General features: G+C 40.0%; 1 protein-coding gene across 1 annotated transcript; it reads right to left on the bottom strand.

Annotated features, from left to right (window-relative positions):
• Window positions 1–37,652: 37,652 nt before the first annotated feature.
• Window positions 37,653–54,599, bottom strand: LOC135475671 (neuropeptide CCHamide-1 receptor-like). Its single transcript, XM_064755639.1, has 2 exons — window positions 53,772–54,599; window positions 37,653–37,925 (listed from the first exon to the last, which is right to left on the bottom strand). The coding sequence occupies exons 1-2, from the start codon at window positions 54,597–54,599 to the stop codon at window positions 37,653–37,655; spliced, it is 1,101 nt and encodes a 366-aa protein (XP_064611709.1).
• Window positions 54,600–72,089: the final 17,490 nt, after the last annotated feature.

Here is a 72,089-nt window from a genome sequence, read left to right as displayed (position 1 = left end):
TGTTCTTCACAAACAAGCAGTCATCAGAGAGCATAACATATATCCGCAGTAGAACAGACGCACGAGATCGTTGGTTATTTTTTAAACATCATTTATTGCGTTTGATAAGTACACATTAAGCCGAAGATTTATACTGTATACGTATTCATGGTGCAAATAACAACAAGTATCTTTTACAATTACCATAAGCGAAAATGTTTGTTACATTGAATGGTAAGTACATGTACATGTAATTATTAAATCACTATTGACACCAACGCAAGTTTCTTGTTGTTCAGACGTTTTACTGTCTATACAAAGAGCAACGAACGTTGGAAAAAGTGGCAGCGACACACGCACATTTGCCCATTTCCTAGCTACTCCAGCCTCCTCCGAATACTCCTTTGCGATTTCACATGCTGTATTAAGACGCTCACTGTGGTTCACTACCCACTGGCCCATTGATTTAACTCCTGAAAGATCATCCTCAGTTTCCAAAACAATATTCATTGGAAGCCTCGGGTCTCTATCCATCATTTAGTAGACGGGAGGAAATTTTGTAGACGTGTGTACATGACTGTTGCTAGCGTGAGCTCAAGGGAGATGTTCTCTCCATCTTATCTTCTTGTTCGGTGAAAGAGACTTTAACATCAGTACGGTTCCATCATTGACAACAACTGTTACCCTCAGGATCGTGAGGGATCGTTCTATTCATGTCAGTTCCGTAAATCTCACAAATCTGGGCAATAATGAACGATTCAATGTTACAGCTTTGACTAAAGGGAAGACGGCTCGGACAACCAAAATACTAGAACCAATGCCTCGCCAGCGCCTTTGTCATAATCACTATTGTCTGCTTTTTTTGTTTGCACAGGTACAAAACACCTGGTAAACATGCCTGTAAATACAAGTACTAAGACATTAGTATTCGTGTCAATCACTTGGGCCCGCCAAACGCGTAAAGTGAATGGCTACTGCCTCAAGTGGAGCACAAAGATCAATGGAAACCAATGGCGTGCGCAAGGTTGGCCTTAGTGTCTTTGGCTAGCGTGCAATGCTTGCACGAGCGAATCCAATGCTGAACATCTGCTGTCATTGAAGGCCAGTAGTAACATTTCCGAACTGATTCTAAAGACCGTCACTGAAGTTCCCAGCATGGTCATGCTTGGCGCTGTACTACTTCTTGTCGTAACACATGACGTACCACATGTTGCCGACGATATGAACCATTCTTTGAAGTTTTGGATTAGATTATCGGACATACATGACATCTTTGTGAAACTTGGCCAGGCTTATGCTGTACAATATGTCGTATAGGTCAACTCTTTTAATATGGCCAGCCTTGCCTTATTTGTCAACAGCTTGTTTCCTATAATACTCCAAATATTCACACCGCACAGACACGATATTTGTTACATAATTTTAAAAACAGCGTCCGATTTGCGTTAAAAAATCTTTTGTTGGTTCTAATTGATTGTAACGTATACACCTTTTAGCTTCCGTTCTAAGTTAACGATATCAACTCATGTTTTGGGATGAAAATTAGTAAATGGGAGTATAAATATTGCATGGATGCAATACAGGAAGAGTATTTCAACATGTGCTCCCCACATTAAGCGTTACCGTACATACACTACATGTACATGTACTTCATTCGATGTCTAGAAAATGTGTCAAATGAGCACACACTCACACATTTCAATTTTTTACACGAATCTGTAACTAGTCACCTTGGATAGCATATATATATATATATATATATATATATATATATATATATATATATATATATATATATATATATATATATATATATATATATATATATGCTATCCAAGGTGACTAGGATAGGATATATATATATATATATATTTCCACTGAAAGTGGAAAACAAATTTCTGTTCACACATCGGAATGATGTCAATCAGAGTAACAATCAGGATGAAATATAGATATACATATCATCCACTGACTGAACACTCTTATACCTTCACCTGCTCAGCAATTAAAACCCTTGTAGTCTCTCATTTCCTTTGTGGAAATAAAACATTATAGGTTTTAACTGTTACTCCAAAAGCATGTTTATACATCTCGACGGTAGCCTATACAATTGTGTGATAATTCCAATACCCTTATGCGTAACGAGCACTCACCGATTTCTGGGCTGTCAGATTTCAGTGCACGCAAATCCTTGGTAATGAATGGATGTCACGTTCTCTAATTTCTACAAATTACTAATTTAAAGGATGGGCTATGTTTTTTCGTTGTGTGTATAAAAGTCAAAGTGTAGGCCATCCAATAGCCACCATTTTCTCCATAGAATTGTTGCCTAACCTGTTCAACATTTTAATAAAATAGATCCATGCCTTCTTTTGAATAGACTTATCCGCACAACTTGTTTTAATGATTATTTTATGGGCGACACTGTGTAGAGTTATTTGATTAGATGCACATTCTGTGACTTACAATTTGCCATCATTGTCTGTTGTTAATAGGATTACCATGTATCTCCTGGTCTAATTTAGAAACGAGGTCAGTTGCCATCAGATTATATGCGTTAGCTAATTTTGGAGATCTTATTACTGCTACGTTCAACGACCTCATAGTCATCCTCCCGGGCTTAACAAGCAGCGCTCTGGAGGCAAGAACATGGCAGGTTAACGAGTCCACGCTTTAAGAAATGTACATTATCACAACTTCAAGGGGATCTCTTCATCTATTTAACGATCAGAACCTGCCAAATTGCGAGCCCTCTTATAATCTGTGTCTTCAAACTAGTCGGCTATCTTCAGCTATCTGTAAAATCCGTTATACTTTGTAAGAAAATTGCCTTTCATAAGTGACACCACAAGATCTACACACTGATATCTTGTACGTCCATATTACTACAAAGAAAATGCAGTTAGAATACTTTTTCCGGTTCATAATGTTCAACTTTATAAGCTTGGTTTCGACACCACGAACTGATTACCTCGGCTCACGTCATGATTAATCAAAAGTAAGTGGCATGCTGGACAATGAGCGTGGAGAGTAATTTGTTCTACAATGGCTGTACCAACAAGCGGAACAAACTCCACACAGTACCACAGCCTACACTACAGTTTTGTGTAACAGAATTTGTTAATATCTTTTATTTGCACAAGAGATGATATAAATTTCATTTATCAAGGGTATATTATACAGAAAGGTGTAAACATGTTCAAATATGGCAAATGTCAGAAACAGGGTTTATAGGTTAAGGTAACTGGTGTCGTCCATGCTGCATGTCGCTGTTTTTTTTAATAATTATGACGTTTCAAGAGGCAATAAATTCTTGCCGTCGAAACCCATCTTCTATCGTCATTTTCTGTCCAGGGATATGAACCAGAACCTGAACAATAAAACAGCCATATGTAGAGCTATTATTGTTACGTGCAACTGACTATAGGCAGTTTTTGTGGCGGGTACTACTCATTTTAAAGACAACTGAATATAGTCAACTGACTAAAATACACAGTTTAAAAGCCCGTGTTGCTTTCTTCAACTGCCCTGAAACTTGTCAAGTCGTTACCTGTGCCCTGATATCTCCCAGTCTTGCCTACTTCGGATTGTACAGAGGCTGAACGCAAGTTAGTCGTAAAACTGGATGAAACCTGAAAATCTGTATCCTTTCTGTACAAGGAATGTCTCACTACAAGTATCCCTATCACACCCGAGCATTTAAAAAGCCCTCCGAGAGTAATCGCTCCAATGTTACATAATGCATTGCTAACATAAACACCACGGTTATATTTGCACAGAGGGCTGAAGACAAAGCCCTAAAAAGCACTTGGTAATGCGCGCTATAATCTCAGTAAGTAGCAATTATCACTGTTTCACAAGAGTCAGTTCTAGTCGGGCAAAAGCAGCTTGGTTGATGAACGAATGTTTGCTCCAAACAAATGGTTTTACGGAATTTAATGTTAATATTTCACATAACTGCTGTGAACGTAGTGTCTGGTTGCACTTTGTGGCGGACAAATCCCTCATGCCGTAGGAGAGGGACTGTCGATATAAGACAAACGGTACACAACTGTCAAGCATAATAAATGCCCGTTACATGTGTTTCGTGTACATATATTAAAACGGCCTTACGCAGAATCTGTGGGGGTAGTTAACTATTATTTTAACTTAAACATTATACAAGTGCAGTGCACACAGCGCACGATTCCCGAGCTACTCTATTGTGTCCCCCAAATGGCTAAAGGGAGTGCGCTGTGGCTGAGTGGGGAAGGTGTCTAGCTATAGGACACACCAGTATCTCCGACAGGTACTATGAATATTCCTTCGCTATCACTGTCCATTGGGCCTTTGTTGTAAGTCTAGGGCGCTTGTATGGCCGCTTGCCTCTCCCCAATGAGGTCGCTGTAAGTTCAAGTCTAGTTCATGCTGTCTTCCTCTCCAGCCCTAGGTGGAAAGGTCTTACAGCAACCTGCGGATGGTTGTGGGTTTCCCCCAAGTTCTGCCCGATTTTCGCCCACCATGATGCTGGCCACCGTCGTATAAGTGAAATATTCTAGTGTACGGCGTAAAACATAAAATAAATAAATCAGATATGCGTTCGTTGAAGTCTTCTTCTCTAGGATTGATATGAGAAAGTTCCTTAGTTTCTTGTGGGCCCTTCAATTTCCTACACCCGTGAAACTGCCGGATATCCTCTGCGAGGAAAATCTTCAAGTATGGCGTTAAACAACAATGAAATAAATACTTAAAAAAAAAAAAAATAGATCAAATGTAACGGATGTAAGGGTCAGACCCTAAGTTCATAATGGGGCCTCCTTGGCCTGGTGGTTCGCGCTCTAGCTCAGCACAGTGGCCCAGATGCATCTCACCAATGCAATCGCCGTGAGTCTGTCCAGCTTGAGATGCTTTCCCCTAAGGTATGGTAGCAACCGGCGGAAGATAGTGGGTTTACCCCGGGCTCTGCCCTCAATTCACCATAATACTGGCCGTCGTGTAAGTGAAATATTCTCGAGTACGGCGTAAAACCCCAGTCAGATAAATAACTAAATTATACCTTCATATAATGCAGCTTATCCACCGACCCAAACAAAAGCCTGTTTAACATCAATAACCGTTGAATATTTCCATCGAGGCTATAAAAATCAAGAAAACATGAATGGAAATCGAATTATAATCGAACTGACTGAATTCAGAAAGCGTATAGATTTAACTGTGACTGTCACGCCCTATCCGTGATGTTAAAGCCCCGGCTGCAGGCACTGTTGATTGTCCCGTCTAAAAAGCGACAGCAATCACGCGAGGGCAACTTAGCCTATACTTTATACCCAGCCAACTACACACCCGTCAGCAGATAAAAATCGTATTATGGTATGGGTTGTCGGTCTGTCCGTTTGTTCCTACGTAAACGTTGAAACGTTGTCACTATATCTACATTACTTTTCATACACTTTTCTCGACTTTTTGTCTCCACGAACAGATGTTTATAAGCCTATATACATACAGAACACCAGTTATATTGATTTGAATTTCACAGAGCTGTTTGCTCCTTTTGGCGAGATATTGTTTTGCCATGTTAAATTGGGAGATATTGATTTGCCATGTTAAATATGGTGAGATATTGTTTTGCCATGTTAAAATTAGTGATGAACTACTTCACTTTAATAAAACAACCGTACGGCCTACATTTCGATTATCATCCCCTTTAAGTCTATAAGAATCTTATTGTAAACCACGTGGAAGGAATGACTTCCAGTACTTGTGTCGAAAATTCAGTAATGATAGGTAAAGTACGCGAAACACGCATGTACTATTTTTCGTTAACTTTCTTTCATAAATTTGCAAGCTTATTAATGTTCTTTTGGCTTTGAATTAAAATTTATACAGTCATACTGTTTAAGAATTCGTTGCACACTGTAAAAACGTCGGTGCACGAATTTACACAGCCACTATGACATGTTTGTCAGTTGTACACTGATGCACATGACACTATGACATGTCTGTCATTTGTACACTGATGCATATCCTACTTTGACATGTCTGCCAGTTGCACACTGATGCACATGCCAGTGTGACACGTCTGTCAGTTGTACACTTATGCACATTTTGCTGCAGTTGTGTTACACAGATTACACGATTTGTGTCGTGCAGATACACAAGTAAAAGATGTGTATTTAGGTCTGTTTTTTCACATCCACAATACTTTTTAGACAGACATCTCTTTAAGCATGGCGATATTACTTGGTGCACCCGGCAGATAGGTTTTAAAATGAATAACGTGGTTACAATGGAGTACTTGTTGAAAAAACTCATACTCTGATGTAACTTTGAGAAAATTGCATTAGATGTTTAATTTTTTCGGCATGTGTTAAAGTTTTTGCCTTTATTTAATTGTTCTTGTCTAATGACTATCTTAAACTCCGACCTATGGCGATAATTTAATCACATTAAAGAAATGGCTGGCGATTGAAACATTCAGAAAATTGAACCCCTAGGAAAATACTCTCTCGTTTCAAAGCGACTTTTGTGGTGAGTTCATTTTATCAGTTGCCCTCTTACCCGAGTCCTTTCTTTGTTTGGCTGGGATTAACTGATTGGAATCGACATTGTACTTAATCCCATGGACTCCAACAACCCCACTGGTCTAGATATGTTGAAAAAGGTGAAGACAAACACAAGCGGACACGAGAAATTCGCGGTGACGTGCTTTCACGTCCGTCTGTGCTATTATACACCCCGACATTAAACCAAGCTGGATATAATTACGGTGTCTGGAGAAGAGAAAACGACTGCCAAAGCTTTCTATCTTAGTCATCAACTCGTTCGTGAATAACCACTTGTGACATAGATATCTACCACTACAAACTGTAATTGAGAACAGATGCCTTTGATACAATGGTCAACCAAACTCAGCGTTAGGCTTGGCAGGCAGAATGGGAATATTCCTTTTCTTATAGTCTTGTACATGTAAGAATAGTCGCTCTAAGAATAAAAATATTCATTGGAGATGTTGGAAAAAATATCATTCAGAAAATTCCATATTCTTTCACCGAAAGGATTTCATATTCTATCACAGAAAGGATTTCATATTCTATCACAGAAAGGATTTCATATTCTATCACAGAAAGGATTTCATATTCTATCACAGAAAGGATTTCATATTCTATCACAGAAAGGATTTCATATTCTATCACAGAAAGGATTTCATATTCTATCACAGAAAGAACGGAAAAGTCTTCTGAAGTCCTCCACTATTCTAACTGCACTTGACGTCTGGGTTTCTGTGCCTTCCAAAATGTTGATTTTGAGAACAAATTGTAACAAATCATATAAAGTCTTCATACTGACATCTTAAAGGGTTATCACCAGGCACTAGAAATCAATAGAAACTTGTTTCTGGCAACAATGCGGGTCATACCTCCATACCACAGAGATAAGCACTTAACTCTGTTGAAACTAATAAGAAAGTATTTGACTTTTATTTAAGGTGGAAGCTTTAAAGGTGGGGGAAACGGAGTGTCTTGAGTAATCCACCTACCTTTGCTATCTTACTGTCAATTCTAATGTATGACCTATATGTACAGCAAGGCAAAACATACTAATGGATGACAAGCCTCTTGACAATAACTCGACAAGGATTTGCAGGCTGGATGAAGTGATGACTAAAGTTAATGTCACTATGCCAGTAAATTATCAAGCTTAACAACCTATCAATACACAGGATGCACATGTTTAGCATATAATCCAACTCAATGAAACGAGCAAATCCGACTTTCGTGAAGAAATAAGGTTTAAAGAGCGCTAGTGCCTGGATAAACAAAGGTTACAGGACTACGAACTGCTATTTTTTCACACGCCCTCTTTCATCATATAGCTTTATGCTGAGGTGTCTTTTTTATACAGTGATTGGCAAAGTGACTTTCTCCCTGTGGATCGCAGGATATAACAAAATGCAATTTGGTGGTACAAAATCAACAGACAAGAGCTGCGGAACCATCATAAATATTAAATGTGAATGAGCGGGAGATCGTATAAGAGCGCTATACCGGCTGCCCTTACACAGCATGGCAGAACAAGAGCAGACTTCCTCCAAGCCGCAGTTGGTATTTTAAACTTATGTAGATTGCGAGTACATGTACGATTGATTTAAATCTTGGACATCACCTTGGGAACAGAATGCAATTTCACGAATGATCCACACAGTTTATATTCCAATAGCTCTTCCATTGTGGCTCTTAAAGTTCTTAACATTTCAATATGAGATAAATTAACCAATTTTTATTTCAGTTAAATGCTCAAAAAAGCAAATTAGATGCCCCCAGTGCCATGGCGTAAGTAGAATTTACATGCCGTTATTTATGATTATTAAACCTATCAAGATATCAACATTTGTCATAGTCGAGGTGACAAAATTCAATGTGTAATTCCATGTGTAAAAGAAAAGCATATCCGTATCTAATTTTACCGCAATACATTTATTCTCCGTCATTGTTGCAGACTAGTATTACTTCCTATCCTTTGGCAGTATGGTAAGCAAATTGTGGAAATAAAGCGAATAAATTCTCTATCCGTAAGGTTCTGCCTACCCATCAAATATTGGTTGTTAATGTGTTATCTGGGAAATTCGGCAAGCTTAACGATGCCTTGAGCATATTTACGGAAAGCTTCCCACTTCGACTGAAAAAAAACCCTCCTGCTAAAGTCTGATTGTGCCAAAATTCTTAATCTGAGCGACGAAAACCGACCCGTGCTGACAGAGTCTTAAGGAAAACCATTTGTTCTCTTGTGTAGGTCGATTCAGCAAAACGTGCTTTCGCAAGACGCATTAATCAAATACCATGTATTTAAATCTTTGGAGAAATAAAAATAAAGAAAAAGAAACAAGACAAAGCAATACATCAAATTCTTAGCCTTAATCCAGGTAGTAAAACTGATTTGGATTTTTTTTTTTTTTTGATTGGCGATTTACGCCGTACTCAAAAATATTTCACTTATACGACGGCGGCCAGCATTATGGTGGGCGGAAACCGGGCAGAGCCAGGGGGAAACCCACGACCCTCCGCAGGTTGCTGACAGACTTTCCCACATACGGCCGGAGAGGAAACCAACATGAGCTGGACTTGAACTCACATCGACCGCATTGGTGAGAGACTCCTGGGTCATTACGCTGCGCTAGCGCGCTAACCAACTGAGCCACGGAGGCCCCAAAACTGATTTGGATGCACGGTTCGAACTATTTTTTCATGTGGTATTTACTCTCTGCAATTTAAGTAGACTCGGGTGAAAAGGTCAGCGGTGAGTAATATTATGTTACTTTTAATTTTGAAATCAAAGTGGGCATTAGCTTGTAAGTTTTAATAAGTGTACCGGTACCAAATTTAAACGACTTTCACATCAAACGTGTTTTCTAATTTAACTAGAAATTTTTACTAGTAATCCGAGATGAAGGCATTTCCCTCGGGGAAAACTGAAGACCATTGTATTAGAAATGCACGTATGTAGGGTCTACAGGTGAGTTTTGAATGTTAATATCATTCATAAGCCTGGCAGCTTCTCAAACACACTGCGGCTTACCGAACAAGGGCAGTTCTGATAGCTTTTGTACGGTCTGTTCCTGAGGCTATTTGGTACTCATCTCGTAGGACAACACAGACGTCATCTGTCTGATTTTCTGGTATTGTGACTTGTCATGGACTTTGGAAATCATTTGAAGGAAAGCCATTTTTCGCCATTTTTTCCCGATATTCACAAAATGCACCTTTCTGAACACCTCCAGTAGCCTCAAGCTGCAGGAAAATTGAATATTTACTCTGTTTCAAATATTTGCTTCTGACTCTGCCCTGAAGCAAGACATACCGGAAAGGGTGCAATGAATGAAATGCCCCATTCAAGCATTTGAATGATGTGTCTTTCGATTTAATCGTGACCAACAGCTTTTGCGTCATTTGCGCAAATAGGTCTGGCGGTCAGCAATGCAGCGGCCATCGAGGATGTTTAGGCCCTAAATATCTTACCAGAGATAGCAGATATCTTGAGACAGCAAAACGCATTGATTTTACTTACTCTTGATTCAGTTTTTGCTTATGGCTTAAATGAGAATGATATTGGGGTTGGTAACGTAACATCAAGTCAACCACACGATTCTAACATAGCACAATTGTTCAAATGTCATCGAAAAAGTCAACGCAGCCATGGTAGGAGGAAGTTTAATAAGGTGTCGATTCACAGCAACACTAACTGTCAGTTACCTGGTAGGTTTGTCTAAAACGACTGATAACATGCACGCTCTATACGCAGCAGTATATACACTTCCTGCTCATATATTGAGTAAAGTGGTCAGGGAAGTAACGTCCAGTTCTACACTTTTTCTACCACCCCATGTGATCCGCGTATGTCAAGACATATGGTAGTTTCGACTTTATCATCCAGTCAGAACACTTCAGGCTGCCAAAAATAGGCTGTTCCTAAAATTTACATACCTAGATAGTTGTCTTCGTTTAAACAACATTGTGTGAATTTTAAATGATCCAGAGGTTAGCAATGCTGTGCCGAATTACTTCAACATACGAGAACCCTCATACCAGTGTACCAAATCAATCGCTTCCAAGATATTTAATTGCGCGAAAGCAGTTATTAAAGATTTTGAGATGTCCGATTTTACCTCTGGTGAATACAGCTGTGACTGTGAGTCTTTACTTACCACCCTGTAAACATGTCTTGACTTGTAACCTTAATCTTGTAAATAATGATGAGCTACGAAGTGTGCTTGCAAGGGGTTCCAAGTATAGAGAGCCGAGAAATTAAATAAGAGAGCTAATAAGAAAATTGGCCTTTCGGCGCTCGAAAAACGTTACAAAAAAAAAATGGCGCACACGGAAGACGGTAGAATCTTCAGTTCTTGACACTTGGCTTGAGCTAGTAAAGAAAAAGGTTGTTTATGCAATCCACCATATTAATACTCATGGTCATGCAACAGCCAAACAATTTCGAAAGGTACTCGACGACCTTCAGAGAAAATACATTATTGTCCCTGCGGACAAATTCCCTAATAATATAACATTTCTTGGGGGCAAATTAACATTTAATCGAGAATTATCGATATGACTAATTCATTTGTTGATATCGATAAAAGAATTACTGATATCGATAAATATTTCTCGATATCGATAAATTCTTGATTAAATGTTAATTTGGCCCCTCATATATTGCAAGTCTGCAAGAATTATTACTACCAGGTCCTTGTAGAAGAGCTTGAAGGAGGTCCCAACGACTTTCACACTATATATTCCCTAGACACAATGTTTATGCTATGTTAGTCTGTAAGCTACCTTTTAAAAAAACATTATCTTCGCTAGTTCAATTTTAAAAAGTTCGATTAAAGTTAGACCCTCTGTCTAACTTGTCGATCGCGGAGGCCTGGCCGGGTAACGTCATGCCGGTAACCCCTGCCTGGATTATGTATTGAAAAGCCCTGTAAAGCATTGTCGAATCCATGCATTAGGCCTACCTGCTGTGTGCTTTTCCAGAATTAGCGATGCTATGACTTAATCTATAATTACCCCTACGTGTACACCTCTTAATTAGCAGCCTGAAAACGATACGATGACCAATTTTCGCTCTCATGCGGGCCACCGTAGATGACACAAACGCACTCATGTCTGTTCTGAACGTCAACATCATTCTTACGCCTTACAGCTAGTCAAACATACTGTTGCTTACCGAACTGTGACAGTCCTGGCAGTTTTTGTACGGTCTGTTTGTACTGCTTTTTGGTACTCACCTTGTAGGACAACGCAGCCGTCATTTGATTTTCTGGCATTGTGACTTGTTATGAACTTTGGAAATCCTTTAAACGAAAGCCGTCAACTCTTTCATCATTTTTTCTGATATTTACAGAATGTGCTTTCTGAACATCTGAAATACTCTCAAGCTGCTGAAAAATCGAATACCTACAATGTTTCGGATTTTTCTTCTGATTTTGGCCTGAAGCAAGACACACCGGAATGGGTTCAAAGAATAAAATACCCCTTCTCTGCAGCCATTGGAGAATTGTTAATTAAGTGTCTTTCAATTTAATCTTGACCAACATTATGCAAAAAGGTCTACTGGCCAGCAATAAATCGGCCATTGACATCTTACCAAAGATAGCAGTTATCTGGAGACAGTAAAACGAAAGAATCCTTCAGTAGGAAACTTTACTTTGGGCACCTTTTTTCAGTTAACAGTCTCAATTGTTTTTTTACTTCTTCGTTTAATCGCATCCAGGTATTTATTTTAGCAACACGGTTTTGATACCGTCACCTACACACTCTTAGAGAGTAACACGTTGTAAGTGGATGGCAAACTTTAATAATGTTTAATAATAGCTGCTTTGTCATTTCCCATTTTAAGTATTTATCTCTTCGTAGTCTTGCGACATCACAGTTGCACAGTTGAAAGACGCTGAAGTGCTTGAATAACATCAACCATTGGCCTACAGTTATGAAAAATCCATTGAGAAAGGTGTATGTTTGAATACAATCTAGTTGCCAATTTTAAGAGAGAAAGATGGGGGGGATATTTAATAAGTGTGATCAAGGAAAACTGGTAAAACAAAGTTTATGCTCTGGAGTAACTTTCAGAAAATTGCATTAGATGTCTTGAATGTGTTAAAGTCTTTGCCTTTATTTATTTGCTGTTGTCTAATGACTACCTTAAACTCCGACTTATGGTGATTTATGGTAATTTAATCACATTTAAGAAATCGCTGGTGATTGAAGTATTCAGAAAATTTAACACCTAGGAAAAAACTGCCTCGTTTCAAACAGGGTCTGTTGGTGAGTTTACTTCTTCAGTTACCGTCTTACCCAAGTCTTTTCTTTGTTCGCCACGGTTTAGCTGACTGTAATTTATATAATACTTAATCCGTTGGACGGCAACAAACGCAGTGATCTAGCTATGTTGAAAAAGGTGGGGACAAACACAACCGGACACGAAGCGTCCACTGTGGCGTACTTTCACATTCGTCTATGCTATTAATCCTGACATTAAACGAAGCCGAATATAGTGACAGTGTCTGGAGAAGAGAAAACGATTGTCAAGGCCTTTATATGAGCCATCAAATCGCTGTAGAATAACAAGGATGTCTGCCACAACACAATTGCAACGGAGAACCGATGCCTTTGATACCATGGGTAGCCAAATTCAACGTCAGCATAATGGGAATATTCCATTTCCTATAGTCCTGTACATGTACAGATGGTCGCCCTAAGAAACAATATAATCAAAGGAAATGTTTCATGTCAAAAATATCTTTCAAAAAATTCCATATTCTATCACTATAAGGATGTCATTTTCTATAACAGAAAGAAGAGAAAAGTCTTCTGAAGTCCTCCACGATTCTAACTCAGTTGGAATTACACTTGACGTCTGGGTTTCTGTGCCTTCCAAAATGTTGATTTTGAGAACAAATTGTTATAGACCATATAAAGCCTACATACTGACATTTTCAAAGGGTCATCACCAGGTACCACAGATCAATAGAAACTTGTTTCTGGTAATATAGAGGATAATATTTCCATATAAACTCTTATTTCTGTTCACACTGATAAGATTGTATTTGATTGAATGTTTTGCTTTCATTTAATATGGCAGCTTTAAAGATGAAGAAAACGGAGTGCCTTAGGTAAACAAACGACCGTTACTAAGTTACCGGCCATTCTAATATAACCCATATGTAGAGCAAGGCACACTATACTACTGGATGGCAAGCCTCTTAACAACTCGACAAGAATAAGCAGAGATTTGCATTATGGCTAAATTTAATGTCACTATGACATTAAAGTGTCAGGATGCGCATAGTCAGCAAATGATCCAGCTAAATCAACAGACAAGAACTATGGAACCATTTTAAATAATGAATGTGTACGTTCGGGAGACGCTTCCCATTCACAGCATGAAAGAACAAGAGCAGGATTCACCCAGATGATCATTTAACTTTGTGAATATTGCAAGCACAATTTAGTCAAATCTTGCTATGGACAGCTCTTTTGGAAGAAAACGCCATTTCATGTATGACGAACAGAAATTATATTCCAGAAAGACTTCTGTTGTGGCTGTTAAAGTTCTTAATGTTGCAGCATGCGGTAAATGAGAGCTTCGACCTGTTGAATTTAAATCACTATACTTTTGCTGTTTATTATAACAGTACAAGCTAAGATGTCGCCTTTCATACAGTTAACACTGTAAATAAATTATTCATAGTGTTGGTGATGTATCTATGTAACCTGATCACTACCCCGAAAGTTATGTCATGGAGCAATATATCCCACAGGCTTGCATCGCATACTATGAATTTATTGATCACAACACACCCAGGATGCCGTTATATATAAGTCACAAATCTCACAAAATATCATCAATGTTGTCATAGTCGAGCTGACATTTATATCAGGGTATAACATGGCCGAATTAAATATGTAAAAGAACAGCATATTTGTAGCTGATTTTACCCAATACGCTTATTCTCTGCTCTTCAGGAAGGTTAGAATCTTTGCCCTCAGCTGACAGATGGTAACGTTGGCACATTTACGAAATTAAGCTAAACACGTCTTAGTAATCCAGAAGGTTCTGGCTTCCCATCGAACATTCACTGCTAATGTGTAATCTGAGAAATGCGACTAGCTAAGCAATGCGTTGAGTATATTTATGAAAAGCTGGTCACTTGAACAATTCAAAACACCACCTATTGCCAATGTTCGATTGCACCGAATTTCTTAATTTGGGCATCGAACATCGATTCATGTAAACACAGACTTTATGAAAACCAGTTGCTCTGTTTTAGTAACAGTGTATGAATCTACCAAAATAGGACTGCTTAGAAAGACGTAGTTTTTTTTTTTGCAAGACGCATTAAGAAAATTGCACAGCTTTTAAGCATTGGGGGGAATGAAAAAGGCAGAAAAAGCAACGCATCAACTTCTAAACCTTAATCCAAGCAGCGAAACAGATATAGAGTGCACCCTTGTACACCCAAGTACACAAGGGCGAAAAGTCATCACTGAGTGTTACTTTTAACTTTGCATTCGCAGTAGTCATTAGCAGCAGCCATACCTAGTAAAAACTACTTTCAGATAAAACATTTGTTGAAAACATAACATTTTGAGTAATTCTAGACCAGTCACGTCTAATGAATTGCAGTAAACATTACTGCTTTTTTTTACCTAATTCTGCTTAAGCCATGGTGGCAGGGGTGTGTAGAATGCTACTATGTATGCATTTACATGAACATTTAGAATAAAACCCTGACTGAGGTAAATTGACAAGAGGCCGTATTTCATCGGTTACATATGACCATTTGCCAACACTGTCGATGCTGCTCTGGATTTACTCTCTATGCTGAACGTCTATCACACTGTCGTTGCTGCTCTGGATTTGCTCTCTATGCTGTACGTCTTTTATTTTTTAATTTTATTATCCTGGATGAAAACATTTCCCCATGAACATCTTGAAAGCAGTGCATTAGAAAAACGCTATCACGCCTGTGATTTAAATGTTGACATATTGACACAGTCGTGTCAACTGAACAACTAATACGAATTCGAAATGACAAGTAACAGAAATCCTCGTTGGCAGCTCTTACAAATCGCTTCCAATGTATGGCAGCGTTGTAAAGGTGACAATGTTATGCATAAGATGCCCTGTCTTAGACACAAGTTCAAACGTCTGATTTTCTAGTTTTATGACTTGTAATGGACTATGGAAATCATTTAAACGAAAGCCGTCACATCTTTCATCATTTCTGCCGATATTTACAGAATTCAACTCTCTGAACACAAATACCCTCAGGCTGAAAGAAAATCTAGTACCTACCATGTTTCCAATCTTTTCTTCTGACTCTGCCCTGAAGCAAGACATAGTGAAGTGGGTCCTAAAATAAAACGCCCCTTCTCTGCAACCATTGAAGAATTTGAATTATGTGCATTTTAATTAAATGTTGACCTGTACCTATCGCGTCAATTGTGCAAATAGGCTACTTGTCTGCAAAAAAAACGGCCATCGTGGATGTTTAGGTCCAAAATATCTTACCAGAGGTATCAGTTATCTGGACTCAGCAAAACGCATTGATTTTACTTACTGATGACCTTTCAGTCCCTGTAGGCCACAGAATACTGATAGCTCAAGTACATATGTTTAATTCAAATATCTGACCGCCCCTCGAAGACACATTACACAAACAGATCAAATTATTCCAGACAAAATAGTGTTTGACAAATGTGTAAAACAGTTCTAGGGTTCCAGTTTCAAATTGGAACAGTTTCAAGTTCATAAATTAAATACATAAACAACGACCGCCCTTTTATAAATTTATTCATAATAAATGGTACTAATTCAGACATGACATATGGCAATGATTTTGTTTAATGAAAGGAGCCTTCATTAGATAATCTTACTTTGGAAAATTTGTTTTTCAGTCAATGGTCCCAATTGTTATTTTCCTCTTTCTTTATTTGTATGCAGCTATATATTTATACAACACACAATTTGTTTGACGTACAGAGAGTAAATAATTTATTTTCTTTTCATTTTTGATAATAACTACTTTTTCTCTTCCCATTTAATATAGTTATCCTTTGACATCACAGTTGCACAGTTACAAGTCGGTGACTTAGGTTCTTGGACAAAACCATTATTGGTCTACCGATTAAAAGTTCCCCTGAGAAAGGTGTAGTTTTGTAGACAAGCTAGTTGTCACTTCTAAGAGAGAAGGATAGGAGGTATCCAATGAACGTGATCAAGGAAACTTGGTAAAAGGAACTCATGCTCCGTTGTAACTTTGAGAAAATTGCATTAGTTATCTCGGTAGATTTTTTTCGTATGTTAAGTCTATGGCTTTATTTAACTGTTAATTTAAACTCCAACTTACGGCGATAATTTAGCCACAGTAAAGAACAGACTGATGATTGAGTTGTTCAGAAAATTTAACCCCTGAGAAAAGATTCTGAAACAGATTCTGTTGGCGAGTTCATTTCATCAGTTACCTCTCACCCAGGTCTTTTCTTTGCGCCCGGTTTAACTGACAGGAATCGACATCATAGTTAATCCCACAGGCCCCAACAAATGGAAAAGTCTAGCTATGTTGAAGAAGGTGGGGAGAAATACTAGCGTATACATGGCCTTCTCTATGGTGCACTTTTACATTCGTCTGTGCTATTATACGTTGTGACATTAAACGAAGCTGAATATAACCACAGTGTCTGGAGAAGAGAAAAACGATTGGTGAAGTCTTTATGTGAGCCATCAAATCGTTCGAGAATAGACATTGTTAAAGGGTGTCTACTACAACAAAGATGTAATTGAGAACCGATACCTTTGTTACAATAGTTGATTTTATGACAAGATTTTCCGCCAAGTGTTAGCTTTGGCGGAGGGAATGGAAATTTCATTTCTTATTGTCTCGTTAATATGTATAGCCGCTCTAAGAAACAAAACAAAATCACTGAGTAATGTATGACATAAAAAAATGTCAGTCAGAAAATTTCATATTCTGTCACAGAAAGGATTCCATATTCTATCTCAGAAAGAACGGAAGTCTTCTGAAGGCTTCTCCACGATTCTAATTCAGTTGGCATTACACTTGAGGTCTGGGTTCCTATGCCTTCCAAAATGTTGACTTTGAGGGTCGAATTAAAAATTAAAAGAATAGCATGTTTGTACCTCATTTTACCCAATACACTTATTAGATTCTCACAAGATATCATTAACATTGTCATAATCGAGTTGTCATTTACATCAGTGTAAACACGGTAGAACTAAATATGTAAATGTATTTGTAGCTGATCTTCACCATAATACGCTTATTTTATATCAGTGTTGCAGATTAGTTTTACCCCTCTCGTCTGGCAAATGGTGAATTCGGTATGGTAAGCACATGTATAAAGCTAAAAAGTTCTCCATCCGAAAGGCTCTGCCTACCCATCGCAATTGCCTAACCGTCGAATATTGGTTGCTGATGAATTATCTGAAAATTCGGCTAGCTTCATGATGCCTTGAACACATTTTCGAAAAGCTTCCCACTTGGACTAAAAACCGCACTTTCTGCCGAAGTTTAATTGCGCCGAAACTCTTTTTTTGAGCGACGAACGCCGACACGTGTTGACACATCCCTTAGGAAAACCATTTGCTCTGTATTTGTTACAGTATATATATATCTGCTAAAACAGTTTGGCTTAGCAAAACGTGCTTTCGCAAGATGCATTAAGCAAATAGCACGGTTTTAAAGCTTTGGAGAAGTGAACATAAAAAAGGAAACAAGAAAAAGCAATGCATGAAATTCTAATCCTTATTCCAGGGAGCGGAACTGATTTAGACCCACGATACATGCCCTTTTTCCTGTGGTACTTACTCTGTACAATCTAAGTAAACATGGATGAAAAAATTCAGTGATGAGTAATGTTATGTTAGTTTTAATCTTGAATTCGCAGTGGCCATTAGCCTACAAGCTGTAATAGCTAATCATTTTTTTTTCAGACAAAACATTTGTTTTTAATTTAACTATCAATTTTATTATCCTGGGTAAAGGCATTTCCTCATGGAGAACTTGAAACCAGTGTATCAGAGAAATGCTATAAAGCAGTTCTGTAAATTGGGCAGCTAATACCAATTCTAAACGACAAGTAAGAGGACTCCTCATTCGCGGCTTTTCAAAATCCTTTGAAATGTTAGGCACTGTGTTAATGTTGTAATCCACTGTCTAGTATTTAATACACATATGTGTGTGGTGTTACTGAATTTCGCAACATGTGCATAAAGCGAATACAGATTGTTCTTCACATCAATTTTCTAGTAAAAACCAAACTGACGAAAAAACAAAACAAAACACACCCACACCCACGCCGGATTGCTCTTTGCCTGGCAGGATATACCAGAAGCTCTCAGCCAAGTTTCACAAAGATGTCGTACATATACGATAATCGCACATATTGGACAATGGTACGGTAATAGTGACGTGCAAAATATCGTACGACAAATGTCCGACCAAACAAATGTGAAACTGGGCCCTGATTTTCTATCGAGTAATCAGAAATTTACGTGTGAACCTGTTCAGTTCAAAATATAACAATGGGATATAATTACTGTCATTCTTTTATTTCTTTGATGACTTTACAGGTGTGTTAAATTTATTTGCATACATATATGTGCATATTATATGCATATTTATTCACATTAAATCTTTGAAACGAATGATTGGGGTTTAATTCCGCAAAACACGTATATTTACACGACCCGTTAGTACACACGTCCTACGTAGTGCAATATGTCGTACAGGTAAGCTGTTGAAATTAAATAACGAAGCAAAAGAGATGTAATCAGCGTTTCCATACATAACAGCTGGTTTCGTGTAAAACCCCAGTACTCACACTGTACGGGCATAATATTCTACTAGATACCCTCAGAAACTGTATTCAATTTGTTGGCGTTTCAGAAAGTAATTTAGTAAATATTGTATGGAGACAATACAGTAAGAGTATTTGCTCTCCCCCCCCCCCCTCCCCCATGAGCATTATCGTATATACTATATTACTTTATGCGATCTATAGAAAATGTGCTGTAAGTGTCCCATTAGCACAGGCAGATGCTATCCAAGGTGGCTCATTACAAACTGGTGTGAAAATTGAAGTGAGCTTCAGGAGTGTGCACAGTTATTATTTTTTTACAGCGAGCCACGCTCACTTTTGTGTAAATAGTATCACACCTAGTCACAATTGCCTTCAATTCCGAATATGCTGTCCGAATAAACTGTTTCCAATTACTCGCTATGGGAAAACGAAACTTAAAGAATATTCCTCGCAGATGGTTGACGAAAAGAATAAAAAAAACATATGTCATGCTGTAATTAAATAGTGTACTTTTTTGAATGGCAGTAAGTTTAATTACATTCCGTTGCTGGAAAAGGGAAAAGAGAGAAGAGGGAAAAGCAATTTATTACTGTCATCGCTAAAGGCCTACTAAGCGCATGTGTCCTACAACAGACACAGAAGGGCAATAGTTTGTCTGTTTCAGTAACATAGTCTTAAGACCTAAATCTTAGTCTTAGCTTTTTTAATGGAACACAAACCAGGTTCAAATCGTGTACACCACTTCAGCAGATATACTGTGACTGCACATTGACCTTTGTTGCTAAGACGTCCCCGAGCCTTACATCTGAAGGCTCAATTGTTTGCCGGGTATCGGACTGGATTCCTCCGACCAGTAATTTGACCGACGACATATCGGTGAAATATTCCTGAGCAAGGCGTAAAACACCAATGTCCCTCCCCTCCACCCAACCAAATAAACACACAAATTTCTGTTCACAAATCGGAATGACGTCAAACCGAGTAACAATCCAGGCGAAATATTGGTACAAACATTATCCAAGGGCAAAATATTTTCGCTTGCTCAGCCAACTAAAACTCTCCTAATCTTACTTTAAAGTCTTTTATTTTCTTTGTAGATATAACAAAAACCTTACACGACGTTAGCGGATAGGGATATGTGATATTGCCCGTAACCTTGTGTGTAACTAGTGCACGCCGATTTCGGAGTTGTTACCTCGCCAATCCTTCACAGTGAATGGATAGCAAGTCCTCTAAAATTAACTTAATGGATGGGCTATGTTCTTCGTTATGGGTATAAAAGTCAAAGTATAGGCCCTCCAGTAGCCACTATTATCTCCACAGAATAGTTGTTGTGTCTTTTTTAACAGAACAAAAGATCTGATAAAATGCTTCCATGCGTTTATCTCCTTTTTGTCACCTACAAAAGACAGAGGGTGTATCCGTACAACTTGGAGGCCTAATTTCCTGATGCCTTGCATTGTGTATAGTTATTTGATTAGATGTAGCTTCCGCGCCTAACAATATGGCATCATTGTCTGTTGTTAATACGATTTGCATGTATGTCCTGGTTTAATTCAGAGACGAGGTCAGTTGCAATCAAATTATTTCCGCCAAGCTGGTCTTATGGATCTTATTATTTCTAGATCGATGACCTCTTCCGAGTGTTGTTTGTGGCTTATATTTAACAACCTTTAGATGGCCCAGGTGTTCGTGAGTTGGAAATCTTGTGTTTATGCTAGAAGAACGAGTCCAGCATTTAAAATATGTTTTCAAATTTTTGAGAGGCTAACCTTATATACTTCTTAACACAGTCAGAAGATGTTAATTAAGAGTTTTCTGAACCTGAACATCCCTGTTGCTTTCTTTAACTTGTCAAGTAGTTATCTGTTTCCAGATGCCTTCCAGTCTTGCCTACCTTAGTTTTTACTGGCGCTGAACTCAAGTCAGTGGTAGTTGAGTAAAAGAGAATAAAGGACATTACCAACACATCACTTGTGTGAAACTGTAAAAGACGTGAATGATGAATGTAGTACAAGCAAGTTTTCATTAAGGGTACCCCTATCAAATCCAAGAATTCATATAGAAACTCTCCGAAAGTAACCGTTTCAGTGTTGTATGCCACATTGCTGACACAAACACCACGGCTGTCTGTGCGCTGAGGGCTGAAGACAAAGCTGCAAAAAAGACTTGGTAATGCTATGTAAAAACTGAACAAATACCAGTTTTGGCTGTTTATCACGAGTCAGCGTCGGTCGGCTAGATACAGACAATCCTAAGGATCAAATGCTTTTTTTTTCCAGCCGAATGGGTTTCCAACTTTTAATGTTGACTTTTCACATAGCGGTTGTGAGCTTAGTTTCTTTTGACATCAGAGGGAGCGTGTTATGATGAGACAAACGGTACGCAATCCTGGCGCATAATAATTAGTACAGGTGTTTATGTACATCTACGTTAAAACGGTCTTACGCAGAAGATATTATATCAGCTATAAACATCATATAGATAAAATGCTTGCAAACGCACAGTTCCTGAGTTACTCTTTTGTGTAACCAAATGGTTTTGTCGAACGGGCTGTTGCTGAGTGGTTAAGGAACACGAGGGTCTTGGATGGGAACTTTCCATATTCCTCCGCTCTCACAATCCACTCCCCCAAGGTGATAAAAATCAGTCCATTGCGCTTGTATCGCCGTTTGCAGATATACGTTCGTTGAAGACTACTTATCTTCTACCGATATAGTTTGCTTGTCGTTTGACAAGAACTTTTTCGATTATGGTGTTAAACAGCAGAGAAGTAGGTGTCTAAGTAAATACACAAAATTGATCAAGGGTAAAGCGTGTAATGGTCAGATCCTGCATTCATAAAAAAGGGTTCTCCGTAGCCTAGTGATTATCGTGCTAGCGCAGCACAATGACCCAATTCCAGTGAGTGAGTACTTGGGGTGTAGCGTCGTACTTAACAATTTTTCAGTCATATGACGACGAAAGAATTCTTAGAGTGCATGCAGGACGGATTTCTACCGCTCTTTTTTCTAGTGCTGCTTCACTGGGACGGCTTACCAAAGGTATGTAAGCCGCCCCACCAGATTTTACTGATACGAGTCAACCAGCCGTTGCACTATCCCCTTCATGTTGAGCGCCGGCCGACAGGGACTCTTGTGGACAATGTACTGCTGGGAACACCTTGACTTCGCTGACTTTGGCTTGAACAAGCTGGAAGCGATGGGGCCGCATCATAGTATTTCATGAAATCAGCAATAATAACGACCGCAAAACAGTTATGCGCATGACAACACGCCAAAACACTGAGTTGTCATATGTATGGCTGAAAACAAATTTGAGATGTTTCGCTGTAGCCATTACTTCTTTTGTTTAAGACAATTATAGTAAATCCTTCCTAATAAATTTGAAAATGGCTACCTAGCTGTCCATTTAAGGCAAGTGTTTTATCTCCACTCCAGGTTATGGTTGCTTCTTCTCCGGCCGTACGTGGGAAGATCTGACTGCAATCTGCGCAAGGTCGTGGATTTTCCCCGGGGTCTTCCCTGTTTCCTCCCACTGTAATGCTGGCCGCTGTCGTACAAGTGAAATGTTCTTTAGTACGGCGTAAAACACCCATCAAATAAATAATTAAATATCTCTGCGTAACGAAATTCCCCATTCCCCGTGTGAGCCGTGACGATGGTAACGGTTTCACAACTAAGTACCGTATTGACTCAAGAAAGATGGTGCATTATGTTCTTCATTGTGATAAATTCCAGCGTGATGCGTGGATATACGGCCGGACGATTAATCGTACATCATTATTTTAACTCGCCTCGGATTCATGACAATATTGATTTCCTCAATTAAACATTGAAGCCAATAACACTGCTTGATAAGCTATAATTTTCACTTCTACCGTCATAGAACATTGTAGCATTATAAATAAGAAAAGTAACTCCAGAGAAATTCATTTTGAGGATCTCAACATTTCGACTTATATTAAGTCATCTACAGAAAAAAGTGATTTATTTGGCACAATTCTTCTAAGGATGACTTATTTAAAGTGGAAATATTGTGCTCGTCAATTTTGCCAATAAAATATAAAAGACAATAGAAGAGAGAGTAAAATCATAGCATTGTGGCAGTTGTCAAATGGTCACACGTTACCATCGAAGCACGGTGGTTCGTGTTAATTTACCTCAGTTAGTCCGCCCCCAAATGAAAATAGGCACACATCGACAAGCGGTCAATCATGATGCGATTGGTCACCGACTTATATCATAGCGTATCGCAACGTACAAAATCCCATGTAACTTGGGAGAACTGGTGATTTTCTGAGGTTTACTTCATTACTCTTCAGTATTGGTAATTTGTAGTATGTGTTCTGTCGTATCCGCACTGCCTTCTTCAGATCCAGTATTTGCATTGGTTTAACCCATGTTACATCAAATTTGCAGGGTTTATAGTGGTCTGACATTATTCCTCTCTTGGTTAGTGACAACATATGTGCCGCTGGGAATCCAGTCAAAAGAAATAGGTTTATTACAGTAGCACCGCAATCACCATTAAAACCGCAATATCCAGAAACCTCATTAGCAATACTGATTTACAATTATAATGGTTATTTTATATGAGAGAAATGATGTATACTCACGTGAAATAGGTGATGATTGCTATGTTGAATGCTATCTATAAAGTTGTTTGTCAAGCAATGGACAAGAGCCGAAAAAATAACACAGTTATGCCTTGTATTCGCTTTGACACAACTTTACAAGCACGTGAATTCGGTACATAATATTATGATTCACTCGATATACGGCTTTCAATGCTGCTCACAAGTCGCGAATTCACGGTGTATGTACATACAGTTTTTATGTGTTACCACGGAGAGTTAGAAGTTGATTTATGACAAAACTTTAGTTAGGTATCATTTTAAATTATGGAACACTTATCGCAGCCAGTGAGCCGTAAAACGAGGAGATGACACGTTAGAGAACAGCTCAAATTGATACGTCGGCGGCTTTGTCAGGATATTCCTAAGATAAGGCGGTGTTTTCTCAGCGGTCTACTCGGTTTCCTCAATACCGATATATGACTGTAAATAACAAGAGTTTAAAAACAAAACATTTTACACATTTCTGTCATATCTTTAAAATACTTAAATTTCATGCTTATCATTTAGTGATTCAACATTAAACATGAAGTTATTTAACTTGAATCAGAAAGACTTTCTAAACATTCTAAAAGTGTTTTCAAGCTTGCACTGAAGTCAACAAAATTAATACCATATATCGGACTGTAATATGATACGTGAACTCTGAAAACAAGAAATAAATAAAGATATTGTTACGTGAATATACCATATGCACCAAGCGAATTAATTTATAATTCAGTTAAATGCACTTTAAATGATTATTTTTATATGCTGTGGAGACGAACAGTTCATTTTATGCATTGGGCTTCATTTCATGTTCATTTATTCTTTTTAGCGTGATTCGTGTGAAGATAACGATTTTCGCATCTTTATTAGTTACCTTGTAAATGGCTAGTATTAAAGGCGGAGTTATCTGCTCAGTCATGTAATTACGCTGAATGTTCCCTGGCTTGCGCGCTTTGTGCTGATTGCCTAACACAAAGGTGAACATGCATGCAAGACGGCTGGACATTGCAAGAATCAAAGGCAGGAGTAGTGCTATTGAATCAGAAATTCTCTGTTTCATCAATAAACGGAAAGGCTTTGACGACTACTGAAATATTAGAATAGCAATATTTTTGTCGACTGTTTTATTAAATATTCCCCAGGGAATTTTAAGAAGATACACAAATGACAGGACCATGTTAACAGGAGAATGTTCAAAGCCAGCGATGCTACTTTGAATAACGGATTTGCGTGAAAAATACAATATGTGACCATAAAGCTGAGATTCCATATACGCGGTATGCGGTTTGCGGTATACGGCACGCGGTACGCGGATACGGCATGCGGTATGCGCTTTCTCTGATTCCATTTATGCGGTAACCTATGCGTTTTCTTTCATTCATGGTGCGTTTTCATCAGAGCAAACATGTCGCATTCCTCCATTTCACGACGTGTGGCTTTAGAGCAAGATTCAGACCTTGCCATAATAGCAATGTCATATAAGTTGTTGCAACTAAAGAAGCGTAAAAAGAGAAAACACCGATGGTGGATCCACAGTATTTTGCGGCAAAGAGCTCAGCAGGGAGCTTTACATAACTTGGTCTCGGAATTGCAGCTGGATGGAGAAAAATTCCAACAGTACTTTCGTCTAACCAGAGAACAATTTAAACAAGTTCCGACCACGTGTCGGGGAAACACCCCACCAGTGACGTCATTTCTTGGGATACCCTGTCCGGTTTTGAAAACGCATACCGCACCGATCGCTACATGGTGCGATTGATTTTACCGTATACGTTTCCGCATGAAAAAACGGATCCGCGACCGTACCTATGGAATCATTGCAACTTATTTTAACTATTTCGATTTTTTGCCGTGTACCGCATACCGCGTACCGTATACCGCTACCGCATGTAAGGAATCTCAGCTTAACTCTTCACAACAGATGTGAATCAAACATGAAAATCTATAAACCAATCTGTATTTTGTTATCTCTACATTCATAAATTCAAGCTAAACGATTTTGAAAATGTTATTGATGTTTAACGCTTTTAAACACCTTGATATTCGTTCCAATGCAAGATTTCTTATGAAACGGATAATTGTTTGAAAGGAATTTCAATAATATCCACTGATTCTACATGTTTTATGTATATTCGTTGTGTTCAGATTTAAATATAACAACATGGGATCCTCTCACACCTTGTCCTGCTGAGAGTTCAAATCCAGGTCAAGCTGGCTTCCTCTCGCGCCGTAGATGAGCAGCCAGCAGCCTAATGATGGTCGTTTGGTTTCCGCCAGACTCAGCCCGGTTTCCATCCACGATAATGCTGATCGCCATCACATCAGTGTACGTTTCACCGTTCACAAAATAGCAGTTTCGTCTGGGCAAATGTTACCGTTTAAATAGGTTTTAAAGCGTGTAAAATATATAATGCTAGCGGCCTTATAACGTTTTCAAACTTTAGGTTCATTTTATCACTTTAAACAGTACATGTTCTGAGAGGCACTTATTTGAGTAATTACTGGTAAATAGAAAAACGTTTCTTTCATGAGCGAATATGGAACCTTTGGTGATATATCCTCGAAAACAAAACAGTCGTGCAGTTGGTTCTGGGTACATTCCTGGTTAGTCCTTGTGTCTAAAAAAGAGACTTTAAGCAAATCTTTCTATGTATCTTTCAAATCCAGAAACACTGTGAGCAGTGCTAACAATATGGGAATCTAAGCGTCAAAACATTCGTATACCAACCATCAACCAACACTACCAAAGAACTAAGGAAGTACAAGAATAGGACGGAATTAAGGAAAAAGAAGCATTCAGCAGTTTTCAACGATGTATCAAAGACACAAGGTCCGTTCTAGACGATGGAGTGAAACCGGTATTCAATCCGTGTGCCATATTTGAATATAACTTGTCGATAATAAAGTATGGTTGCCCATGGATTGCAACTGTTGATAGATCCAACGTGGCGATCTAATTCAATACGATGAGTAATCAATTTTTAGCCCCAAATGAAGTGGGTTACAATCATAACACAATCACGAAGTCCCAGAGACGCCTGGCGCCCTGTCCATATTTACTTACAAGAGAATTATACTCAGTGTGAAAATTAAAGTGAAGGTGTTTGATGGAATAACCTTTGACACACTAGTATTTGCAGTAATAACTTGTGACATTGATTGAAATCTTCACATAACACAAAGGATTCAGCAAATGCGACAAGGCGAGATATGTACAAGCTGAATGCACTACCCTTCGATATAATGCTGTCCAAGCAAGCATAATTTGCAATGTCTAAATTGAAACTATCCCTTTTGTCGAAAGTGTGCGAGAGAAAAAAACTGTTTAGGTCTTCTACAAATTAGTCCCGATAAAATGTACCATGTGGAAAGTCTGTTGTTTCCTTTAAATCCAGCGAAGGTGGATATCTTCTGTATATCCTCTACAGCCCTTGCTATATATGAATGGATTGTCGTGGGTTTTACCCGGTCTCTGTCAGCTTCTTCCCCCCTATATTCTGGTCGCCGTCGTATAAAAATGAAACACTCTTGAATACGGCGTAAATCAGAAATAAATTACATTTTCATGTGAATCAGACTGTACTTTAGACATAGACTCGACATATTCATGTCATGACAAAAGCTTACCATGAGCTTGCGTGAGCTTTGGTGATGACACTGAATGTGAAATCATAGTGAGGTTTCAGGTGGGCCTATATTTATCAATTTAAGGCTTAGGTAAAAAAAAAATTCGAACACGGCCATAATTAAAGTGGTTTGCTCCAGTAAGCATAAAAGGGCCTGGTACGGTAAGGCGTAGCAACGATAAAAATGTACAAATTTCGAAATCCTACCACAACCGCGTCTGTAAATTTCCAGAACAGATGTATCAAACTTGATCGAAGCATCCATAAATGTTATATGACCATAAAAGTGATTGTTCCTTAGTAATAATCCGCTAAAGATGCACTCCCGATCAAACACGCCAATCTTTTGTTCAAGGAAAGTGAGTAAGTGAGCGAGTGAGTGAGTGAATGAGAGCTTAGGGTTTAATGTCGTACGTAACAATCTTTCAGTCATATAACGACAAAGGAACGGATTTCCACCGCTCCTTCATCTAGTGCTACTTCATTGGTACGACTTACCGAAGGCAACCGAAGGCAAGTAAGCCGCCCCGCTGGAGCCATTATACTGACGCGGGTCGTCCAGTCACTGCTCTATCCCCCTATTGCCGAATGCCAAGCGAGGAGGCCACAACTTCCTCTTTTAAGGTCTTAGGCGGAGGCACTGTGTTTTTAATTTACAGTGTGAAGATCAACGTTAACCAGAAAAATATCTTTACTGTAACTTTCATGTTACAATAAAGATATGTATGCATGTACTTATACGTGCTGTCAAAGTTTCGTTTTGGTTAACTTTTGTCTTCGTGATAACCATGGTATTACATAACGTGTGACAACTATGACAAAATCGTACATGAATCCTGATGAAATGAGCTATTATTAACATTAACATATTATGCCTAGCGGAAGTATAATGCTGAACATTTGATATACATGTATTTATTTCATCGATGCATAATTGCATCCTCAAGAATTTTTCGCATTTTCGCATGTAACATTTGTCTTGCAGTGATTTTCCGCAGTCTACAGTGTCTAATGAAACAAAAGATGTTTCCGTGTGAATGGAGCAGACTATCATTTTCGATTTTATAACCCATACATTGCTTCAGTGGATGTTTGAAGCTTTGTAAGTCCCATGATTGCCGTTCAACAGGTAGAGGAAAGAAGTAGCCTTACGAGTGTGTCAGCAGCTGTCACTCACAGGTATAGTCAGTTTCGCTTCTTGAGGTGCACAGTTTCTTGCACTAAGACCGATTCCCCGCCTACCATCCCAGGCTCTTTTGTACACTGACTCTGCTGTGCAATATGCTAACTATGGAAGCCGAACCCGGCCACTCGCATTCTGGATCCGCGTCTTTTAATACACGCTGTGATGAAACTGCCCTGAGAAAAGGCGATGAGAATTATGTGTTGTAATACTCCCAGTCAAGTATTTAAGTGAGTGAGTGAGCGCTTTGGCTTTAACGTCGTACTTAACAATTATATGACGACGAACGAATCCTTAGAGTGCATGTAATGTATTTCGAATTACTAGTAGTTATTCAACTGACACGATTGTGTTAATACGTCAGTCTTGCCTTGTCATGCGTGCGAAAGCTTTATTGCATATTTCTAATACACTGATGTCAAGTTGTCCCTGAGGAAATTCCTTCATCCTGGATAATACATTTGCTAGTGAAATTAAAAACACATGTTTGTAGGCTAATGTCAATATTTAAAGTAACATAATATTACTCAGTGCTGACATTTTCATCCGTGCCTTTTTAAATTGTAGAGAGTAAGAACCACAGGAAAAAGTAGTTCGGACCATGCATCTAAATCAGTTTCTATGTCGGGATTAAGGCCAGAATTTGATGCGTTGCTTTTATTTTTTATATGCATTCCTTCAAAGCTTTAAAGTTCTATTATTTCCTTAATGCATCTTGCGAAAACACGTCTTTCTAAGCCATCCTATTTTGGCAGATCCATATACTGTTACAAAAAACAGAGCAACTGGTTTTCCTAAAGACTGTGACAACATGAGTCCATGTTCGTCGTTCAAATCAAGAATTTCGGCGCCCTTGAACTTTGGATAGAGGTGGTGTTTCGTCAGTTCAAGCCGACAGCTTTCAGTGAATATGCTCAGGGTATCTTTAACCTAGTCACATTTCTCAGATTATTCATTGGAAGTAAGTGAGCAGGTCTGTTAGCAACCTGCGGATGGTCGTGGGTTTCCCCCGGGCTCTGCCCGGTTTCCGCTCACCATAATGCTGGCCGCCGTCGTATAAGTGAAATATTCTTGAGTGCGGCCATGTAAAACACCAAAATACCAAACACCAACGCCACCAGATTACTCATTAGCGGTTAGGAGGGGCCTCCGTGGCTCAGTCGGTTAGCGCGCTAACACCAATCAAATAAATAACATTAGCGGTTAGGAGACAGAAGCTTGGGGATTGTAAGAAGTGTTTAGCTTTATTGCATTAATATGCTTACAATATCAACGTCATCAAATGTAAGTGGAGAGGAATTAATACTAATCTGCAACAATAATAGAGATTAAGCATATCACCATACAAATATGTTTTTCTCTTACATACTTAATTCGACCCTATGATACACTGAAAAAATATTCAGCCAGATTATGACGAAAAAGTAAATATTCATTGATCAAAATAAATCACTGAAAAACGAAGCTGTCCTTGATGAAATAATATAAACACATCCTCATTTTATATTGGATTTACTGCGTTTAGAATATAATATTACTGTGATGATAGCTTTGGTACTTTAGACGAATAGAGTTTTTGGAAAGAATAAAGGTCTACAGTGCTTCAACTTCATTAACTGTGCTCCTACACGTCATCCTACACAGTCACTTTGTATCTGTCCACCTACATATTTATTGAACTGAGCAGCATATTGGCGAAGATTTAAAAAAACTTGAGATTCATCAGATTTCACACCTGGGTTTTTACAGTGGCGAAGTATTTTATTCCTAAAGTATGTTTTAGAATTGCATTGTTCCATGCATAGCTAGAAAAGTTGTGAGAAAAGCTGGAAAGATACATTTTGGTAGATTGCTTGTATAAACAGGTCCCATTAACGAAATCATTTTGAAGTCCTTTTTCACATTTTTCATGAATTCCAGGCTTTACACTGGGACATTACAATCAAAGTAGCATACTTTGCCTGAACTTGATGGTTATCTATCTTACTAAATCTTAAACAATGGTATTACCAATAAACAGTGTAACGACATTCATATACCAAACTGCACCGCAATTCTTCCAAGGGCTTTCCCTGTATCTAAGATTTTCAACAAATTAACCTTTTTCGAGTCGTTGAAATATCTCATCAATTCATGTATAGGTGAGCGCTGTCAGTAGTATACAAAGAGAAGCAGGCCTCTCTTAGTAACAACTACCAAACCAAGATGATCCAATCGGGAGTTACATCCCAAAGGGCAAATTCTGTTGCTCTTTGATGCTGGAAGCGTTTGAGCAAGGGCATAATACGCTTTGAAAATCAAGAGCTATTCAGTAAATCACATGTCCACACAAACACATGTGTGTGATCGAAGAAGTTGCTGATTTTATCTTTTGTTGCGATTTGCTTAGTGAATACAAATCATGCCAAGAAAGGTAAACGTGACATTTTCATTGGAACTTATATGAAACCAAATGTATTGCAAAATCTCTGGCTAAGACGTTAATATGGCCCCAGAACCGCCCACTGCTTCTAGAGAAATCGGGTCGCTGACAGTATCTCTTTTGTTCAATGAAGACTCTCCTTAACTTCAACAAATGTGGGTATATATTTGCTTACCAGTTTTTCTGCATACATGTTATGCAAAGGGAAATTCCCTCTTTATTCTTAATATTTTCGAAGTATATTGAGTTACGAACAAGCCCTTGATTTCTTATAAATATGTGCGGAAAATGGCATCAAACAGAGACTCGCTAAGAAGACTGATAGACATCAGTGTTCGACTGGTTTCTTTTTCAGACGTTCATGATTCTGACACTGCCCACTGCAAGCCGTTGAGAAGGCTTAAAATTATTTTATACGTAGTTTTATTTCAGGACTGAAGGTGTGAATTTTGCTGTATCATGGAAGAAACATACCCGATTAAGATAAGTATGACATGTATGCCTCCGTTAAGGTGGAAGCATATGATGGCCGAAGAGAAAGAGAGAGACAAACCGCATGACGACCAGGAAAAGAGAGAGACAAACCGCATGACGACCAGGGAAAGAGAGGTACAAACCGCATGACGACCTGGGAAAGAGAGATACAAACCGCATGACGACCTGGGAAAGAGAGATACAAACCGCATGACGACCTGGGACAAAGAGAGACAAACCGCATAACGACCAGGAAAAGAGGGAGACAAACCGCATAACGTCCATTATACGTGAAATTGCGTTCTGTTCCCATGTTGCTGCCCATCGCAAAATTTGAATAAATCATACTTGCAATCTACACAAGTTAAGTTAAAATGACCAACTGCGGCTGGAAGACACTGTGCTCTTGTTCTGTATGGGAAGTCTGTTTAGCGGTTTTGTACGATCTCACGCTCACTCACATTCAATATTTATAATGGTTCCGTAGTTCTCGTCTGTTGATTTGAACCTCCAAATTGCACCTGGTTAAACCCCTGCGATCCACAAGGAGAAAGTCACTAGGCCAATCAATGTATTGCTGAGACAAGCCAGCATGAGGCTACATGATAAAACAGGGCGTCTGAAAAAAAGATTCGCTGTCCTAGAACTGTAACGTATAAAAACAGTACCGCTTGTTTATTTCTTTACAAAAGTACGGGAAATTTTTCTGTGTCATTTAGCTTGCCATGGAAAATGTTTCAAGCTCTGAAGTGATGCACAGCCCTTGACGGTTGTTTGAAATTAAAAGCTTAATCCATAAAGTTATGTGCTGAACATGTGTAGCAGGTGAACTGATGGAATGGTGTAAAAGATAATTAATTGCCATCTTCAACAAATTAAAATTTAGTCATTTATTGTAAATCTTTGCATGTATTTGATAACAATACATCTTCCTAAGGGAAGAAGCCCATGCTTCTGTTAAGACACTTCTGTTCCAGCAGTGTCATTGTAGTTCACTCGTTGTGTGTGCCGGTAACTTATCAAAGGCAGGCGGCTTGCCCATCGCACCCTGGGTTTCTCCCCCTTAAATTTCCACCATATAAGTTCATCTACCTGAGCGTGTCGGTTAAATACATCCGCGTTATTGTCAATAGTAGTAAGTATAATTTAGTAATATTATTCACCGTGTTACCAGTAACAAGTGTATATTGCTTTTTATTACCTAACGAATACATCCAAATGATCTATTATCATCAGATGTAATAAGCAAACGCATGGAAATAACTTGTACTCTACTTCATGATAGTGTCTAATTCCGCTTAACCAGGGGCTTGAGGCAATATATTCGTCGTGTTGAATCGTCTTCGATATATGAACTGTTGCAATTATAGCGCAACTGAGATAAATATTTTATTAACATCTTATATTCTGTATGGTACACGATTTGAATACTGATTTCACTCAGTCGCCTAGAACATACGTTGCGTTTTTCAAGCCTCATGGGAAACTGTTGACTGCTTCCTTTTGCATGATTCCCTCTTATTTTCGTACTGTATACTCTCTTAGCTCTTTTGTAGTGTTAAACGTCGTTTTGGGAATTTGCCTGACTGAGTTTGGTTGACCCTTGCATCAAAGGCATCGGTTCTCAATTACAGTTTTGTTGTGGTAGATATCCTTGTCACAGTGGTTATTCCCCAACGATTTGATGGCTCATATAAAGGCTTTGGCAATCGTTTTCTCTTCTCCAGACACTGTCATTATATTCAACTTCGTTTAATGTCACGACGTATAATAGCACAGACGGATGTGAAAGCACGCCACGGAGGAGACCTCGTATCCATTTGCGTTTGTCCTCACCTTTTTTGCAGCTAAGCTGGACAACTGCGTTTGTTGGGGCCCATGAGATTAAGTATAATGTCGATCCAGTCTTTTATACCGACAAAGAAAGAACTTGACAAAGAGGGCAGTTGATGAAATCAGTGCACCATTAGAGTGCCTTTTGAAAGATAGTATCAGGGGGTCGGTTTTCTGAATATTTAAACCGCTAGCCTATTCTTTCCTGCGATTAAATTATAGCTGTTGGTTGGAGTTAAAGATTGTCAATAGAGCACAATGATTGAGTAAAGCCGAAGATTTAACACATACGGAAAAAAACGTATATATCTGATGCGAGTTTACCAAGTTTCTTTGGGGCATATTTATTAATACCCTCAGGTTTCTCCCTTAAAAAGAACCACAAGCTTGCCTATAAAAATACACCTTTCTCGGGGGGAACCATCATGGCAGTAAGTCAACTTTTTATTTTGTTCAGTCACCTCACAGTCTTTGCAACTTTGATGTCAGCGGAAGGCAAAAAATAAATACATACAATGGGATATTAGAAAGTAGTTGTTATCAAACGAAATTAAATTTTGTAACCATCTTGGGCATATTCTATTCTGTCTTTACACCGAAGGAAAATGGTAGGTCACCCCATGAAAGTCGTGTTGGTGAAATGGCTATCTGGGTGCGAATAAAGGAAGAGCTAAAATAACAATCGGGACCGTTATTCAGAGTGTCCAAAGAAAACTTTTCATATGAAAGTTTGTTTAATTATCATAACAAAATCAAGGTCACATGTGACGTCTGAAATATAAATACAGGGTAAATATATTCAATTTATCAACTTATCAACAGTTCCAATTTGAGACTGTAGATTCACAATGATTGTGCACATGTTACACACATTATTGCAGATAATTTGATGTTTTGACCCAAAGTATCCTTGAGTGACATTGAGATATTTGAAATAAATATGTCCACGTGAAGTACCAGGATTCCATGGCCTATAGGGCGTGAAGGCTCGTCACTCATCGACCATCCGTAAGTAAAATTGAATGCATTTTGCTGACTCCAAACTGGTAAGTTATTTTGGCCCTAACTTTGATGACCGGATTATTGCTGGCCAGTAGCCCTGATTGAACCAGACGCGAAAGCTTTCGGTCAAGAATTAATGATTTAAGACATAATTCAAATTCCTCAAAGGCGGCCTGGAAAGGCGGTGTTTCAATCGTTGGACTTGTTCTTGCTTGAGTAGACAGGGAGAAGATTTGAACCATTGTAAGTATTCGATGTTCCTTCAGCTTGGGGTTATTCGACGTGCTGAAAGGTACATTGTGGAAAATATTGGAAACACTGATGAAAGATTTGACGGCATTCATTTATGATTTCCAAAGTCCATGACAATTCATAATATCAGAAAATCAGACATTTGACGTTTCATTTGGCCTGCAAAGCTAGTAGCAAATAACCTCAGGAACAGACCGCACAAAAGCTGTCTGAACTCTCGTATTTTTGGAAGCACAGGTGTGTTTGAGTACCAGTAAGGCGTGAGAATGGTATTAACGTTCAAAACATCAAAAGGAATTGTATAAAGAACAAAAAAGACAGGGTCATGAAAGCATAGTGAAAACAAAACATTGGTACGGTAGAATATTCTGTGTTCATGTAATACGTGGTTTTGAGAGCAAAAGATTCCTAATTGAACTGAACTTATGTTGTAACGTCGAAAAAAGCAGACTAAATACTGTGTGGTTCAAATTAGCCCGGAGTTTTTTTTACAAGAATTCAGCTAATTTTAACGCTCAAGGGCGCCATATTAACTATTTCAGTTTCAGGTGTAAATCCCTAAGTTAATATGAATCAACTGTTATTGCAGTCACGATCTTCAAGAAACAGTTGGCGGGTCATACTTTCAGCCAGTGCTCAGTTTTGGTGATTTAATATGATGCATGTCAAGCAGCCTGCGGATGGCCGTGGATTTCCTTCGGGCTTTGTCCGGATTCCTCCCACCATAATGCTGGCCCCCGTCGTACAAGTGAAATATTCTTGAGTACGGCGTAAAACACCAATCAAATAAATAAATAAATAAATAAAATGATGCATGTTTTTGTTTCTGTATGTGGATTTTCTGCATTTCCATGTTGATTGTAACTCATTCTCTCCGCCATATGACTGAACTTTTGCGAATACATGCCCGCTTAATCGTTCTTACAGATATGCTTACACAGTCATTAACGCCCGCAATTGTTAAGCCAATCAGACAACTCGTCATTCTGGAGTAGTAAATAGGCAGCAAATAGATTGCAAGTCGTTCTTTTCAGAAATCTTCAAGTATGACTTCACTAGTTCGTGTGCTTAACATCGTTGTTCGTTATAAAATGTAGAGACAAAGAGCACGCAGTAGTAATATCATGCTTGAAATCACAGCTCTCTAAAAAGTATTGCGCTCGAGTGTTACACCGCATTGTGTACTCCGCAATACAATCGAATGCGTAGATCCAATAAGTGTGTAAATGTAAACACAGCATGAGCTGAACACGTTATAGTATGTAACTGTAAACATAGCATGAGCTGAACACGTTATAATATGTAACTGACAAGTCAATATTTGTTAAATTTACAGCTGGCCTGGGCCTGCTGTGTTTGTGAATTTGTGAATGTTTGCACATTTGCTCATTGCTGTGACTGTGCAGGGAATATGAACGCTGTCAATAGTCGACATGCCGCATTTGCTCATGCCACTCATGATGTCATTTTTGTTCTCTTATACTTGTAACCATCATTACTCCTTTGACGTTGTGATCAGCCTGCATAATGAGCAGTGAGAAAAGTATCTGATAGTTATTTTAAATTAAGCGTGAAAAAGTTTTCAGCCAGTTGGAAACAAGAAAAATGGATGGCGCGGTTAGTTAAACAGCTGTGGAACCATGGATGTTTCAATCAGGACCACTGTGTTTTGTTCTAAAGCATACCAAAATACAGTGCAATAACGTGTGTAAATGGGGTTTGTTTTTTTGGCTAACCACTATGTTGTACTCAAGTGATTGACTTGGTGTGATTAATTGCTTTTGATAGCTCTCGATAAATTTGTATGGATACATTAGGTATACTGATCGGATCTGAGTTCTAGGTACAGTGTGGTGATCGACTTGGCGTCATTAATTGCTTTTGATAGCTCCCGATAAAGTTGTATTAATATATTGGGTATATTGATTGGTTCTGAGATCTAGGTGCAGTGTGGTGATTGACTTGGTGTGTTTAATTGCTTTTGATAGCTCCCGATAAACTTGTATGAATACATTGGGTATACAGATAGGTTCTGAATTGTAGGTGCAGCGTTTTTGCAGAGAACAAATTAAATTGTTTCAGCACTACAGGTTCCATGACGTATCACCCCTGGTTACTTTTCTATGTTTCACTTTCACTTGATAATTGACCATGTACGGCAGTCACGAGGATGTCTTTATTATTTTGTGGCATTTCCTCCACCAACGGACCTAACCGATCACATAGTGATAACGCTCTACCACTAAGCGTAAAAAAAACAGTTACGTAGAAACACATCGACATACAGACAGCGCGACGCCAGAAAACCCCATACCATGGTATTATTCTTAACTACTGATAGGTGTATAAATAATTGGGTAGAAAGTATAGGATATGCGTGACTTATCTTTCCTTTGTTAAACCCTAGAATCTCATCATAGACAGGACAATCAACGTTGGCTACAAAATGACCACCATACAAGGCTTTGGGTTGTTTCTTAATGTTCGATAACTGCGCTGATGTCCACCCAGGCAATTGGTTCTGAGTTAATAGCCCGGGCAAATGGATCTGGGATAATGCACGTCTGGGCAAATAGTTCTGGGGTAATGTTCGCCTGGGTGAATGGATCTGGGCTGCAATGTACACCTGGGTAAATAACTGCGCTAATGTCCGCTTGGACAAATAAATGCTGTAATGTACACCGGGGTAAATAACTGCACCAATGTCCATCCACGCCAATGTCCATCTGCGCAAGTAACCGCGCTAATGTCCACCTGGGCAAATAACTGCGGTAATGTCCGCCTGCACAAATAGCCCTGTGCTAATGTCTGCCTGAACAAATGGGCTCTAATGGGCTAATGCCCGCCTAGGCAAATGGCTCTGGGCCAATATCCACCTGAGGAAATGGCTCTGGGCTAATGTTCACCTGAGTAAATGGCCTTGGGCTAATGTTCGACTGGACAAATTACTCTCGCTAATGTCCGCCTGGGCAAATGGCTCTGGGCTAATATCCGCCTGGGCCAATGACTCTGGGCTAATGTCCGCCTGGGCAGATGACTCTGGGCTAATATCCGCCTGGGCCAATGACTCTGGGCTAATATCCGCCTGGGCAAATGACTCTGGGCTAATATCCGCCTGGGCAAATGACTCTGGGCTAATGTCCGACTGAGCAAATGACTCTGGGCTAATGCCCGACTGAGCAAATGGATCCGAACAATTGCACTCATTGTTAAGTGGCTGTGGACAATTTCTACCCGGATAAATGTTCTTGGGCTAGTGTCTGCTTGGGCAAAAGATCCTTTGATCGCTCGAACGTTACTATGGCATAGGTGAGAAAAAAATGAAAACGACCCGCCATTTCAATATTATCGTTTCTTTTCGGTCAATATTTGACAGGAAAAGTTGCATTAAATTTATTATGCTAAGAACACAGTGACATGTTTCACTTGTGCCTGTTTATATGGCGCAGGTGTGATGGTCCTGGTGGGACAAGGCGTTAATGCCACTATAACAGCACAAAGCTGACTCGTTCTTTTGGTTCTGCACATTGCTATGGATGGATGAAATTCTGGAATCCATAGTTATAGCGCCTTTGAGAATTTCTTTCACTTCAAAGGACGCTGCCGGTGAAAGATTCCCCCCGGTAAAGTCTGTTGACGATATGCCCTAGGGTAGCTATTCATGTTTGCCATTTGTCATTGCCATTAAATCAATTTTTGCACAATAAGCATCCGGTGAAGTCATAGTCACCATCGTTTGATAAAAACGTTATGTACTTTTGAGCAATTTTTTTGCATTTTTATCGAAAATTTTGTTTTAAAAAAAAACAATTTCAAGAAAGTGTCTGATGTTGGGCAGGCCAACAGCTAGTTAGGATAAAAAACGCTAGACATTGGTCACTAGAGTATTAAATAAAACGTTCAGACCAACATGAGAAGACTGGGCAAGGCTGTGGAAGACTAGTGAAGACAAACGCTTACAATTGTCGAAGGATGACGAGGAACAAAAGTTTTTCTTCTCACATTCATGTTGTCAAGTTAAGTTGTTTCTTTGAAAATGACAAACATAGGTCTGCGTGTAAACTGCAGAAACATTCAGAATTCGAATCTGAACAAATGGGTGCGTTTATAACTTATGCAATAGTGTTTTAAGTCAAGAGAACGGAAACTACATTTGTAGACGGATGTGTATATTTATAATTACGTTCATCGCTAAACAGAGGTTAAGCTCCATTGTTAAAATTTCTAACTTGAGTAAATTGACTGGAGGACTTCACCTGTTACCTGTCATCTGTCATACTGTCATTGCTTCACCATCATTTACTCCCCATGCTCTAGTCTTTCATGATGTACATTAATAGATTCCTTATGTCTAGAAAGCTGTTCTTGAGAAAGCAGAATGTAACATAATGATGAAGATCATATAGTTTGCGGACGTTTAGCGTGCAAAAATTATTTCTGGGCTTTAATCTGACAAAATTTTCAACAGATAGGGGCCTAAGGTTCAGTGTTAATAGCCTGAACAAAAGGCTCAGGGATAATGTACGTCTGGGCATATAGCTCTGCGCTAATGTCCGCCTAGACAAAAAACTGCGCTCATGTCATGGTTCTGGTGGGACAAGGCGTTAATGCCACTATAACAGCACAAAGCTTAGTCGTTCTTTTGGTTCCGCACATTGCTATTGCGTTGCAGGGCAGCCACTTTGACATCTAGATTGATGAAATTCTGGAATCCATAGTTATAGCGCCTTTGAGAATTTCTTTTACTCCGGCGAAAGATTTCCCGCGGTGAAGTCAGCTGATGATATGCCCTAGTGTAGCTATTTATGTTTGCCATTTGCAATTGCCATTAAAATTAATTTTGCACAATAATAAGCATCCGATGAAGTCATAGTCACCATCGTTTGATAAAAACGTTATTTATTTTTGAGCAAGTTATTCGCATTTTTATCGAAAATTTTGGTTTAAAAAAAAACAATTTCAAGAAAGTGTCTGATGTTGGGCAGGCCAACTCTTAGTTAGGATAAGAAACGCTAAGCACTGGTCACTAGAGTATTAACTAAAACGTTCAGACCAACATGAGAAGACTGGGCAAGGCTGTGGAAGACTAGTGAAGACAAACGCTTACAATTGTAGAAGGATGACGATGAAGAAAAGCACAAGTTCTGCTTCTGAGAGTCATGTTGTCAAATTAAGTTTTTTTTTTGAAAATGACAAATACTTGTGGATATAAAGAAAAAATGGAACACAGATTTGCTTATCGATTTTCATGTTTATTTTACAGCTGCTACGCAGAGCTGTTATGCAATGTTTTACTTTTCACATAGATCCGCAGTTCAAAGTAGCATTGGTGGTTTTGAACGTTACCATGTGAACTTATCCTGTCGTTTTTGTTTCTCTTGAAAGTTCTCTAGAGCATAGTTAATAAAACATTTCACACAAATAATGCTTTTGTAATATTTCAGTAGTCGTCAGCGTTTTCAGTTTATTGATCTTCCAGGTAATTCTTGATTCAATGTTACCACCTCTTCGTTATTCCACCTACCTTATTGTTACTCCCACATTTGACCATCAACAAAGAACGCTCAATACCGGGAAATTTCGGTCCGTTCAGACTCCATCATTCGCGCAGGGGACTATGAAAGATGCAAAAATCGTTATCTTCTCGCGAATCCAACTTATCCATTAAAATGTATGTAAAGTATGTAAATAAAGCCAGTTGGCTCACAATGAAAAATTATTAAGGTTGCCTGGCTGTCTTTACATGTGCTAGGCGAAGATGTGAAAGACTGGCTGTTTCTAAATATACATGGCGCGGATGACCTTCCCTATTTTCATGCCATGTACGTTCCACTAACAAAAAGAGGATCCACATCAGCTGGCTATAAGCTCTGGAAAATTAACCTTTCTTTTTTCCATTACCCGGATGCAAATACTGGATCTGAATAAAGTTAGACAAATGCTGGCTTCGTGCTGGAATCAAATTTTAGGGCACGGCAAGTCATTTGAGTTTTAGTATGTAAATATAGTTTCGCTTCCCATGGAACGATCTTGTGCTCATTTTATGGTACATATATACAAAGCCACAACAGAAACGCAAGTCCAGCTTTTTGTCGAGTTTTTGAGCTGAAGTCATGATATATTTCTTCTAATCATTTATTTACTGAAAGAAAATGTCAGTCTGACGTTAAAACTGTAATGACAAGAGTTCCCAATTAAAAGAATTCCGTCAAATGGAGACACCCTTCTGGTGGAAAGTTACTGTCATTTTAGTATGGTGTATTAGATCTCTATGGCTTGTACACATGCCTCGGCGCACGCGGTCTTCTTAACTCATAAACTGACCTTCATGTTACTTATTGAGTTCTGTTACTAAGAGGAGTGTCTCAGATGAACCATTCTTGTGGATGAGTCGTCATAAGTGGATGTCAGGAACAAGGGCAATCAAGAACGGACTCTGTTTGCTGATGACGCGTGATTGTTCCTGAAGGATGCGTAGGACGGGGAATGTATGCTTTCCATCAGTGGACAGTGAAATCCAGCCTATAGTCCATTTCTTTTAGAGAGTCGCCTACATTTAGCTACCTGTAAAATCAGTCATACACGCTATCAAAAATGCCTTTAGTCATTGTCACGTAACAACCCAAGCTCTACACACTGACACGTTGGACGTGTCAGTTTGAAAATGCAGTTAGAATACTTTTTCTAGTCCTTGATGTTGAAGTCCATAGGCTTTAGTTTCGACAGCAAAAACTCGTTGTCTTAGGTGACACCATAATTATTAAAAGACAAGTTGCACGCTGGACAATGGGTGTGGAGAGTAAATTGCTTTATAATACCTACACCGACTACCAGATTCAACAAATTCCATACAAAACACAGCCTACACTACAGTCTCTGAGACTAACTAGATCGCTTTAATTTCCTGATACTCATATCTGAAACTATACTTCCGTGAGGTCATATGCAACAAGAGATAAATTAAAATTCATTTATTAAGGTTATAGTATATTAACACGTGCAAACGATGTCAAATATGGCAGTGTCAAAAACAGGATTTACAGTAAAGTCGACAGTAGTTCAGGTAACTGGTGTCAATCTCCATCAAAAGATGTTGAACTCCGCCCCCAGTACCCCGTTTTTTTAAATAATTATGAGGTCAACCGAGACATTTGATTCTTGCCGTCGAAAGCGAACTTATGGATTTTAACATTATGAAATAGAAAAAGTGTTGTGACTTCATTTTCCTAGCAAGAATATGAACTTTAAACATATCAATGTGTACAGCTTGTGTTATTACGTGTCACTGACTAAAGGCAAGTTCGATTTTACAGACATCAAATACAGGCGACCCTCTAAAAGAAACATACTTTAGCTACCTATCAATTCTGCTGAAACATTAAAGGCAAGGCTTATAACAAACATGCCATCCGTTAATGACGTGTGAAAGATCTGTGGAGCTGTGTATTGTAGATACGTATTTGATTCCGCTTAACCCGGTGCCATGAGCTGTTTAAACATAACGGCCGCTGTAGTCTCGCCGCTGCGTTCATATGAAGAGTTGCAATAAAAGCATAACTGAGATACTTTACTGCTATTTCTCCTTTTATAACAATAACAAGATATTGTTTATAACACAAATATGGAAATTTTAATATTTAGTCAAGTAGTGTTGTGGACTACGTTTTGTCCTTCACACGCATGTCCTTCTACGTTGACATCTGGACATCCACCCAGGGGATGGCGCCGTTGAGAATTTCTTGCACTTCAAAGCACACTTCAGGAAGAAGATTTCCCCAGGTGAAGTCAGCTCACGAAAGGCCAATGTGTAGCCATTGCTGTTTGCCATTGTCATTTAAAATCGATTCTCCATTGTAATAAGAGCTTAATCAAGTCATCGCCACCATCATTTGACAAAAACGCCATTAACTTTCAAGTCAATTTGTATTTTTATGAAATATCGTGATAAAAAATGTAAACACTTTCCAGCATGTTTCGAGTGTATGACAGACCAACGGTTAACTGGGATAAAAAAAAACAACAGTCATTAAGTCAGAAAAGTATTTAGTCAAACGTTCAGACCAACATGACAAGACAGTGTAATGTTATGACAGATTGGTGAAAACAAACCACTGACAGCTACCGAAGAATGAAGTCAAACCAAAGACTATTTTTTATCTTCTTACACAGTTTAAGAACCATATTCCCAAACTAAGTTGTCTTGTTTAAAGTGGCAAATCGTGAGAAGCGTTTAGAAATCGAATCTGGACAATTGGATCCGTTTTCAATTGTTTATTAATAATAGTAGTAGTAGAGAGGAAATTAGATGTGACAGCTTTTGAGATGTGCGTATACATAGTAATGTTCAACGGGAACCAGGCGTCAAGCGCTGTCTAGAAACGCGGAATGCGGAATGTAAAGTAAAGCTTATAAACTTATTTTTACAGAGGGACTCACGTAAAACATAAAAACTATTTCTGGCACCTATGACGTTAAACCATAATGCAGCAAAACTTAGGTTTTCTTTGAAGCAATGTATCATAGCGCAGTTCACAAGGAAAAGCGTGAAAGGCTTAAATACCCAAAATGCTACAGCATTCAGTATTGAACTGTGTTCACTGCGACATTTTTATTCCTCTTTGGCAAAGCATTTATAGTTCAAGGAACACAACAGTTACTCGTGACATTAAAGGCGTATCTGTTAAAGTTAGTCAATCTGATTGTAGGGGTCCAATGCTTCTCGTAGGCAATGATAGTTGCGATGTTCATGTGACCTGTTTCTTGAAGCAAATCAAACGCCATGCAAATGTCCACTTATTGATATAATTAAAGACGTACAGCATAGAGAATAAAACCAGAGAATCGATGACAGTGCGAAAGCTGGCAAATGGTCACTCGTAACCGGTGAGATACAGCCTCTTTTCAATTTACCTCAGTCAGGGTTTATTCTAACTGTGCGCTTTACCCCTAGCGCCCTGTCTTAAGTAGTATTTGGTTAAAAAAAAGAGGCACTGAAGTTAATTCCAAATTTAGAATTGTTCAAAATGCTGTGTTGTCATATTTAACAGATGTGCCAGTTGAGCGTCATGCAGGTGAACCGTTCTTCGACTTGAGCCAGTCGAGGGCAAGGGCAAATAAGCTGTTGTTCGACTCGACTCAATCGAACTTCTAGCAATCGAACAGATTTTATATCACGCAGACAAACTGTTCTTCACAAAACTAAGCTAAGAACAATTAACTTGTTGATAAAAGACTTGCACGTAAGCATCTGTTAAAGCATACAGCTAGCTCAGATATACATATATGTATAACGCGGTGTTCAGATGTTTTTCGCCAATCATTTTTGTTTCTGTTACCGACCTTGCTCCTATTTAATCATTTATGTGAAGTAGGAATATTACCCCATGTGAGGTTGATTTACAAAATGCCAGATGTCAATAGTTACGCGTGACTATTTCCCAACCTTCAAACTGTCAACTCCTCCAGCTTGTTAACTGATTACAAGTGGTTAACGGCATAACTTGGCACTCTTTATATGACAGTTCTTTGAATGAATGAATGAATGATTATGGCTTTACGCCATGAGTTTAGTGTTTTATGTACAGTGTACATTCTGGAAATATGTTTAATTGTTGTAAAGATGTTTAAGGTCAAACCTCCCAAAATTTTCTTTTACGTTAGTCTATAAATAAACGGAGCTGTGAAGCTCGCAGTCCTCCATTCAAGTCCACTTGTGAGCAGTTATTTACTCAAATCATTCGAGAGCAGTCACATTTACTGTCATTCACTGTGGAGGACTTGCTTGGTTTGGAGATATTGGCTTTCACGCCATTCGACATTCGTCATTTGTACTCCATTTTGTGCATGGAGCACTTTGTGGCCTTGTGTTCGTCACTTGCTCTTTTTTGGAGACGTTATTTTGGAGCTTGTATCGTTCATGGTGTCTTTGTGCCATTACGTACATTTCATCCCAATTTACCGTGAAAGTGAGGGATCCCGGGAGAAACCCACGACTGCAGGAATTATGTATTGAAAATGTCGTGTAAAGCATTGCCAAATCCATGCATTAGGCCTACCCACTGTGTGCTCTTAATGAACCTATCGTATGACTAAATCTATAACTACCCCTCCGTGTACACGTCTTAATTATCACCATAAAAGTCTTATGTTTAACAACACATTTTTGAAAGATCCCAGAGTTGTATTAGATCACGGAAAGATGTGTAACGTACAGTAAACGGCTGAGCAATACGATGACCGATTTTCGCTCACATACCTGCCAAGACGCTCCTGTCTGATTTGTGTGACACGAATTGGACATCCATGGAGTTATGGTAATACCATGGCGACACGAGGATTCATGCAGTCGGGCAATTTGATTGGGAGCTGCAGTTACGAAAACAGTCTGTTGCTCAACTCCTACAGTTTACAAGTGTCACAGCCTGTTGTTTCAAACAAGCAAGTGCTGCGAGTTAAAGTCCAGCTCTTGCTGGCTTCCTCTCCGGCCGTACGTGGGAAGATCTTGCAGCAATCTGCGGATGATCGTGGGTTTCCCCCGGGCTCTGCCCAGTTTCCTCCCAACATAATGCTGGACGCCGTCGTATAAGTGAAATATTCTTCAGTACGGCATAAAACACCAATGAAGTAAATAAATAAATAAATAAACAAGCAAGTATGTAAACAACTTCTGCATTCCGGGAGTGAAAATCCGGACTTCTTTTCCTTTTCGCTCGGCTATTTTGGGGGAGATGCAAGCCTCGTCCATCGGCCTTTTATTTTAGTACATGTAGGCATGGCTCAGTTAGCAAGTCTCGTACGGCTACGATCGTTATCAAAGGGTGTTTTGATGAGATCTGGTTCATATTTTCTCAATCTGTGGTATTTTTAGGCCATGTATGTAACTTAGCCTGTGTTGTGTTACTGCAGTCCAAACTACACATGGGCATATAATAATCTCGAAAGTCGATGTAAAAGTATAACCATTGTCTTGTTTTGTTTTTGTCACAAGGTCAACAGTGGAAGAAGTGGAGTAGATTTTATAATGTTTGATCAACAAATTCGACCGTTTTTCTTCCGTTTTCGGAATCGATTCATGGAAAATGAAACCATCTATGTGCCGTGGATTCTACTTTGAGAAACCGTCCTCTGGAACTATTACAAATGTCGAGTAAACGAATTTAGCTTAGCTGGTTTTCAGAATAGGATTTATCTTGCCGTTGGCGACATTCACGGTTACATTTTATTAACGGCTTAATAGAAGTCGACAGATTCAGTAAATGTAAGCAATAAACCGGTAATAAAGGACGGAAAAGTCAGCCAAAGGTGTTGTTGGCATTTTATCAAAGTCGGCACAGTTAATGAGTAAACGTCTAGGCAGATCAACAAGGAGAAAACACGAAAGTTTTTGTTATGGGTTTATCATTTAGTTTCTGTTTTACGCAGTAATAAAGAATATTACACTTATGCAACGGCGGCAAGCGTAACGGTGGGTGGAAACAGGCCAGAACTGGGGGAAATCCATGACCATTTGCAGATTGCTGACAGAAAGTAAGCCAGCATGAGCTGGACTTGTGCTCACACTGGACGTTTTTTTGTGTCTGTTAAGACACTGTGTTGTGCTAGTACGCTAAACACTCGGTTACGGAGGCTAGAGAAACCTTTTCGCGCATCATTACAACGCAGTAATATCTTTAGGATATGACTTATTTTCTTACATGCGTCTCTCTCCTCATTTGGGACAGTTATTTGTTCTGATATTACGTTTCAGGGAGAATGCTGTTTCAGTACAGGCTTCTCTGATTTGCAAAAAATACAAAAAATCTAGAACAAAAGCATGAAATGTTATTTTCTAATTAGTAATTTTGAAAGCACGACTGTAGTAAATATCCCGAGGTTCATTTACTCTTTTCATTTACGACATTATAAGAAAAATAATGTTTGGAACTTTTGACATTGGTGTTGATTTCATCTTGTTACGATGACACTTATAACTTATACTGCTCTCTCTTCTATATATGTATATGTAATAGGTTGTCAAATTGCGACGTCTGTTTTGGTGAAATGCCGATATATTTAACTGTATAACTGATATTTATCCGATGGGAGAGTTACCTGTCACTTTTCCAGTATTCCCTGTGGTTGTTATGATACGATGACTCATTCAGTGGGATTAGTATATTTTTTGCTACGCATGGTGACATTCTGTTGCGTTGATGAACTTCTGTCTTTACTACTAACTGCTACAGAAATATCACCAAGGTTACAAAAACAGCAATAACATTCTTACTGTTAAATCCTAAACTTCAGGCCCCCTAGATAAGTTCGATATATAATTACATTGCCGCTGAGAACTGAATTCCTTCTACATTGCCTGAGTATGCTGTTATATTCATTCACCACTACATGCACATGTGTATGTAAATGTATCAATAGTTATTCTGCCAACTCAGTCTGAAAGACCATTTCTTATCAGCTTATCATTACAGCTGCATAAGTTTCAGCTGAAAGTTCTTGACTGTCACAATCTTTCAGCGTTGTAGACGCGATGCTGGTTTCCGGTCACTCGACCTTTCAAAATGCAAAGAAAAAACCCACCATTTTCAAATTAAATTGTAATTTACATGACAACTATACAGGAAAAATCAGACTCGTCTACTTCCGTATAACTGTCTATTTTCATTCAAAATTCAAAAATAGTTCGTCACGAGACTTAAACAGTCTATAGGGAACTTCAAAGTTTTCAACCGTTGTGAAATATATTTTTAACTAGGTGTTCCAAAATGTGGATTTCCGTATATTTTCAATATGACGGCTCAGTAGGTCAGCTGTTCATAAATCTGTACATGTATATATAGAAGTGCGTAGTCCAAGGCATTTGTTAAACCCCACTTGATAATTAACAGTGTAGATGAATAACACCTGCAGGTGATTTGAAGTTTTCAAGAAAAGTGACAAAAGAAATACTGATATAAGCAGGAAGGATAAGTTTCCAGCTGTCAGTAAGGAAAGTCCAATAAAACTTGAAATGACCGGTACTCAAATGACAAAATAGCATGCTTTACACTGAACATATTCATTTTCAAAAAATGATGTGTACATGGTGGTGGTTGTTATAATACATCTGAAATACTGACTTGGTGTCGACTTTCGGTCTGCGAGACATGACGGCAACACTGACTGTGTCGTGGAAAGGAATGCAACACCGATAGTGTTAACTGCTGGACTGTCACAGTGTGTGTAGGTCCTTTAGGGCTGCTACGCTGACTGCGTCCTGTACGGGATGTGTTGATGGCCCTGCCATGTGCACAGACATGTATACAGTGACAGGCATGCTACACAGACTTTGTCCTGTACATGATGTGGTGGTGGCCCTGTCATGTGCAAAGATCATACAGTGACGGTGTCCTATACAGGACTGCTACACAGACTGTGTCCTGTAAGGGATGTGGTGGTGGCCCTGCCATGTGCACAGATCATACATTGACAATGCCACATACAGTGGCTTTATCTTGATCAGTGATCTTACAGTGACTCTGACATGAAGACGGCTGCAACGTTGACTGAGCCATGCACATGACAAGTACATTGGCTGTTTTGAGTTCACGGATACGATAGTATGGCTGTGTTCTGTGGCTGTCCACCATATTAATTATGCTTAGAGAGCGATGCTGTTTGTGGGAGAGATAGGGCAACGCACTGCTTGTAGGACATACAGGGCAGCGACACTGTCTATAGGATGTACCGGGCAGCGACACTGTTTGAGGGACGCACATGGCAGCGACACTGTCTGTGGGATGTACCTGGCAGCGACACTGTTTGACGGATGCACATGGCAGCGACACTGTTTGCTGAATGCACATGGCAGCTAAACTGTTTGAGGGATGCACATGGCATTGACACTGTCTATGGGATGTACCGGGAAGCGACACACTGTTTGTGGGATGTACAGGGCAGCGACACCGTTTATATATATATATATATATATATATATATATATATATATATATATATATATATATATATATATATATATATATATATATATTTGTACGAATACACACGACCGCATCTGTATAATATGCGTCTGTATGGTCGGCCTACATGAAGAGGGCTTGAAATTAATTCAGGAAACCGAAAATAAAACAATTTCACAGATGTGACAAAGTGTCTGGACATCTCTAGAGGCTCATTAGGGCGAAGTGACGCCAAAAACGGATGACGGATGCATTGCGATCATCACTGCACAGAACGATTAACCCCAAATAATGATTTAACACTCGAAATCGATATACAGAAGCTGATGATTACCGTCAATCCCGTCCGTGCCGATGGAACCACAACAGGCTCAGGCGTGCTGATCCAATGTTAAAGGGTTTCCAAGTTGCCTTCCAATTAACCTAGCCATCTGTTTACTAACGTGACTTGGGAGGGAGTACAAAACTGTACCTAACGTGACAAGTTCTGTCAGTTTGTGTAGAGTTAGGGTTTGCTGTACCGGTACAGTCTAAATACACTTTACCTGTTTTATATATTTTGCAGACTTTAGGACGCTGAAATGCAGAATAACCCAAGAAAATAAAGCATCACCGTGACAATGTTGACGACAATGCGCAATCGCTAACATTATGAGATAATGGAAGATGCATGTAAGATGGTCCTATCCTCGTACCACGTCTGCTATATCCTGTCCGAATCTGGCGCAAATGTCACGATGTTTGAGATTAACCTGAGGCCGATTACTCTAAGAGCAAGTTGATAAAAGGTTGAAAGCGACCTTTACACAGTCAATAGAAAGAGAAAAACGAAGGATGTCATCTACTATTCTTGGGGCGTTTATCAGAGTTGTCGTTGAAGGAAATGCTGCCTGGAACAAACCACCAATCATTGGTAAATAACTGATGAACTCATTAGAATGTGGCTCATATAATTTCAAGAGCATATTATGATGACTTGGAAATGAAATGATCTCCAATGAAATACATGCTGACTACCTAACATGTCTAAACAGTGGTGCTACTTCCTAGAGTTTAACTGTAACGATTTAAATTTTCGCCTAAAAATATTGACCCTAGACGGTTTATAAGATTGTGGCAGTTTCAATATAATTGATTATACATACAACCATTGTCAAATGTAACATTGTACATAAAATATTTCTCATCTTTCTCTCTCTGTTCAGAACATAACGACGATCACCTCGATGGTGGCGTCAGTTATCCATGTCTGAAAAAAATTAGGAGCTCTTGTAGCGTCGTTGACAATCAGCTGAATAAGCCAGGGACACTTTTGATATCACGACGTTACGAAAATCAACTGGGAACAAGATATGGTATTTTGACAAAATTATGCAATATCCAGACTGGTGCAGTTTTGATTCAAACGTTAGCAACAAATTACTTTCAGGTTCATGTATACAGAATAATGGAGAAATGTACGAATAACCTTTGCAGTTTAACTTTAAGTATTTGCACGACGATAAATAAAAAGCCAAATTGAGGTAAACGGATAAAAGGCCGTATTTCAGCCGTTACTTGTGACCATTTGCCAACTATAGCACTGTTGCCCATGCTATGTGTTTTTCTTTCCATAATGTAGATTTTTTATATTAAGAAAGCTGCCGGTGGCTGATTTTAATCAAGCGCCCAAGGACACTCCAGGCGTGAGAATCTCGAAGCTTCTCTGTCCGCTGTTGTTATTTAATGAACATTCCTTGTCTGCCGGGTGTAGTTTTAGCACGTTCATATGCAAAGCAAAATATTCGATCTTTGTTATACAATAAAAAAATTCTGCCATTGGCATTTACTTCAAACTCTCTATGTGCAATCGAATTGTAAACTGAATATCGTTAATATATAATATTCTTTAATTTGTCGTTAGATCTACTTTAATTCAAAGAGATGTGAATTCAATTCTGGCCTTAATCAGATAATTTCTGTTCGTGAGGCTCAACGCTGCTAGAGTTTATTTGAGACCACTCGTCTTCTACTTATAAAGGAGGAAAATTCTTCGCTAACTTGCCAACGTCAGTGATTCGAAGATTTTCGAGGGCACTCGCTTTCTTTTATTTTTAATTATGAACAAGCTAAGACTGCACCAATAAATATTATCACTCAAATCAACTGCACAAACATGTTATACCGGCATGGTCATTAGCCAACTGCAATGTCGGCTTCTTTTGACTCCATTGTGGCTCCTGGGAAGCTGCTCTTGGAACTGTCTTTAACATGCGTCTTTTGATTTCGCTTGGTTTGATGGTCTACCCGCTGCGCGCTGCAATACATAAAGTACATTGTTCGCCAGTAATTGTCACAGCTACTGCGTGTGACTGAACGAAATGGCGATTCTTTCATAAAGTCAGGTATGTTTTACCAATTGGCACATCGGCATGGGTTTGTGTGCCCTTATAAAATACTGGTCTACATAAACGAGCATGATAATTATTGCAGGAGACAAAGTAGTTAAATTATTTCCAATATCACACGCCATCTAATCATTAGGTTGCTTCCATCATGCTTGTTATGCTCTCTGGGTTACGTGATTACTTAAGCTAATCTCAGCTAGGATCGAGTTACAAAACTTTCGATTTTCTCGCAACGTTACACACGTCCTCAAGCAAAGTATTGATAATCAATTTTTCGTTATTTACAGCAAGCCATAGCCGAAAATCCCTTTGGGCGGGCCCGTTGGAGATTTCAACGTGGGAGAATTTCCGGTGCATGGAGTGAACAAATAGTTAGTAAATACTGATTACTTCCCCAGGTAGAAAGATGTTCACAAATACTATGATGTTCAACTGATGTCGTTGCCCATGTGGAACGATCAATGTTATACGGTTAATGCGTTGAAAGCCAACCTGTATGTATGTCAGTTTCAGAGCTTTGTTCTGTTCTTACATCGCACTCTGAATTAGCACTACACTCCAAGCTCCTTGTAGAAGACAGCACAGACGGTCGATTTGCATGAATGCCTTGAGGGCACTGTTACTGAAGTGACTGTGTCGTGTTTGAAATAGTTCCTTCGCAACACAAATGCAGCCTGGCAAGCAACACAAATGCAGCCTGGCAAGCAGCACTCTAAGCCTACAGAAATGAAACAACCTTAGACTGACATTCTGTTCTCACGTCGAACTGATACCAAGGGCTTGTGCTTACACCATATGTTTTCTCACGATTCATGTCGCACACTGCAGAAAAATGGAGCATTTTGACACGACGAAATCTAGGCGTCCAGTAAAGCATTCGAAATTTCTCATACATATGTATATGAAACGTGGAAAATCCTGCGCACAATTTTGTCATAATGTGACCAAGATATGCCGAAAGTTTTGTAAGAAATTCTTCTTTTTCTTGCCTTCTTTTTAATTATTATTTATATATTTTTGTTGAAAACACGACATGGGGTTAGGAAGTCTCATCCGCAAAACCATTTGGAGTAGTTTTTAGAGACACACATTGCAGTCATTATTAACACTCCAATGATGTGTTTTCTTTTTCCAAACCCTTATGCACGAACACCATCATGGTTATACCCCGTAGTCTCATACACGACACGGTCATACTCAGTACAGCTGCATAACATTTGGTTCATGCTTTTGAGGTAGATATGTGCGACATAGACGGTACTTAACCCGTCGTGTGATAGTAACATGACACTTGCTTAGATAAACCAACGAGACGTCATCTGAAACGACCACACTCATGATAGCAATTAATTTTAATATTTAACACGCTACACACTGCTCACAGCTATACCCGTGATTATTTGATCACAATTTACAGGGAAATAAAATCTTAACAAATCTTAACACATAACAACAGTATATATGTAGGTTATTAACTGAAAATTTACCAGTGATGACGAAAACAAAGTTCTCACAAGTCCATTTCACGGGTTGAAACAATGATATACATTTTTGGAAATAAAAGGCGTGTTAACTGATTACCCGATACATTTTGTTGATTACCAATTAAATAACTAATACAACTGTTATCTAATACATGATTATAGGTGATATTATCAATATGACTGAATGCGTTTGTCATGGTGAACATGCTATGTTCTAATGAATGCGAATGCATGTCCTGATGAACACAGAAAGGCCACATTAACACGGTATGGCCTACGGTATATTATGATGAACACGGTATATTATCGTGATGACCACGTTATGTTATGATGAACACATTATGTCTTTGGGAAACACTTTAATGTCATAAATTCATGTCATAACAAACACGGTATACCATGATGAACTGGTACCGCCTGATAAAGATGTCATGTCATGATCAGCAGGTTATGTCTTGATGAACATCCCATCTGACCTGGAGCCTCCGTGGCTCAGTCGGTTAGCGCAGCGTAATGACCCAGGAGCCTCTCACCAATGCGGTTTCCACTCACCATAATGCTGGCCGCCGTCGTATAAGTGAAATATTCTTGAGAACGGCGTAAAACACCAATCAAATATATAAATAAATAAATAATAACCCATCTGATCTGAACTAAAAGATATTATTGTACTGAAAAATGGGCGACGAAAAGTGCGTAGTGTAAATTTAGATACACACGAATACAAATACACTGTACCAGCAATATAATCGCGTGCACTACTTAAATGTCAAGATTAAAGCAGTAGCTGAAACCTGGACTCTTTTCTAGACCATAAAACATCAATCATTTTCAGATATTCAGAATCTGATTGTCTAAATGTCTCCGTACAACTATGCTGTGCCTGTAAACCTTAGGGCCAAGCAAATTGGTACGATACTTATTTCTGATACATTTCAATGCACGTTGTGTTTGTCTGAGCACTTGGGGCCTTCACGTAGTGGTAGTGCCCCGAAGACAGCTGACCTTGTCCGCGAGAGCGCACCGTGTTCCCGGAACAGCACTGACAAAAATACGTGCAAAAATATTTCCAAAACTGTCCACTTTGTAAATAAAGTGCCAAGGGATTAACGCAAGAGTTCGTAAAGGCAAGGCAAAAGCCAACAATTTTGAATACGTACCAGAACTGATTGAAATCAATCAAGCCGTAGTGGGTTACCAGGAGAAATAAATGACGGGGCAGCCAGCACACTGCAAACACCACGACAAAGGAGAGGACCAATTTGGCAACTTGTGTTCTGCTAGCGTGTGTTCTCGAAACACTTTGCCTGTTAATTGTTACTTCCACCAAAATCCCGGAATCGTTACATAAAAGGGCTTTTGCCATTGAACAGTAACACACTCCGATGATAAGAATGGGTATGGCAAAATATATCACAAAGCGGTATGTGACATGGAACTTGGTGTACCACTCTCCCCAGTTCACTTTATACGGGTCGCAATATGTGACACATGGGCTCCGTATGACCCCTGAAGATAAGACATCCGGTATGGCTAGACACGAACTAATCGCCCAAACGGACGACGCTCGACAAACAGTTTTCTTTACAGAAGCACCTGATCTTTTCTGCATGGGATATGAGATTGCCAAGTAACGGTCGATGCTAAGTAAGGTCAGTGTGAACACTGAAGTACCCAGGGAAAATGACTCCATGAAGAAGTTCACTTTGCACAAAGTCACACCGAAGTACCACTCGTCAAACATGTAAATAAAGACAGAAAACGGTACTGCGATAAGAATAAGTAACAAGTCTCCAAGGGCCAAAGACACAATGTAGATATTAGGAATTGTCCTCATTTGTTTGCTTTTCAAAACAATCCAGACAACCGAGCCATTCCCGATGATGCCAAAAATCAGAATTAATCCAAATATAATTGGAACAGCAATTTGACTTCGTCTGATCAGCTCCACATGTTCGTTATCGGATAGCTTGGTGCAGTTTATAGACAGGTTGGAAAACCCGCTGTTGCCCTCGTCCATCGCCATCGTTGTCTACCAGCTAAAGATCATTACCACATGGATGTCAGTGACAGCTTTGTCGTGTCCCTCAGCCCACAGGTAACGGTATTTGCTGTTCTTGTCTGGGGAATTTCTGGTCTTCCGCTCGGTAGATCGCAATGCACGATAGCTCTTAGGCTTCCTATTCCGGCATCACTCATGCATGAGCTGTTACATGCGGTGCGTTAGGACTAACTCCAGGTCGGTCTGGCTCTTCATTGATATTAGTGTGATAAAGGCAGAATCGGATGGAAGGACTGCCCAATCATGGTGTCTGACGTTAGAGCGTCATCCCGGAAGGAGAGGAAAATCCACTAAATGAGACAAAACACAACTACAGTTCCTAACCACGCGCCAGTGAGCAATTGGCAGCTCAGTGCAATTTGTTGCTTCCTGTTTTCACAGATGGCGCCTAATATTAACAGAAATAAACTGTTGGCAACCAACCCATCGCCTCTACATCCTCAAAATAATTCTTTGGATATGATTTTATTGGAACAAGACAAGAATTTCCTCTCTAATGCTCCGTAAGTTGGCACTTTCTTATTACACAAAAACCTTGCTTCTATCGCAATTATTTGTCATTGCTACATTCATTGTTACCATTGGACAGGGCAACTGCCAGTAATTTGTGCGCCACCTACCCCAGAAAGCAGTACTGATTTCAGGCACAAAATTCATGTCTGAAAAAGCAAGAAAATGCCAAACAGGAATACGTCATACATTTCCAGGACATATAAACATTTACCCAAATATGATATTGAAATATCACTATTACGAAATTGAAACAACGAAAAATTTGTCTGGTGAATGTTGCTAGCTCCGCCAGTGGCACATGTGAAGGCCCTGTGGAACCGTACTGTGCAATAGGGCAATGGACTTATTAATTTCGGATCCATAACTGATCGATATGCTTCACAACGCATGTCAATTACTCTAATTAAAAGTCAGCATGTGTATACCAGCGTGTTTAGTTCACACATGAAAAATGAATAAATAACTCTGACCACTGGCATATTTAGAAGCTTTACATAAGCTGGACTGATAATAATTAAATGATAAAATTTTAATCAAAAAAACTCCCTCATGACAGAAACAGCAGTATTCTGAAATGATATGGCATTGGATGACACTCCAGTTGTCATGGCAAACTGAAAAAGATGACATGTTCTTGCATCAAGTGTTCGCCACACATTTTATTATATATCAATGTCTTGTGAGTGAGACTGACATCTCCTACCGAATAATTAACATGTCTGTGTGTGATAACGTACTTGGGAAATGTGATGTCTCCCAGGGCGAGATTCCGGCTCGCTAATTTACTGCTGTGGTCACACATTTTAAGAGTACTGAGTCAGTTGGGGCGTTTATAACGATATTGGCGTCTTCCGGCAACCTGTGGATGGTCGTGGGTATCCGCTCAACATAATGCTGACCGCCGTCGTCTCAGTGAAATATTCTCGAGTACGGTGTAAAACACCAATGAAATAAATATATAAACTTTGACATAGATTCAATGTATATTAATGATTTATTCATAGATACAACCATATGAATTTAGGTGTATCCTTCAAAGATGTTTATCTCCACAACATGGCGACAATATTGCCAACGTGGCTTTATCAACTATTGCAACGTTGATTTATTTCCATCATCTCCTAAATAATATCAGGAATATGATTTTTCCGTTGTAATAAAGCCTTCTCTGTGCAAATATTATTTCAGGATGTGGGTTGGACTCATCAACGATCTGTATTTTCGACAGCAGATTATTTTCTTTACATGGGGCTGACCATCGACCGATCATTCCTTCTGATTTATTGCGCTAGGCTTGCTATGTACTTCCTCAAAGGAACGGTCTGGACGTGGCTTATCAGATGGTCAAAGCTAACCATGGGTTCAAAGACAAATCTAAAGTAGACAGTGGAGACTCCAGTCGATCCCTTTAGGAGACAAAAATGCCCTTTGGTGTCTGTAATTGACAGGCTGATCCATGTGTCTGGCCACGGTTTGTCGTGGGTAGCACAATCAGCTGTGCAGGGTTTGGTGTTTCCACCGGCATTTGAAGGAAATCCTCATGAATTTTGGATACGCATATTATATTTGGGAACATAAATAAATAATAAGATTTAAAATAAATATTTAAATAAATAATATTTAGAAACTAAATATACCAACAAAAAATAAAATATATTCTTATTTATCATTTGGGGCATTTATTGTGGATTTAATGCCCAAGGAGTGCTGTGCGCCCAAGCATGTCCAGACTCTTCAGCTAGTGATGAGAGAGACAGTCTTAATCTTCGTCTTTCACATACAGTTAACTCGGCTATTTCTATCAGAACGAAACTTGAACATTTTTCACAACATGACGATGAATCTAGATGTCTGGATTTCTCCCATGTTTATATTTCATATCATAATAAATGATAAGAAACAATACGCTGTGTTTTTTTTACGAAAATGACACTTTCTGTAACCGTATTGTTTGAAATGAAGTCACATATCTTTATATACCATACCACATATAGTAGATAGTTTCTTATATTTTCTAAAACAAAGGTTTAAGGCGATTCATTTTCTGCTTAGTAAGTGAGCTCAAAATTGTTATTCTCGTTTATGATCTATGCGTATATCCTGAATGAAATACGCTTATGTTTACTTGAGCGGTGAACTCCTGATGAGGTGAGATAAAGGTGTTATTTTTCAGTTCATGGTAACGAGTTGTTTCAAGACCCAGGTCAATTTACACATACTTATTGCTTTAATCACCAGCCAACTGCACCCGTTAACAATCAAGATAATTTTAAACAGCTATACCGCGAGATACGAGTTACGTGGAGGCCATGAACTTTAGACATAGTCTCATTTTCCCGTGGTAGACCTATCATTCGGTTACTGACGGGCTGTACAGGTTGGAATTCCTAGAGCCCTTTGGAATTCCTAGAGCCCACGGAGAATGGAAAATGTTTTTATTATAGTTTCTAATAAGAAAAAGGTTTCACGATGCACAAAAATGTTGTTTTTCTATGACCTTCGAAACGCGATAAGGTCCTATCAAACATATTATTAGCAGCTTCAACAGCAGCACGCCGGAATTAACGGGCCAGGTTAGCAATTTTGTGAAAAATAGGAAACAATAATCTATTCCCTGTGCAGTTAGAAATGAATTATGTTGTCAAGGTATTTGACAAAACCCTCAAATCCTTACATCATTTCCACACATTAGACTTTAGTGCTTTTAGTCTTACAACCATCTTCCAATTATTATGATAATTGTTTAACAATGTTGATGAAGTACGATTTTTGTTACATGTAGCTCGCACCGAAACGTCAGATTCAAAATATCAGATATTTTAGCTTCGATTAAATAGGAATATACAGGGCGGTTCAGTGACATGGACTAAAATACTATGGACTCCAGATAGCACCGCATGCTGACAAACTTCTTTCGATATGTGTCGGGCAAATCATAGTAATGACCGAAATGACTTTGGACTTCGTTTGTGGTTAGATACAAGCCAAAGATAAAAATAATCAAAACAAAACGCCTTCCTTCTAATGGAATGAATTAAAATTAAGTTAACGACCGCCGTCTGTCGTTCACTATTCTGAACCTTGCGAGCATCTAATGGATTATTTGACTAAATGGAAGGTTGGGCGTACAGACCTGGGATGAATGCTCCACAGGATACTCTTACCTACTGGACTCAGTAAATGCAGAGAAAAAGCCGAATATATCACGACCTTTCTGGTGTCAGTCTCACTTTGACCAATGCTATTTAATGAGCTGCCGGATAGGAATACTGTGATCAGAGTTCCACGGATGAAATTCATTTAGGGCATATTGTCTACAGATGGCCAATTGGGACTGTCAATACAGGCTAGCTATTGGGGTCATCTTCTCGCCGATTCTCGCTTTTGACGATCGATCCCGGTTCGCTATTAGATTGCACGTGGTGCTGTCCTCAGCAAATGGGCTTAAGTGTGAAGGCTGTTCTTTGGTATTATATTATCACACCGTTGATAAAACTGGCACTTTCACTAACACTTCATCGGTGTGTTACCATCCGCCATCAGTACCTCAGTATTGGTTTCGCGATATATTTATAACAGAAGAGGGAAGTGAATTACCTACTGCCTTGTATAACCTTCCCACAGATCCACAGTCGATAGAAGCTCTGTCCAGCGATATATTGTTTATATTTCTAAGGCTATAACATGAGAATCAATACACTTCTAACAAGAACACATACTTTTAAGAATGATTTTCTTTTTTCGTAAAAATCGTGAGTTTTTTTTCCATCTTTGAAAACACCTAAACTTGTCTGCAACGGTAGTGTGACGTGTGGACGTATTTTGTTTATTCTTTTCCATCGGATAGAAACACTCTTCTCTAACAGGCATTTCTTGTGTGTTATCCAGGCTTCTATAACGATTTAACAGTTATTTCTGTGAGAATGGGTCTTTGTTCCTCAAGTCTGTGTCACTTACACCGCCTTCTTGCGCACAACGTCACCGTTTTACGAAGACAGATAAAAATCCAATGTATAGGAAAGCACACATGGGTAGAAAGCTTGTCACCGCTGTCAGGTTAAAGAATTGTTACTGGCATATTTTTTGATTGCACATCAAAATCTATAATGTCCCTTAAGCTATCGCCTATCTGAACAATAATAAACCGTAAATTTCAATGATGGTATCCATCCCAGGTCATGAACTTTGACTTGTGGAATAATGAGCAGACGACAGTTGAAAAATAGTTTCCAGACGGCAGTCTTGTCGTTCAGCAGAATCAGGTAAAAGTAATATTAAAATTTATTGATTTGATTCGTGTTTTACGTCGTACACAAGAATATTTCACTTTTGCGACGGCGTCCAGCATTGCGGTGGAAGGAAACCGTGTATAGCACCGGGGGAAACCCATAGTAGTAAAATATTTAGGTATGGGCGCTCTTTGCCCATCAACGACTTAGTTTGGGTTTTGTTTATTAGTATAGGGTCAGTTACGAATATATTTCCGTGAAATGCGTGTTACTGCTTTACCAATTGAAGTCATAAAATTGTAAAACAGACACGTGTTTAACCTACGCCCACTCCATACAAGTGAACCGAAAATAAACACATGTATGAATGTTATCTATAGAAGGGCTTAATAATTGTGTTATATATTTTGCTAGAATTTGTCTCGGGAAATTACTGTCTGATCACAATCTATGAATGTGTTACTTTTTATTCCCTTTTTTGACTAATAAATAAGGATAACTGCCTGTTGTTCAGAAGCCACATATAAACAAAAACAGGACAAAACGGCAACATTTGTCAAACTAAAGTCTCAACAGAGCTTTAATAAGGAGATTCGTTCTAGAGGATCGACATGCCTTCTCAGATGCATACAGCTACCTTGTAGCTGATACAGAACCATGTAATAAGCAAACGGATGTATATTCGTTTGTATTCGAATAAATACACATTCTGATAAGCAAAGCTTGTAACGATCTTGAAATACCCCAGGGACGTCAGCACTCCATTATCACGGAAACGAGAATAATGGCAGTATCCAGTTCATCAAGAACATATGTGTCACGACACGCTCACAGTGATTTGATTTAAACCTACTTTGACAACCATACTAAAATACTGACATTCATGAAAAATCCAAATGCGAGAGATTCCATAATTAATGATCTTTTCCATAATGCACAATATACATTGGAGGTGAAATGAATAAAGCTTGTCAATGAGTCGGTCACTGTGCTTATTCACTTTCAGTCGAATATTTTACAGTAAACACAGTGCTCATATCCATGTCTTTTATTTTCGTGTTTTCCGTACGAGAACGTTACACTCAATGTACTTATCGATAGATTTAATGTGCTGGCTCAAAAGATTTCTTTTGTTTTCACATTTATAGAAATGATATACAAACGGTTCCCCATTTCACATATATTCCATCTTTTGTGCTTACGTTAATTCCAGTGGAAACATCTGTTGAACCGAAACTCAGTGAGGTCACACGTGATCGATTGACATTACTTAGGCATTGTTTAATTAGCATGCCGAATATTTATCAATCTCTTCAGACAGTCTTATTTTGTTAATTTAGCATAAGTGTTGTAGACATTTCATCTTAAAGCTGGTTACTTGATCGGGTTTGAGAGCTCTATTTCTGTGTCATTCACTTTGAGTACACGTGCTAAAAACTTGCATCTACTTCTTACGGGGAAAAAATCAATTGTTACAGTAGTCACTGGAATATTTAGATGAAAATGCTTGCAAAAATTCAAATGTTGCTTCCATCTAATTGATTTTGGCCTCGATTGAGGATTGAAGTTTATTCAGGCATTTATTCGTGGCGGACGTCCATTTTACTGAATGCTAATTTGTCTTTGAGAATGTCTTTGAGTGTTTTTCACTTAGATTTATAGATCAGCTATAACAACGATGGAATCATGCATCGTATGTCATGATGTAAGCAGTTTAGCCTAATTTGATGCATTTAAGGCTGTCGATTTTACGAAGATTCTGTCCGTTGCTGGCTGTACCTGTCTATCTATGCTGGCAACTGTTGCATATATGTGTTATAGACTGCTGCAGATATACAAACGAATTCACTGGTCTCAAAATGATCAGAAATTGCTGTAAATATTCAGGTATTTTTCACACTAACCGCATGCATTATTCATCATTGAACTAGCTTTCATGGATCATGGATGTAAACATGATGTCCGTTAAAACTAGAGGTTTCTAGGACGATGTCCAAGCATAGATGTAACCTAACTGACAAGCTACTCACGCTATTTGACGCAGTCATTTAATAGCTCTATTTTACTGTAAATGATCACACATCGAGTGAGCGTTTCACCGTCTACCATTCTTGTGTTTGTGACTGCTGTTCTGAGCTATTATTGCTCATTCTCTCTTTGTGGTGTGACGTACTTTTATTCCATTTCCACCGGAGGTAACGTTGCTCTGTAGGTGACTGACGCAAAGACTGGATTCTGTGAGACTTTACCGTTACTCACTTGTCAAGGGAAAGTAACTGGCAGAGAGGTTTAATACAAACGAAAGAGCGGAGAAGACCAAACAGCGAGAAATGGATTTGAACACGTGGCCACATGGGTCTGGAAGATAAAAGATAAATAAACTTGTATTTCTTCATGTATGTATGGTTCTGATGTATTAGAGTTCATTTCATGCTGGCACCAAGACTACTTACTGTTCCTTTGATGATTCCAAACTTCCTATAGCTGGAGAAACATGCACTTGACATGGCAGATTAGAACGTTAAAAACGACCTATTATGTACATAATAACCTATATTTAGTCGCTCATCTGCCGGGAACAGCTTTGCCAACAGCTGCCTGTGATGTTAACGGTAAACCAGCACTAAACATCTCTTAACTATACCCCGTATGGTGATCAAAGTACTACCTCTGGTCCAACATTATTTAATTGTCGAGTGGAAAGCTACAGGCAAAATTAGCTACTTCGGTGACCTCGCCGAAAATGGAGCTTCAGTCTGGGTAAATAGAAACATACCAAGATCAAAACGTTTATGTGGTCATCTAAATAGCAAACTCAACCGGCTAATCCCGTTTTGTTGTGTTAATGAACTGCTTTTGTACGAGCAGGGCAACAAGGTCTTGACTAGGTATGAAAAAATCCACATTTCCAGACAGTGTTTCTTACATTCTTTCATTCTTTGTTATCAGAAATAGCCACATGCCTTTTTGCTTCATAGGTTTGTCTCCTTTAATGACATTCCTCTTGCCTCAAAGAACCGATTGTCGAAGCCTATATAGTCGTATTAGCCAAGGATGTACAGTTACAAATCTAAGTGATCTGACACTGTGTAATACATCAATCGCAACACACCGCATTATACCAGTTGTGTATATAGGCAGCTACTCGATTAGAGAACTGATAATATATTTAACAGAAACGAAATTGAACAGCACGCCAATTAAGCTGATCCTTACAGAAACAACGCCTTTATCGGCACTTTTTTTTGCTTTTATTTTTGTAAATAATGTATCCTCCATATCTGCTTCAGTTGTCATCGGGGTCATAACCGTTCCCTAATGTTCCCTAACCTTCCCTGGTTCAGAGAAACAAACTTTATACTCGTTTCTGTTGATAACACAGCATTACAGCTCTAGAGCAATATGTAGACCTTTTGGGACATAAACAATGATTTCGTCTTCACCATCGTCTTCTGTTTTCTCCCTTAAGTTCGTTCGTGCAATATATTTGCACTCCATAGCTGCTTCAGTTGTCATCGAGGTCATAGGGATTTCACAACCAACCCCCCCTCCCTACCCCTCTCACTCGACCTGATCAGATAAACAAGCATTCTACTGGCGTGTCTGGATAGAACACTAAAGTTCTAGCAAAACATGAAAACTTTTTTTGACATGACAAATGATTCGGTGGTGTACACATTGACAATATTAATATTAATATTAAACCAGTGTATACAGCCATCGGGTATAATAAAAAGAGGAAATCATCTACACACTTATAGATGTTTTTGGCATTTTTAAGTCTTACACTTTTTGCATGTCTTTCTTATTTATTCTGTATGTGTATTGCTGCTATGTACCGTACATTTAAATATCACATTATTGGAATACAAACCAAACAGTTCACACTGCAGTGTGTCGCCATCGTCATGTAAAAACACTCAAATATTTTACACCCTCCAGCCTAGAGCATATCTTACGGTGACAACATTATCCAAAACAACGTAAGCGATCCGAGAACAGCTGAAAAATGAACAGAGATCTTTTTTTCTGGGTGTGAGGCAAAGCATGTGACTTGTGATTTCCATAATGTTGCTTTGGAGAACAAAAACCCATACTGAATCACGAAAGCCTCATCCAAAAGTTAAAATGCCTCAGTTAAAGTAACTATGGTTTTGATGTTAGATCATACTTCAATTATGTTTTTGTTGAAGCACGAAATTTGCGCGTAATTTTTTCATCTTGTGGATTTTCTGTAGTGGAGGTACCTAGTCAAAGTTATTCGCAGACAAAATCACACGGAATCAAGAGAATCTTTCGTATGTACACAATGCTTACGGTAAAGAAGTCGACAGCTAAAAGTACTTTTTAGGACGGGAGGCGTCGATAAAAATTAGGATTTACAGTCCCTGCGAGACGTTGTCAGCACAAAAAGTGTAACACAGGCCATTGGGTTGAAATGATTTTACATTTAGGAAGTTACAAACCCATCTAACACCAAACGACTTCGACCTTCCGAATGGCATGTTCCGAGGACAAAAAAGCAACATGGCGTTTTATTCCAGAAGCGTGTATGTCCTTGCATTGTTCATGATGGGCTTGATGAGGCTTGATGTTACTGGCGATTAAATATTTACCGGAAATTTCGTATTGCCATTTCCATGAATTGTTTCAAAATGTTGCAGTATTCACATTCTAGCACGACACTGATTTCGATTTAAGTAATATAAGTACAATGAGATGATGATTTCAAAACTAAAGATTCCATATGTCTTTTTATGGTTGTGATTTGTTTTCATAATTAATGACCTATGGATAATACTTTGGAATTGCAATCGCCAAAGCTTGTCAATCAATCCGCCACTGTTCTGCTTCCCACTCTTTGGAATATTTCCAAGTGTATATAGCGCTAAAGTACACATCTTACATTGTGGTAAAATAATATTATACTTGATGCACTTATTGAATGATTTAATGCAGTACCTCAAACTGTATATTCTCACACTTATAGAAATCACCTATAAACGGTAGAATTCTCCATTTTCACATCCATGTATATTGCTCCTTTTGTAATCCAGTACGTACATTAATACCTAGATGAAACACCTGTTGGCCTGAAACTCAATGTGGTCAAACTTGATCGATTAACATTACTTAGGCATTATTTAAGTTGCTTACCGAGTATTTATCTGTCTCTTCAGATAGTCCTATTGAGTTAATTTATTATATGTGCGTAGACATTTTATCTTCATTTCTTTGCTCCATTTCTTTGTCATTCAGTTTGAATAGACGTGTGAAAAACGTTTTACGGTTAAAAAATCAATTGTTGCAGTAGATTCTCCAATATTTAGATACAAATTATTACAAGCATCAATTGCCTGTTTCCTCTAATAGTTTGATTTTGGTCTGGATTGGGGATTTAGGTGTATTCAACGATGGCGATTGCCTTCCAAGCATTTATTCCTGGCGGAAGTCCGTAACCCTGAACGCTAATTTGTCTTTGAGAACGTCATCTCTGTGTGATTTGCCCGAGGATTTATGGACCAGCTATAACAACAGTGGATTTCGACACGTCACAATTTTACTTTAACAATGAACTATATTACATGCACTATAAGGACCCTTTCGTCGTCATGTTACTGAAAAATTGTTAAGTACGACGTTAAACCCCAAGCACTCACTCACAATATTGAATCTTGTTGGAGACAATTTTATTCGATGAATTTTAACACTGCGCATAATGCCATCAGTTGTATATGTACGCGGACTCTCTCAGCACCTGGCTGTTCTTGTGTGTACATGTACTTTGTCGACAGTTTGCCTAATGTCAAAACATTACCTCCGCGAACATTACCTTGTGATGATTTTAAAAAAAACGGAGAGATATTCTTCGTTTTTATATGCAGCAAACCTTGTCATTAGGATATTTGTACTGATGCTACAAAAAATTTACGTGATATTTGCGAGTTTATACACTGACAATATACATTATGGAATACATAAGATATACAAACGAATTCAGTGATCTCAATCTTATCAGCAATTGCTGTAAATATACAGGTATTTTTTCATGCTAACTGAGAAAGCGTTTGACGTAGATCTGTACATGTAAACGCCTGTCTTGTTTTTGAGTACATTTAACTCAACCGATCTCAATATATATGCTTTCTGTAAGCAGCGGAGGAGGGGTGGGGGATGGACTTTTTATTGGGATTCCACCAGCCCTGTCGCACACCCCAAACCATGTTCAGTGACGGATAGAGCCCCAACCCCGCGTTAATACTAGACGAACTGTCCCTTAGAAAATAGCGCGGCTATGGTATACCCGATATACAGCAGCTGCAATATGAAGTGCTATAACACATGCATATGGATCCTCGTCGGCTCTCCGCGGCGCTGTGGAAAAGGCTGCCTTGGGGAGTACTGTAGGATTCACCTTGCGTGTAGGCGCAGGAAATCCAAGATCCCAAAGCCCTGCCGGCGGTGGTTTAGGGACCCAGACCGAGACTTGTCTGTGCGCTAATTGCGGGAGTGACCTGGCTCAAAGCATCTCGTTCGGACCGAAGCTCGAGCGAAGCGCATCTATCCCCTTGTTATGAACGTTACCGTTCGTGGGGTTATAACGAGGGGTTCGGATTTCCCATTTAGAGAAGCGTTGTCTACAATGTATATCCATCTGGAATGACACAACATGAAGGATGACACATGCACAGAATACACGCACTTCGTGACCGGTTCGAAACAGCCATAGGCTTCCGCCCCAAATACCCAAGACCGTAGTCCGTCTTATAGGACCCCTGCGAGACTCTTGACCGCTACATAGCGACAGGAGAGCCCAGACCCTCGCGACCTCGGTGATGTGTTCGTTAACCATAACACCAGGGTCTCTGCTGGCAACGTCATCCAGGCCAACACTTTTAGCGCCGATAAGGCCTCCGCGAAAAAGCCCCCAACGGACGGCCTTGCTCCCCTCAGAAAGGGCCGGACTCGCGGCGGCACTATCCTTGGAATCTCTGCAGAAACCACGCCGGGGGATGGAAGGGATGAATAGACTGTTCTACGCAAACGTCAGCCCTGTCAGCGCAGTTGAATATGGGCTCTACCCCGTCAGAGACCCAGACACTGCCAACGGCGAGGCCAGAGCTGACACCAGCCAGGCAGGCCAAAATTGAGGCCTTGGAGGCCATAGTGAACGAAACGGAGGCCTACAGGAAAGAATTGTCAAACTCGCAATCATCGTCCGCGACATTGCCGGAGCGACCTTTACAACAGCGGAAAGTACCAGGGGTGGCATAGATCAGTAGACCTGATCCTCCACAACGGCCATGCCTAAGACCTCCACTTCCCACCGGCCAGAGAGGTCCGCATCTACTAGGACCGCGTCTGGCAGGCCATCCGAGAAGCCACTCAGGTCGAATGGAAAGCGGTTTGGGTTGTCATCGGTGGCGACAAGAATCTCACAGTCAACCAGTTCCTTCTCGAGGATGGCCGGACGTACCGGATACGTGGAGCCCACAATCGGTTAGTCAACGTATGCTGCCACATGGCTCTAGAAGACCTCGAGGCCCTGGCCGCACGCGTCTTCGGTGAGAACCACGCGGCGGGAGTCAAAACCAAAGAAAGAAACGACTGGTGGCCAGGAGACTAGCCGCCCACCTGCTCGAGGAGGTTCTGCGTGGAGCATGGCCATCGGCGGTCATTTGAACTCGATGGATTACAACACGGAGGACTGTCAGCATCGACATGAAGGCCTCCTACTCTGTCAGCTTGCGGGAAGAGGGCGAAGCCAAGCCCTACTTCCAGCGCTTCGAAGACATCAGCACGGACTTCCGGCGAATCCGCTCCTGGGAGTGGGCCCTCACACCTCTTCTCACCTACCTCCGCGAGACTGGTCTGTTGGTGGGCTTGGAGGTTGCCGACGCGCCAATCTCTTTCAAGCAGCAAGAAGACGTCTGGCTCCCTGAAGACCTAACCAGGGGTGTCTCATCATCGGCATATTTGCACAGGGCAGCCAGGCTGACACGGCGAGTTGAGACTGATTAAGGAGAGCTTGACTACCTGGTCAGAGGCACCCACCAAAGTAGCACCCTGGTTGGAGCGCCAATGAGGTGCCCACTAATTCATATCCTCACCTACTACGACGGTTTACAGCCCCAGTAAGCCCACCTCAAGGCCTCAATGTTGGATTACGCTCACATCAACCTGCTTGAGATGCTCAGGAGGTTCACATCCGAAAAAGCCGTTTAAGTCGCCACAGACGCCATCTACATCAAAAAGACGGCCCTCCACAAGCTCGGGGGGCCGAGGCATTCGTGTCACCCAAGCCATGCGCCTGTGGGAACGCCTGTTGCCTAGACTGCCTTTGGCCTGTCGCCCCAGCCCAGTGTCGCCCCATCTATAGTCCCGCGGAGCACGCAGCCTCCGCCCCAAAGCCTGAGCACTGAGCCGCCTACAAGAACGCTCCAGACAGCGCCGCACCCAACCACGCTGACCCCCGGGCCAGAAGTACATCCTCCGCGTGGTCATCTGGGACGAAGTCTGCAACGTCCCCCGGCCAGTGCTCGAGACCTTCCTCGATTGGCTTGACTCCAGGGGCGTCAAGATCGTCTGCTGAGAGGATCAGGGACAGCCACCACCCATAGCCGTCGAAGCCCCTCATAAATGGCTCTACGAGCACTATGACTATGAGGAGACTACGGATATAAGCGTCATGTCCAGCATTCGTATACCATTCGTAGTCCGTAAAGGGCGTTTTAAGTCGCTAAGATCCATTTCCAAAACAAGGTTTAACACTAGTTCCTAAAGACAAAGGTATGTAAGAAATTATACAAATAGGAAATAAAGCCAGTAACACACAAGAGAGAAGCGGTCATCAGGTTTCAATGATGCCGGGCAGAAAATTAATATTCCAGGCATGAATTCCATATCAAAGTTCAAATTCGTAGTCTGTGAATGAGTTCTAGGTCAAATAGCAATTAAACAAGATTGCAACTGTTCATAAAGGCATCATTCCGATGTAATGAGCATGGCTGCCTTTACGCTATATTAAGCGGTATTAGATACAGGTCGAAAATGACGAGCGTTAGAGACCTTAACCGAAAGGATTGTGATTCAAAAGTAACGGACGATTACGTCTCTCCCGTTAATATGTAAGGATATCATACTACAAGAGGCGCCATCTATGATGTTACACATGACATGCTGGTCTGTATAAATATAAGCGTCAAGTCCGACATTCATATACCATTCGTAGTCCGTAAAAGGCGTTCCAAGTCGATAATCGCGAGATCCATTTCCAAAACAACGTTTAACACCCAAAGACAAAGGTATGTAAGAAATTATAAAAAAAAGAAATAAAGTCAGCAACGCACAAGAGAGAAGCGGTCATCAGTCTACCAGACAGACGGTTACACTCCACAACCAGCGCCATCTATGTTGTTACATACCATGTACGCAATAGATATGTACATAAGGATAACAGCGCCGTCTATGTGGTTGATCACAATTCACATCACCAGAGATTCTGAACGCTATGTCCATACGTGCCAACGAGAGTGTTATACTCATTGTAAAATTTGAGAAACTTAGAATGTAGGCGTTTGATGGAGTATCCTTGACAAAATAGTTTTTAAACTAAACACTTGTGACGCAGATTAAAGTCATCACAATTTACGCAAGATCTGACAAATGCTACAAGGCGAGATATGTATACGCCATATGCAGGACCCTCCGGTATATTGCTATCCAAATAAGGATAATTTACAATATCAAAGTTAAAATTATCCCTTTTGTCATAAAGGCGGCGTGAAAGGAGACCTTTTGCGTCTTTGTAGAGATATAGATCCAAATAAGATGTACCATCAGGACTATCTGTTGTCTCCTTTAAATACAATGAAGGCGGATAGATTTCCTTCACCGCTTCAGGAATATTGGGGTTATTTACCGCCAGTAGATCATCAACATACTTCTTGGTAAATGAAAAGGATCGAGTTTTAAAGACATCACTTTTACATAATTAGGACGACCACCGCGGCCAAGTGCCCCTAGCTGCGAGCCCTCAAAAACGCCATTCGGCTCCAGTCGGAAGAGGCCCAGTGCCAAGAGATGCGCAAGCGCCTGCTGGCCTACCGGGGCTGGAACGACTTTTTCCAAACATGGCATCCAAGTGACCTCGCCGCCAGTAGAGTACGCTGCATCACCCAGTTCGCCAGATGCTGTCCATCGCCAGACGCTTATGGCCCACCACCTCCGGTCTTCGAGGCCGTAAACCGCAAAAACATCTGGCGAAAGCTCCAGCCTTATAAGCGCATCGACCAGGCAAGTGGATTGAAATGAAACCGGCGAATGACGGACGCCGATACCCAGAAGGAAACGCAGGGTTACTGCTGTGCCGCATTTAACATCGAGCTCCTCTGGGTCTACCAGTTCAAGGATACTCGGCAGTTTAGTGTCGGCCGCCTGGAGTGCAATCAGGAAAGAGGGGCGGCGGTTTTCAACGTATGAGGACTCCATTTGGTGGCAGCTGTTTGTCGGGAGACACAACAAGCAACTCCTCACGGACGCATTTCCTGGGCGTACCGATAGCCGAAAAGCCGTTCAGCCAGAGTTTCGTTGAAACGCTCCATAATGCCTTGGTCTCGGTGCACGTCCACCCGCACACGTCTGATCGACACGCCGTGTTTTGTCAGCACCTGTTTTGTGGCGGCCCAGGTCGACATGGAGTAGCTTCAGCCATCTAAGGAGCCCCCGCTTACATATGCGAGCCAGGGCATCAGCGACCTCTTTGGTTTCTTTCGTTGCCAAGGATTCGGCCTCCTTATAGCGAGAAGCCACGTCGACAACGGTATTTGTGGAGCTTCCGCCTTCGACCAGGTCGATCATGAGGCAGAAACAGAAGATCGGCCTGATGGACTTCATTCGGCACCGAAACATCAAATTTGGGCCTCGGTACCTTTTTGGGGCGGGGCAAGTATTTCTGTCAGATGGCCTGCTGGTTGAGCCAATCGCGCTACAGTAGACGAAAGACAGCTTCCGATCCATCTATCACCTCGTGGTATGCAAGATATTCCAGCAACCCGATCAGTCTCCAACAGGCTTCAGGGACCGGCTGCCCGGTCGTCTCTCGGAGGTTGGCCGGGCCCGCCAGATCCCTCGCGCATACCTCATCATTGCCCTTTTATCACGCCGCCAGAGATCGAGCGAATCTTGTGAGATGCCAACCATTACATGGACCAGAGGGCCAGAAAGCTTGCAGGGACGCTCACGAGGCCGGTTACACACATTCCCAGGACAACGAAGGTAATCTCGCGGTGTTTCTGGTCTTCAGAGGGTGCATAGAAATCGGCGAGCTGAGGCTCGACCCCCAGCGGATCAATGCATTTGCCTGTCACCCTGGAGTACTCGTGGATTGCAACGTCCACATCCAGGAAAGTTTGAACGGCGTGGCCCCGCCGCAGGAAGACATCGGAAGACCTTAGCGTGAAGAAGACGCAGTTCGACCCTGAGAAGACTAAAGCGTTTACCAGCGCGCCGCCCACCATCATTGCGACGGACGCCATTCTTACTTCATAATATCTGCTGGAATGAGCCCGTGTTTAATTAGCGTGTCCTTGGATGCCATCGCGAGGGCCACGTCCACGACCACCATCCCGATGTCCCGGGGGTGAAGTCTTGCTTGGGAAGTCTCCCCGGGGCTCGGGGGGCCCGCCAGGGGGCGAGGGTGATAAACCAGCGTCTCGAGTAGGGCCTTGCGCGTTTCAAAGAAGCAGCCTTTAGAAGGCTCGGGGAGCACATCCGCACACTCTTCCTGGGCGCCATGTACAGGCCTATGCCGAACACAAAGTCGACTGCACTACCAGCGTACTGTAACACATCCTGGCAGCGTTTGATAGCAGCTGGTAGGTCGACCAGAGAAGCAATGGCATCTTTGATACTGGCAATAAACTGCTTCTGCGCGTCGATCGGCGTCTCTGTCCCAAGGATCCGCCTTCATACCTGCGCTTGGGCGCCTAATACGGCCCAGACTTACGTCCGGAAGGAGTGGTTGAGGCGCTCTACGCCTGGCTTTGTGAAGCCTTGCGATTTCTCCACAATGAGCGATGCCCAGGCGTCCACATCGTCCTGTTCGATGTAGCCTACGTGCAGATAGCCGTATTTTCAAGGGAACGACATCCTGCTCGGATCGAAGGTTCCGTCGCCAACAGGGCCGTAACCGATCCTGGTTATGTAGTAGCCTGCTTTCCCTAAACCTTGATTTACACCACTACATATGTGGAGAGACGGGGAGCTCACTGCAAATCCTTTCATAAGCCCTTTTGTCGTAGGGGTTGTCGAACGCCTCCCAAGCTTTGTCTTGGGGTAAGGGGGCTTTCAGCTCTTCCAAGATCCGTCGGACCTTGTAGTAGGTGTGGAATGCGAATAAGGTCTTTATTCGGCGGTGGGGGAGAGTAGGGGGTCTTTAACGGACACGCTGCAACTCCTAGTCGCGCACCAAACTGCAAACTTTTTCAAGCTGATTCTGCCAGGACTGTATTGGGTTGGTATTCCAAGACTGTGGAGACGCTGGTTACTGATGGTAGGGTGGACAGTTAATAATGCCAGTACGAGGTCGCCCTACTAAAAATAACATTGTACCCACTCTTGGTGAGCATCAACACTGGGACGGGCTTCATACTGGATCTGCCAGTGGTCACTATGATGTATGCACGCTGCACAAAGAAGTATTCCTGCCGCA

This window comes from Liolophura sinensis, chromosome 1, assembly GCF_032854445.1.
Source record: "Liolophura sinensis isolate JHLJ2023 chromosome 1, CUHK_Ljap_v2, whole genome shotgun sequence".
NCBI classification, from domain to species: domain Eukaryota; kingdom Metazoa; phylum Mollusca; class Polyplacophora; order Chitonida; family Chitonidae; genus Liolophura; species Liolophura sinensis.
The sequence above is the reverse complement of the archived record's forward strand: the minus strand, read 5'-3'. Positions and strand labels throughout refer to the sequence as shown.

Coding starts and splice junctions, on each gene's coding strand:
- LOC135475671 (XM_064755639.1), bottom strand. CDS start 54,599: ATGGCGATGGACGAGGGCAACAGCGGGTTTTCCAACCTGTCTATAAAC. Junction 37,926..53,771: donor CCCGTCATTTATTTCTCCTG/GTAACCCACTAC, acceptor CCATTTGCTCAG/TCGGGCATTAGCCCAGAGTC.